Here is a 70189-nt window from a genome sequence, read left to right on the forward strand (position 1 = left end):
GAAATGGGATTTTCATTTCTGCATTTCTTTGATGAGAAATAGTCCCTAGGTTGTTTTGGAAAATGAATGCTGAAAGCTGGAAATCCTGATGGTAATTGGTGTTTTTTCATTTCCATATGTGCATTTTTCTTTGCAAACTATGTAGCATCGCACAGTAAATATATTTTATGTAATTTAAAAGTAAAATGCATTATGGAGCTTGCTGTTAGAGCTTGATGGTAACATCATATAAACAGAAGCATGAGGGAGTCTGAAAAGATCTTGGGCCAATTTCTGCTCTTGGCTAAAATCCTACAACCCCCTTGAAATCAGTGGCATTCTGGGCTTGCAAATACGAGCAGAACTTGGACTCTAATTCTACAGATCTCTGAATGTGGGCATTGCAGTGGAGAGCTGGCATTGCTGCTCCTGAAGGCCACTGCCAAATAACTGCTGGGCCAAATTTCCAGTAGGCTTGGGTAGCTGAAGCTCCAGCTCATCCTGTTAGGATAAGGCACAGAACAGAGGTCAAAGTGGCTGTGGATAAAATCAAATCAAATAAAATTTAAGACTCAGTTGTTCAAGAAAACCTTGTGCTTATTTCTTTTGGATTTTTATAGGCTGTCTCTCAGGAAGCAGGGGCTGATCCTGCTCTCATTAAAGCCTATGGTGAAAATCTTAGCAGTCTCAGGGGTCGCACACTGGGCACCAAACAACGAGATTAGAAGAACTGAAATGATGTTAGCTCTAAACACCATATCCAAAGCTCACTGAAGAGAAGAAGAAACTTCCCATTTACCAGCTCTGAAGATAAATCTATCTCAAAATGAATACATTACTGAGATTCCTCTAGCGATTTCTAAAGCTTTAGCAAAAGAAATAACAAGCTACTACGGCAGAAGCAAACATAAAAGGAACCAAAGGAAAAGGTCCTCTGTGTTAGCAGATGGATTAAATGGATTTGGGAGAAGGGAGTAAAAAACAGAAGAAACTTCTTTCAGTAAAATTGTGCCAATATTTTCTAAAGAGATATATGAATAGATGGTCCTTGAAACCATGAAAATAAGTTGTGCTGGGATATCAGGGTGATGGGGGCATTAATATGTGAAAGCAGATCTAAGTAATGCAGGTCAAGGAGAATAAACACTGTGCCAGTTGGGATGTTATAAATGAGGAAGTAATGTTCACTGATTTTTCCATTTTGCCGTACATCATCAAACTGCTGGCATAGCTGGGAAACCTTTCACCTCTCTCCTGGGTGTTTCAGCTTGTACTGGGATCCCCTATTTAATTGCTTGTAGCTTCTTTTGGGTGTCTTTATCAAAGCAAAATCATGCCTGGTAGAATAAAGTTGTTCCATGAAGATGAACATCCCACTGAAGTTCCATGGACTTCAGGCAATCCTGTGTCCTGCTGAACATTTGTGCACTCTTAAAAATCAAAACTATTCTGATCAACTTAAGGTGGACCAATAGCTTTTAATTCCTTCTCTGCAGTGCTCTCCAGAAAACAGGCTTCTGTTTTCAGCTACTGGCTCAGGATCACTCTTGACTCTTCAGCTGATTTCTGACCCTTTCTCAGAGCCAAGGATGCCCTTCCATGTGGTTAACACCTTAGTTCATTTCTCTGGTTATACACTTCCCTCTTTGTCCTTATCCTACTTGGATTCAGCCAGGTTTTTTAATCTATCAGTCCTGAGATCCATAAATCAGAAAATCAAACACTGTTTCTTCAATATTATGCCTTCCATTCACAGTGGAACAACATGTACATTAAATTTTTAACTGCATCCTTTATTCTACCCAAGGAATAAGCCTGGCCATCTGCTTTATGATTTTTCTTCCTCAGAGACAGTTTGACTACTGGGGGTTTTTTTGTGCAAATGGCATAAAACTTTGTTTTCCCTATTTCCCAGTTGTTTGCCTCTTCTTAGCTGTAGCAGCTTCTGACTGTACCAAACACACTGATTCTGAATGCTCCAAGAAACCCACTTACTCCAGCATTACTGTAACTGAGTTTTCTCATTTTGGCACATCAAAAAAATGACAAGCTTCGTACACAACTTCAGCAAGATCACATCTGAACATTCTGCTGCCCCCCCCCATGACATCTGATACCATAACATTTGTTCCACCATGTGTTGCTGGTCAATAACTCCTGGCAGGAGGTGACCGTCTTGTTCACTGTTCACAATTCCTTTTTTATTCCCACTGCTGCACTGCCAGCTGTTGTGCTGGTCACTCACAACTGCAGAAGAATCAGTTGGCCTTTTCCTAAACACTGTGAATGTTCCACCCCAGTATTCTGCATTTATATTTCTAATGATGAGATGGCACTTGACACAAAGAAAGCAGTCTGAGAGCAAACAAAGGGAATTTAGGGTTTTAAAAAAATCATATTAAAAAAAAGATGATCATGGAGAGGCTTTGAGGAATATGATCATCACTCCCCACAGCTCCTTATGATTACTGCCAAGACCATGAAAGCGCTCCAAATAATGTTGTGGGGAATGCTGTGATACCCACATGCAATGCAGGTCATCTTCTGTTCATGCAACCTGGCATTTGGAAAACCTATTGCATCAGCTAAGACAGCCAAGAGTGAATAATCTCTACTGAAATAGCTGTAAAGCTATGTTAGCACTTCCATGCTGGTTGCACCAGCATTTTCTGGTGTTGATCAAAGATATTCAAAATAAAATAAAAAACATTAGATGCTTTTTCCCATTAAGTGCTTTTGCCAGCTTTATGGATCTACCTACTCAGCTCACAACACGGGTGATAGTGAACTCCTAGGGAGGTCTCTGCTTGGACTTATCTTTGCTGAAACCTTTATGTATCCTCTTGACATGGTCAGGAGTTCCTCTGCTCAAAAAAAGACTCAAAATTTTAAAATCTGTTCACAGTTCCCCTAGGAAATCGATGATCCTGATGGGTACCTTCCAACTCAGTATATTCTGTGGTTCTGTGAAATGGAAACATGTTCTACCCATCCTCAGGTTCTTTGGCTTCACAACCGCTCACTTTTCTTTCTCCTCCAAAACTCCCTGCAAACGCCACTCACCTCCTGGCAGCTCCTCCAGCCTTGGCCTGCTCCCTCTGCTATCCACAGATAAAATTCCTCTTTTATTTGGCTTGTTTCATCTCCCTGGAATCCCATCCTCCCTTCCTATCTGCTTTGAGCCGCCAAGTCACTCATCATCCTTAAATCTCACCTTTAAACCTTCCTGCGTGATGTGGACTAGAGGCACCTGTGACAGGGACACTTTATAATATATATATGTATATATATATATATACACATATATAATTAAGAGAGAGTGGCTGTGAGGTGGAAATAGTCTGTATGAAAACAAGGTGTGGTGGATTGTCCCAGAGCCTCATGAGAAAAGAAAACAGAGACAAGCCTGTGACAGTGTAGGTGGCAAGGGACTCCACAGCTGCCTTCCTACAGGGCACATGAGGCGAGGGGGCTGCGGGTGAGAACCTGACCCCACCGAGCGCCCTGACCGCGCTCTGGCAGGAAACCTTTCCCCTCGCGGATCCGAAGGGCAGAGGGAGCGGCCGCAGGCGCACACACACAGGGGTTTATTTACAGAGAAATGAATTTATTTGCGGCGGGAGGAGGGCGGATGACGCCGTGCCGAGCTCGGCACCGCTGCCCGCTCGCCCTCCCGCCGCCGCGTTCGCCTCAGGTCACTCCTGAGGGCGGGGGGAGGGGGGGCGGGGGACGGGCCGCTGTCCCTTTAAACACCATCCCGTGGTTGACGTCGCCGCCGTCGCCTTGCCATAATTACTGTCGGGGCCGAGGCGCCGCCCCCTTTCTCCCCGCGGCCTCCCTTGCCGGGCTCGGCCAATCAGCGCCCGCCCGCGTCACTCCGAGGGCAACGAAACACGGAGAAAGGGGAAAAAAAAGTTTGGTGCGGAGCGAGCGGGGCCGGGCGGGCGCGGCGGGCCCGGCCAAGGTGAGCGAGCGCGGCGGGGCCGGGCCGGGCCGGGCAGCGGCGGTAGCTGCGGCCCCACACCGCGGCGGGGCAAGGTGTGTGGGGGGGCTGCGGCCGCCCGCCGCCCCCGGGGAGCGGCAGAGGGGCTGCGGGGAGAGTCGTGTCCCCCACCCCGGGCACCTCCGACCCCCGACCCGGCGGGCGCGGGGCTTGCGAGGCGGCGGCGGCGGCGAGCGCGGGGCTCTCTGCGGGTGTTTTTTTCTGCCTTTTTTGGTGGTTCCGTCGTCCCTCTCCCCACCCCCGGCGGGCGGCTGCGTGCGCAGGAGCCATCCCGGGGCAGAGGTGTTTGTACTCGTGTCCTTGGGTGGAAGGGAGAGGCAGAGCCGGCCCGTCGCCAGCGCTGCGCTGGCCAGGCCCTGCCCCGCACGGACCGCGGGGGTTTTGGGGGCCGTGGGGACCGGGCTGGACCCGGCGGCGGTGCCCTGTCAGACCCGGGGCTCCCCCCGCCTGGCCGGGCCTCGCTGCCCCTCGGGTGAGCCCAGAGCAGCGGTTCTGGCCGGTGTGGGGACAGGGGTACCGGGGATCCAAATTCAGCTGGGGTTGTGGCACCCCCCTGGTTAAGCCGGGGGTTAAAACTTAATACAGCCTGTGGTAGTTTTGAGTTTCGTGTGAGAAGTTGTTTTTGGTGTTGTGCTGGTGTTCACCAAGAACCCTGTGAAATTTAACCCACGCTTGACTCTAGGTAAAAAGCCTGGAGTGATATAGATAAGGGATGCAAAAATCCACTTGTGTTTCCACGGAATGTTAGGATTGGGGAATCTTAAGGGAAAAAAAAGGCAGCAGCCTTACTGTTAATAGCAACAACAGCTAAATACAGAAGCCTCCACCACGTGTGCTGATGTAATGTGGAGGCATTCAGCAAAACCATGGTAGTTGCTTCACCCCCTGCGTGGACTGACTTCAAGTGCACCGTTGTGTTCTGGAGTCCATTCCCCGAGTGTTTGTCCAGACTTGTCCTGTAATAGGTATCATTGCGTAAGAATTACGGGGAGCAAAGAGCGTGCCGAGTTTCTTTCACTCTTCTAAGGTTCTTTGCTTGCATCTTAACTGTGCCAAACTCTGTGTACGCTGGAGAGAGAAGGGCACAGCTCGGTAAGCTGCCCTGTGAGCTTCAGGGAAAAAAAAAATAAAGAAGAAATTATCCTCTTCCTCCTCCTACTTCCCAGCAAATGATTTTGTTTGTCTGATGTCATCTTAAATAATTTCTTGTCACAGAGTCCTTATCTGATCTGTGGATGACGGTAGCTCAACAATTGAGGAAGTAAAGTCCTTCCTTTGTCTCTTTCCTGTCTCTCCTCTAACTTTTATAGCTTTGCTCGATTTGTTTTTCTAGTGCTGAGGTACCTACACCTGTTGTTTATATTTATTATCACCTAATATAGAACAAGGGGGCTGGCTGTCTTCTGATCGGTTGTATATTTGTTCAGGCCAAAATAAGTATGTTTGGGGAGGATTTTTGTTTCTTATGATACTGCATAACAAAATGTATGTCATATCAGTGGCCTAATTTCTTGGGTTTACTACTCTGCAGTTAAAGAAGACATTCTTCAGTACTGGAGAAACTGTCTCCTGTATGTATTTCATAGAATACCTCTTAAAATATTTGTTTGCCATAAAAACCTGTGAATCATGTTAAATTTATTTTTAACTGTTATTATTTTACTTCTTGACTAATCTTGAATTTATGGTAAAAATGAACAACAGTGTGTGTGACATTGCATACTTTTAAGAGTGCGATCAAAGAATGTAAGTTTACATTTCAACTTCTTGTTGCTTCAGGGTCTCAGATGGCACAGTGAAAACCTTACACAAATAGCTTGAAAGAGATAGTGGCAAGTTATCAGAGGGAGAGTAGCATTAACACAAACTACTGAAAAGTTGCTATGGTTACAGATAAAGGTAATCCCTGTTTCTGTGAAAGTGTGTCGTTTTGTAACAGCTATATTAATCAGTCTGATTTCTGAGAGAATTGGAAGTATACAAACTTCTGGCTCTATTTTCTTGGCAGCTAATAGCTATGCAGCTTTTTCTATTTTTCTTTTTTTAGTACTGAATGGGCTATGACTTGCATTCAAGATACTTGATTTGAGCCACAAAGAGTATTACAGATTACATTTAAATGTACTTGGACCATGCTGAATTCAATGGAAACTGTAGTATGCTTATTTTTGCTCCACCCAAGAGGTACCTGATGTCAAGGAAATGTGTTTTTAAATGTCTAGATCCTTTTGCAAGGACTTTGAGTGAGGCAAGTGTTGTGGCCATCTATCACCAGAGGCCTTGGTGGTGCAGCTGCACAAGTTACAGTTCCATGTTCTGATTAAAAAGAACAAACAAAACCCAAAAAACTCCACCCAACCAACCAAATCACAGCCCCCCAAAAAACCTCAACAAACCCATGAACAAACCCCCTCAAACTAAACCAATGTGGCAACTGCTGAGAGATTGAGACCTGTTATGGATGTCCAGCTTTATAGTCCAGGGGGATACGAGCAGGACAAATGATTCTCTTAAGGGTTTATTCCCTACATAGGAGGAGGCGGTTGGGATTTAACATGAATGAGCAATAATTTCTCAGGTTAGCTAAGGTTTGGGTGGTTTGAGGCAGCTGCTAAAACTGCCAGGGGAATGTGTTTGTGTGCTGCTGTCCAGACAAGTCACCAGATCTCTCTGAAGACCTGGTATTTACCACGTGCGCCTCTTTGTTGTTTCCAGGTCGGAGTATTGCAGAGCAGTAGTACATCTTGGATTGAAAACAGCAAGAGGAATCTCAAAGTTCAAGATTATTGAAATCTCATCAGTCTGGTATGTTCTCTTTAAACTCCTGGAATAGCAAGTTGAATTCTTTGTGTGTGAGGGCCTCCTTAGTTACAGCTAAGGATAAGTTTCCTGGTAGGTTTCTAGGATCTTGGCTTTTCATCAGCAACTTAATTCTCGGGAAGTAATACACTACTAAGAACTATGACCTGTTTATTGCTGGGGTTGTGTAGAAGATTGTTTTTAGTACTGGTGATTGTAGCAGGACAATGAACCCCTGCTCCCAGAACCTTCAGTCAACATACACTCTGAACTTGTTTTCATCTTGCTTATCCAGTTTGGAAATTCCAGGTACTTATGCAGACTTTTAAAACTCAAGTCAGGTTGGAAAGGGGCTATTGCTAACAAACTCTGCAGAAGCTGTACACTAATGTATTGAAGAATGTGTAAGATATGAAAAGGAATGTTGGTTTCTTCACTCAGGGATTTTTTTTCCATTCTTTATGCAGACATTGCCCTTATGAAGTTAATGTTGTATGGGTTTGATAAAAAAATCAGCAATAATGTCTCAGAATAATTTCTCAAATGCTAATGTGCTTTTAAAATTGATGTATTTCCAAAAATACCCAGCAAGTTTGAGAACTATTGTTTATAAACAGGATTACAACATCTGAGAGTGTGAAAGGAATGAGAAGCTAAATACTACTTTCAAATCTGTCTCTAATAAGAAAAGCAAAGTCAGAACTATAATAATAAGAAATAAAAAGTTCAGCGCATTAGTGTTGACATAATTGACAACCAGAGGGTAAAGTCCTTTTCTCCAATGCCAGTTTGGTATGTGCACCCAGCAGATCAGTTTCTTTGCTACTTATTAACATGTACAGAACCAGAAGGTGTAATGTGTTCAAGACGGAAAAACAGGTGCAAAACACTGAAGAAAGCTCTTGTGGTTTATGCTGCTGTGTTGGGAACTGGACAGCGAGTAACCATCTCTCATCTAATCCCTGAACAGCTATCACATGTAGCTTTTGATCACTACTATTCTTGTCTCTGAACTGGTGACTTGAAGATGAAAGGCTCTGTTCTTGATCTTTTGAGCTGTCAAGTCCTCCAAACTTGCTGTCTTGTGTATGTGTGAGATTACGGAACAAATGGCCCTTTGGCTGTTCCATGATCACAATAGTCAAGTGAGAGTCAGGTGTTTTCTGTTACTGTCCTCAGTGTGAAGTTTGGGTAGCACCAAACTGTTTTTTTTTTTTTTTTTAACACTGCTGCCAAAGCTTCCCTGCTTAATGTTCTTGCAGCTGCAATCTGCTATTTTCAGGTTTTTTTCTGCATTGCCACAGATACTGTAAGAGTAGCAGAGGCTTAACTTAAGCCTGGACGTGAAAATGGTGCTTCTGCATTTTCTCCAGAAAGTATGTGTGTTTACAGGGAAAATAAGTGGGTTTTGTGCAGAAACTGACACTAAAAAATTAAGTTATTTTAATGTCTAGTTTCACTAGGTCTCCTTCAGCATGGGATAATAACTTGAATAGCAATTTTGTTATGCTCAGATTCCTAACATCTGGATACAGATTTCTAATCCAGTGATCTAGGGAACCTAGTTTGGATACCCCACTTAGCAGATGATGCCTGGATCTTCACTTTTAGGAGGATGGCAAACCTCCTTTGGGGCATTTGTGGTATTACTGACAATTGTGTTGTGTGGGTGGGTTTGTTTTGGTTTTGAATGAGATGAGGTAAGCAAATCTGGGTGGTCAGTGCTGGAGGGAGGAGAATGTGCTTTGCCATCCTCCTTGTGTTCTGGGTGAGCCATGCTCTTGCTTATCAGAGGCTGGCCAAGCTTCTGCCAGCCCAGAGACTCGGAGGCAGGTGGAAGGGGCTGATGAGTACCAGAGTTGGGCTGTGGGAGTCGGCCAGACTGTGTGACGGGGGGAGAGGTGGGGCAGAAATGTCTCCCTCCTAGTGATAAGAGCTCCGAGTTGCCTGTGTAACAGAAGCATGAGCTGAAGTGTGTGATGTTTTATGATAAAAATTACTTTTTGTTGCTGTTGCCAGGTGGTGAGACTGCTGTGATAGCATACATGTAGACCTGGAAACCTTTGGGGTAGTGTGTTTTGTTTTGTTTTTTTTTTTCCCTCCTTTTGAAAGTACCCAAACAACAACACTTACTTTAGGGTTCTTGGGTCTTCTAACCCTAGGCAGTTTGGTTGGTGCGATTCGTGACTTGTGCTGCTGTTTTTATGGGCCTAAAGTTAATGCGTTCTAAATTGAAGCTTTCCAAGATTGGTTACTGTGATACCTAAGGGACACTTTACTGGTCTGTTTTGTTTGTGTGAACTGTGTTCTTGGTTTTGATTGCTTAGATAAGAGTTGGTCAAAAAACTGTCATGTAAGTGTGACCTCAGAGTTATCCTCAGGGGACCTGAGATTAACCTCCAGCAGTGCTGGCTCTGGCAGGGCACTGAATTCAGATGCAAGGGTTAGGGTCTGGCCCTTTCAGCTTATATTTTAGGTACTGTGGGGGAAATTATGTGAATATTGTTAATTCTATGCTTGCTTCTTGCATAGCAACTTACAGCTGTACCAACTGCTGCTTTTCAGTCCTATTTGAATTTGTGGCATGGTAGGTTGCTCTAAAAGAGAAGGTAACACAAAATGTGCTATTTCACAGTTTTAGAGAATGAAATATCCTTCCTGAAGGTGTTTTTAATGCTCTTTTTGGTGTTTCACAGCTCAAGGGAGTACTTAGCTGTAAATATTTTTTTGTGTGGTATTTGCAGTAACGCAGAATGCTAAACTGCCTTGGACGTTTTAATCTGTATTAGGGAAGTTAAAACATCCCCATTTTGTGGTATTGGCAGTGGGTGAATTAAGGCAAAGCAGGCAGCTCCAGCACTGTGAGAAGAAAGGTGGCAAGAGCCAGAAACAAGGAGGAGTCTGCGCAGGATAAAAACAACCCGAATATGTTTATGCCGACAAGTGCTATATCTTCCTCTAGCTTAATATTTTTAGTTATTTTACAGTAAACACATGAAAATGTTTTATGCAAGGCAGCCTTGCTGCCCAGATAAGTCTTGTGTAACTATGATGATACTTTGTGGGTGCTGGAGGGAACACCGTGTTGTGGCTCTTCCTCGTGTTGCTTATTTGGAATGGGGCAAGGTTTGTCTCAAACCAGGTGTCAGATCTGCCCTTGTGAAATATTTATCAAGCCTTGTTTTGTGTTTACTCTTCTTTTCAGTGGATAGATGGGTAGGGAACCAGATCAGTATTTGCACTGAGGAAAAAGAAACACTTTTAATCTAAGGATTAAAAGGACAGGGTTTTGTCTAGTGCTGAGGGGAAGCTCTGCCGTGAGAAACGCTGTTGCCACAACGTGACCAGAATCTTGCAAATTTGTTCAGCCGAGTGAAGCCTGAATAAGCACAAAAAGTTTCTGGCAGGAGCCGTGGTACCTTGTGGGATGGAGACAGTCACTTCCTGCGGAGCTCCTGCTGACTCATGCTTTAAATGGGTGGAAGTCTTTGGAACCGGCCACCCGATGTATTTTTAGCCGGGGTTACTAATTTATATAGTGCGATCGGCCTCCCAGGGCAACTCCAGTCACCCTTAAAGCGCGGATGGGCTCCAAACCCACATCTAATTTTATCCCCCGAAATGGAGCAAGCGGCAGTTGTGTAATTGCCGCGGGAGAAGAGAAGGTGCTCTGCTGTCCCCCCACCTCGGTCCCCCTGGCCGGGGGGGCTGTGTGCCGGGAGGGGTGGGCGCCCCGCATGTCCCGGGGGGCCGTGCCGGGGGCCGTGGGCTGTCACGGCGGGAGCGGGACGCTGCCCCTTTAAGAGCGCGCGCCGGGGGTGCCCGAGCCCGCCCAGCCTAACCTGCTAGCGAGGAAAAGTTCTTTGCGTGACGGACGGGCCGTTCCACCAATCGGCGAGCGCGCTCCGACTGGCGGGGCGGGACCCCACCTGTCTCGGCCAATGGGAGCGCGGGGGCGGGGCCCCGGGGTAGGTTGCGCCGAAGTGCAGCTCCAAGTGAAGTTAATCTGGGGTGAAGCGAGCAGAGAATTGTGCAGATCTTGGTGGTAGGAATTTTGCGGTTCTAATCGCGTCGTGTGGCGTCGTTCCGCCCGCCGGGGCAGCGGAGTTCATGTGCGTGGGGCTTTCCCTTCGTCGTTTCGCTCGCTAATGATGGCAGGATATTAACATTTATGCAGGGAAGCAGAACAAAAGGGCTCTTTAGACAGGAAATAAGGTGCTGAGAGAGGCTCAAACTTGACCGAGTTTCTTTTGTCATCTGTCGGCTTGCACCGGGTGTTCTGGCGTGGAAGAATCGAGTGGTTCCACATTATCTTATGGAGAAATGTTAATTCTAAAATAGCGAGGATAATGCTGCTGTTTTGGAGTTACACAATGTTACAGGAAGAGAGCTCGATTTTAACTCTAACTTCCCTGATTCTGATGAGATTGGAGGTAACTAATTATGACAGCTGCTGTGGGATTATTCAGTGATAGCATTTGCTCCAAGTCGTTTGTCTTAAATTGTCCTTTGTTGTATCACTGAAGGCTGCTGTGCTGTTGTCTGTGTGTTTGTTCTTGATGAGATGAATGTCTCACAGGTCTTTAGCGTTTGGAACAAAGATATGTAAAAACTATGTAAAACATGGCAATTTTTCTCTTTTTTAATACATTTTATAGGGTGTCTGGGTCTGCCAGAGCTCTGATTACAAACACAGGCAGGAAAATTAAGTGTTACTGCTGTGTTAGAGCTACTACCCTTCCAGCCAAAAAAAAAAAAGAAAAAAGGGAAGGGGGACTGTATTTTTTTTTTCTTTTGAGAAAGGTCAGAATCTCTTTGAAAACCTGTATTGCCTAATGATAACAGGTGTTTTATTTGAGGGAAGATTATTTTCGGTTTGTGTACCAGGTTGATAATATATGGTATTTTTAGTGACACTTTGCACAGCCGAAAGGGCTTCAGGAACAGGAAAAGTATGATTTGCCACGGGTGGCATGGGATAGGGTGAGAGGGGGGAGAGCAGGAAGTGGCGAGGCAGGAAGCAAGGGGGGGTTCAGATGAAATAGAGACTTTCTTTTAATTAACCATCCTTTCTGTATCTTTGACAAGTATGTTAGATGAGGCCTTGTCCAAAACAAGGCTTTCAGATTGGGAAATGTATTTTCTTACTTCCCTAAATATTTCCTGATTTTTGTGAAATTACTTGTGTGTCAATATACAGCTGCTCCTGGGAATTGGAAAGAAATAACTCGTGTCTCTAATACTTGTTGAGTCTGAGGAGTTTGATAGGTTTTGCATGATTAGTCATGGTGATAGAGGAATGGATGTGAAAATTGAGCAACAGTCTTCCAAATGACCGTGGAAAGCAATTGCTTAGACCTCTATTGAATGTAAACAAGTGTTATTTTTAAAGGATACCTCATTCTTTCAGTTTTACATTGAGCCATTCTGTTTTTGCCCAAAATACTGGGTATGGATTACTTTTACATATGTCAGAGTCTTGACACACTGGCATCTTGCCGTGGTCCAGTGGCTTATAGGTCTGAATCACTAATTCACTCTTGTCATCTGTTTTTACCTGTTTATAACACTTTTAAATGTTCTATATTTAAACCCTGGAAATAGTATTTTAGAATGAGCAGTGACTATGTATGGTCTTTTAGCTCAGAGGTGGGACAGATCTCCTGTACCAGGGGAGATGTTTAAGACCAGAATACATAAGCAGTTAAATACCTGGATTTTTATTCATTTTTTAACTTGAATGTGATGCTAGGCCTAGACAAGGTGACTAGATCAGGTGTATGAGGTTAGGACAAGAAGAATAATAAACTTCACTCAAATTTCTGTAGACTTGTGATATGTGTATTGAAATTGCTGAAACAAAAGGAAGCCAACTAAAGTATTTGTGTGCTATTAAATATTACATTTAACCAAAAGCTGGTTTTGCTTAGAACAAGAAAAAGCTGCTTACATGAGGTAACTTGGTTCCTGTCGCTTGATCACTGAGCAACCATTCTTGGGTCCCCTCTGCCCCCCAACTTAGTAAAGTTGTATTATCTGGGACCAGTTTTCCTGATTTATTCAACACAGGAGTGAAATGTTCAACTCTCCAGCCACATGTATACAGTTCTAATGCAGGCTGTTTGTAGAAAGCAAATATGCCCTAAAGGATAAACACACCACTTAGCTGGCACAGCTGTACAACTTCTGTATTCAGGCTACAGCAAATGTTTCTTGCCTGCATTCAAAGCCGTTGCTGGCAGGACCTGTGTTGTCCCTGCACGGCGATTGGTTGTTCCAGCATTTCTTGTTCATAAAAACCTTCTCCTGCACATGCTCCATCTGCAGATCTTAAACACTGTGAATGTGTTGTGTGCTGTGGGATTTATGTGTCTGCTTCTTGTGCCAGGATGGAATATACATCTCTGATGGGAGAAAGAGGTTCTTAAAAGTGACTGTAGCTCTGTGTACAAAATGCAGGACTGAATTCTGTCTCCCCTGTTTATGAGGCAGAGGATGTCTGTGCCCTACAGGTCACTGTCTGCTGGTGGCACTGCCCAGTGTCATGAGTTGGTTGGCCCAGCATGAGCTGGGATGGTGACCACGCTTTCTGGGTCTGCCCAGTGCTGCTTTGAGCAGGATGCTCGTCTGCCATGCGCTGATCTCTGTAAAACATCCCTGAGCCTTAGGGAGGGCAGATGCCCACCCTGCAAACAGGGATGTGGGCTTTGGATCCCCCCCTGGGTGTTGGGTGCTCCCTGCCACTCTCCAGCAGAGTGGGTTCTGTAAGCACTGGAGGCAAAGCCTGGCTCAGATTGTTCTAAATTAGTGGCTCGAGCCAACCCAACTGGCTCTTTTCCCCTCCTCTTCCTCCCCCAGTTTCCCAAGTGGTTTAGTGATCATTTCTGCTAATTGCCCTGTGCCCAAGGCACAAGGGAGGGGGGAGAAGAATAATGACATCCCAGAGAGTGTCAGCATATCCAAAAAAGGGTCACCTGCCCATGGTTTTAGATGTGGAGTTTGGCCTCTGAGTAGTTTTCTTGCAGTTTCTAGGAAAGGGGTGAGATGAGGAGGTGTGATCAGCGCAGCAATGCTGTTGCAGGGCAGATTGGTGCTCCAGGACCAGCCCTCTCCCGCAGATACAAGGGCTCCTCAGGAGATAGTTGTCCCTCTGTGGTGTGCAGCTCACTCTGGGTGGGGCAGATCATCTGGCCAGTGATGTTTACACTGTAATAAGGTTTTGTGAAAATAAGCAGTTAATTAAACATGACCTACAAACGAATAAAAATAGCTTGGATCTGAATTCTTGCTTTAAAATCTATTTAACAGGGGCATGAAACATTTGGGATTTTTAAACCTGCTTGGGTTTTTTTTACCTTTAGAAATATCAGGAACATTAAGTCCTTCCCTGTTCTTGTTGGATCTCTGATGTGTCATAAGCTTCTCAGCCCTTAATTGAAGGGGTGGGGTGGTATATTTTTAACAGATCCCTCCTTCCAAGTGTGTTTATAGGGCTTTTGAGCTAAACAGAGATTAGCAAAAACAAAGCTTTGACAGTGCAAAAATTGTTTCTCCTCAATCAAGTTGTGGTTTTCTGCTCATTCTCCAGTTGTTGGCAAAAATCTGATGTTTTTTCATTTGAAAAGTAACTTTTTGGCTATTAAATTATGCATTAAGAGATAAACTGAGTTAAATCCTAACCTGATCCATCTTCTGCTCCATTTAGATCAACTTAAGACAGTCTTTTGAGTATTACTTAGACAAATGAACACCCTCGTTTGAGTATTTCCTAAAAATAGCTCCTTTTTAAGCAGCAGTTTGATTAAATGCACAGTTCTTCCTTTAACTTAATGCTTCAGCAATCTTGCAGAAGCTCAGGCTGTCTCCATGCTAAAGACCACCCCTGCTCAGCCGTTCTGCCCTGCCAGGATGCATTTGCATCACAGGACTAACCTTCAGGATATGGTATTTGTCAGACTGAAACATAATAGTCCTGTATCTGGAGAACTAAACTATAAACAGTGTGGCTGCCTTGGCAGGCCCCGGCAACCACCCCAACAGTTTAACTAGCCCAGGGTGTGAGACAACACTGTGCCCGGGTGTCCTGTGATTCACGATGCTAATGCACCTTTATCTATGGGAAGGATTAGGGAAACAAATATAAACTTAATAATCAAATTGGAGTGGGAGCTTAGTAGCGGTGTTTCTGAGCACAGAAGCGAGGCACTTTCAGTTCATTTAAACATTTTGCATTGGATGTGGGACTGAAGTTTTCACCATTAGCTTGAACAACACAGCAGCCTGGATGGTTTTCATGTGTGTGCCATGGAGTATAATTGGGCTGATGAAAGAAGAATATTGCATGGGGAAGGCAGGCATTTTCCACTTAAATTGTCTTAAATTGTGTTTGGGGCAAGAGACAAGAGGGAACCGCTGCTTCTGCAGGCAGAACTTTTAGAATTTTGTACCTAAATTGGACATATTAATGCATTTTTATACAGAAGGTTATATCTAATTTAGATTGTCAGAAGAAAAAATTTGAGTTGTTGATCATGCTGGTTTTGAGGATGGGTTGGCAGAGGATAAAAAAATAAAGGATAAAAATTGTTTCTCTACTACCCCACATATGAATTTAGCATGTTTTTCTAAAATCATATAGAATCAAGGCCTTCATACAATGCAATGTAGTCATGTACCAAAATGTTTTCTGTGCAACAGAATGACCTTGCATTGGTATCTGTGTCATTATCAAGGTAGGGGCATAAGAAGTGTTTGTAGATTGTTCTTTCTGCCCAGCTCCTTTAGAATTGGGTAAGACACTTAGGAGATAGCTTTTGTTGCTGATTCAGGAGACTTTCCTAAGTGATTTCACCAGAATTCTCATGTTGGGATTATCCTATCCAGACATCATGCTAGTATGACGTACTGTTGGGTATTTCTGTTAAGTCCTTGAATAAAGTGATTTTAAAGGTATTAACTAGAAGTAGTTGTAAAACAAATGTTGTCCAGGTGAAAAGTGGCAAGAAAAGTAATTTTTTAATGGTTTATGATAGCAAAAACATTTGAGTATTAGTTTGCAAAACAACCAAAACAAAACAAAAAAACCCCCCCACACAAAAAAAACCACCAAAAAACAAACAAACGAACAAACAACAACAACAACAACAAAAAAACAAAACAAAAAAACCCAAAACAAAAAAAAACTGTGGCAACATGGAAGGACTTACCTGGAATGCTCTTTAGGGAAGAGGCTTTAGAATTGCTCAATAGGATTGTTTTGAATATCAGCATATTTTCATGGGGTTTGTTTAAAGTATCCTGGGAGAGGAGGAAAGCAGCATTAGTAACAATAGGCCAAGGTAAGTGTATTATTAGTTACATAACAAACAAATTGTCAGCTGAGTGTGACAAACCATGCAGGGGCTGAGACTGGGAGTGCTGAGATCAAGGAGTGTTTGATTTGTTGTGGAGTGTCCTGGCAGCTGGGCATGAATTTTTTGCCTTCTTAGTAAGTCCAGTCAAACTTGGTGCTTTGATTGTGATTTAAAGCTCCTGTGCATAGCAGTGGAGTAATTGGCTTTAAATTTTTTTTCTTTTAATAAAACAACAAAAAAATCTTATTTCACACTCTAGTCACTTGGTTGATTGTGTTGCCTTCTTGCATTTGCTTTTCTCTTACTTGGTGTCTGTCAAACTTTTGGCTGTTGTCTGTGGTCTCTCTTTCTACAAGAATTAACTTGTTATTCTGCAAAGTCATAAAGTGGCTGTGACCCATGGTCTTAAGTTTATACCTCGTCATTCTGTATATAAATAAATCCCTGATTAGTTGCTACCTACTTATCCTTCTGTCTTCAACGTCAGATCCCCCATTGCACAATCGGAAATTGTCTGCTCTGAAGAACACCTGTGTCCTTGCTGCAGCTCTGGCACCTTGATTTCTCAAACTGGCAAGGCCTGAGATGAAGAATTTATTGAAACCTCTTTGAATGGCCTGAGAACTCTGTCTGGTGGACTTACACAGGGTGGCACATACAGTGTAGAATGTGCATTGCAGGGTTATGGGTTAAAATTAATGATATTTTTTTTTATTTTTTATGTAAGAGATACAAATATTCTTCAATGGTTGTGTGGGGATTTTTTGTCTTCGCAAAAGGGATGTGAGACAGAAGGGATTTCTGGGAGACGGTGTAGAGGCATTCGGCTTTTTTTTTTTTTTTCAATAGTGAGGACATGGTGCCTGTGAGTACATCTTCAGGCAGGCTAAAGAGCACTGTTCTTGCTGATGTCCCTCTTGTTTATGACCTTACACCATAATAAAAGGGAATATATTATGCTCTTTTTCCACTGTTTCCTGATAGAAGCCCTTTTGGCCAATGTTGGTGAATGGAAGGGAACAAGCACCCTGGTAGAAAGCCACAATTGCTGACAATTGAACTTCAATATCCTGTGAGCAGTTTTTTGTTCCCTGTTTATCCATTCTAAAGTGTGATATTGGCTTTAATATGTCATAATTGGAGATCTGCCTTGTATTTTTCTGTTTGTCTACTTTTCCTTTATATCATGAATTTTCCTTTCTCTAGAAAAGTGCTGTTACTTCATGTGTCAATCTCTTCTCTGGCAGAATACAATCACTATGGCAAGAGTATAAAAGGAGAAGTCAGATCTACTTCAAGGGTTATTGTTCAAAATGCTTCTAAAAATGTAAATTTCTGTTTATGTGGCTTGAGGAAAAAGGGGAAATCCCATGCCACTACTTAACAGCTTGGCCTTTTGGATACAAGTCCTCCCTTGAAGCCATTTATAGCTTTATTTTTCTGTGTAGAATTGTAGGGAAAAAAACTCTGTACAAAGGTAGCATCATAATAAATGGGGGGATTGGCATCCGGCCATGCTATTTTTAGGCAATTGTGCTCTTAACTTGCTGATCTCAGTGTTCTGGACAGTAAGTGGGGGAGACATTGTACTAGAAATGTGTGCTCACACAGCTGAATCTTGTCTGGAAACAGAATGAATAGCAGACTTCCAGGAGAGCAGTTTATGGAGCTGCAGCTGGAGTATTAGTAGGTAAAAAGGATGCCCTGGTGATTAAAGCACAATGTTTGCAACGCAGACTTTTACTCGAAAGCTGTCAGCTCTGGCTTTCTCCTCAGTTGAGGAACTGAAATATGTGCAGTCTGTTCTGTATGGATTTAGGGAAGAAGTGTAAAAAACTATTTTCTGTTCCATGGTGGCAGTGGGGGAAGAAATGCCAGTTGTCCTCAGTCAAGTTGCTTCCAATATTTAAGCGTTTCTCAAACAGCGTAATGACCTCCCCATCTAAGCAAGTGGTGTAGTTTTGGAAACCTTCAGAAAGGAACGTGTCTCACAGCAAATTTCTGATTGTTCCTTTGTCCCTTAGCCTACCCATTGTCTTGGGTTGCTAAAGCTGACACAAGGCAATTCTTACTAATTTTCACTCTGACCTTGTTTCACTCTTGGTGATGTGTTCATTTTTGCTTGGTTTAAGCTGTGAGTGAATCTTTGCCTGAGTTCAGTTCTGTTACTAGCATGGGAGGTTCACCTTTCTCCTGCAGTGCACGGGTTAGCTTTGACTCCTCTGGCAGAGAGCTGCACCATAAACCGCATACAAGAGCCAATCCAAGCTTTTGAGGAATGAAGTCTTCAAGGTAGATCAGTTCCTGTCCCAGCAGTTCTGTGGCAGAGCTGTCCAAAACTCCAAATTACCTGTATCATGAAACCATTGCATTGGTCGCATATAAATACATATTGAATGCATGTGTATGAGTCACACTTGGACGTTTACACATTCCCTTGTTTCAGGTAGCATAAAGTAGCAGTTGAGGGGAAACTAAGGAAAGATGCAAAACTTTGTAGTGTGACCAGTTGGTGTATTCATATATTTGGTGAAACTTGACAACACAGTAAAGTGTTGGATAAATACGAGTTGCCCAGCATGGTGCTGCTGATCACCTATATTTTCCTATGCTTTGTGCAGGGTGTTAAGTTTTCATCTGTAGACATCCAGTAATTTGTTTGGAATTGTGTAAGTTGGCTTCCCTGGTGATTGAAATAATAATTAAGGGATAAAAAAAACAACAACAAAACCCCCTAGAATAGCATTAAGGTTAAAAGAAAGTAGCATCCTTAAGTCCCTTGACTAAATTTAAGTGTGTTGCAGAAGATGAGGAATGCAGCTTTGCCACAGGGAATGTCATACTTACACCTCTTACACTGAAAACTTGTCCTTAAATACCCTCTTTGTTTGGTCAGGATTTAGCTTTAGGTTGAGCTCCCCATCAAACCACAGTAAGGGTATTGTATAATTCTGAACACCTAAATTAGACATAGTGCATAATTCTAAATAGAGCTGCACATCATACATGATAATCACAGTGTTCTTTGGAGTTAAGCTGAATTCAAGATGCCCTAAGCAGAAATGATGATGATGATTGTTTTATTTATTAACACACAGGAACCCTGATATTAGAGCAGGAGCTCCCTTAGCATTAAGCCCACGTAGAACTGTAGCATTATAAGCTAATTAAAATTCTACATACTGCTGTTTATAAAAACAAATTATAACATGTTTTATGCCTACTGTCAGTTCTCAGCAACAGGTGCTTTGTTAACAAGAAGCTGTCTATTTTGGGAACTCGTGTTAAAGCGGCTTTTATCTCTTCTGGGTTTGATATGCTTAAAATAAGTGAAACTCATGCTCTATTGAGAGAAGATTACTTATTCACTGAAGCTCAAAAGAAGCGATTACTGAATCTATATCTATTCTTTCAGTAATTATGAGGGTAATCTTGTAAGTGTTTGAATCTTCTTACAGATTATTCTTCATCAGCGTGTAAAGTAAAACCTGTTTTAGAATACAACATTAAAGATAGTTTATGGAGTTGCTTTCCTGCATCCATTAAACTTTGGCCTGTTATTTTAAAGAAATGTAGAGAATTCTAGAATCTCTCGGTTCTAATTTTATACAACCTCTGATTTCTGAAATGACCAGCCTCAAAATATGATGCTGAAGAAAGGAGAATGTAGCCCTGTCTGGTCTGTTTCAGAGTAACCTTTCTTATCTTTTATAGAGCATTTTAAAAGAAGGCATTTCTTTACTGACGGATTTCAAGTAAACCCTAAATTTTTAGGGCTGTGTAGAAATGCAAAGGGCAACTCAAGGATTCCTGCAGTACTTGAATGCCAAAATACAGGTATGAGATGGCACAAACTCCAGAGGAAACAAAAGGGCTCCTCGAGCAGTATCTGCAACTTGTGCAGCTCGACACCGGTTCAGCCACACAGGATGAAAACTGTGGCTTGTGTGAGCTGACTTAGCAGACTGCTGAGAAGCAATTACTGAGATGGTTTGATTTTTGTAATGGGTGTAACTCCTGAATTTTTATTTCTCTTGAGCAGAGACGCCAGAGCAAGCACTCCCTAAAAGTGTGCTCTTTTAATAGTGTCTGGGTATCCCATCACAAGTGTAACTTCGTGTAAGGTTTCTGTGGCAGTCTCATCTCAGACAGCCATTTTCCAAAAATGGGCCTGCTGAGCCTGTCTGCCTCTAGCCTTAAATTTTGTGCGATCTGGGCAGGCTAAACTTCAGTTCAACCTCATATTTTGGGAAAAAAACACTGTCCTCTGGGTTGTGTATGGACACACAGTGCTTTGAGTAGGACAGCATGACCAGTGGGGTGGCTGGCTGGTGTCCTCTGTGTTCCTCCGATACACTTCTTGGGCTTCTCTCACCACGACTCCCCAAAGATACCAGATTAAAACCAGCTTCCCAAAACACGAGACATGTTCTTGTCTTGTTGACTTTTTTTTGTCTGGAATTCTTCAGAAACTGTCTTTGCTTTGTACAGAACAGTTATATTTACTGTGTTGCTCTTAGTACTTTTAATGTTTAACTAGTTATCTTTATTGAAGGTCCCTGTCATGTCTCGCTGTAAAAAAGCGTGTCCAGCCCAAGGGTTATTTGCTGGTTTTTCTCTTGGACCTAAGAAGGGACTTTGTGGTGTGTGTGTTTTGTTTTGTTGTTTTCACTTGCATTCAGGTTGACCTCTCCAAAAAGGCAGCTTTGTCAGCTTAGATTTTCTGATAGTCATCACTGAAGAAACAGAAACTTAAAACATGTTGGTAGGTGATCTTTCTGAAAGCATCTCTGTGCTGGTCTGAACTGGAGTCTGCTGGATTAACTGGAGTTGCCCATAAATGTATTGTGCTGCTGGGGAATAAGAGCTAACTAAGAGGCTTTTAAGTTTTCCAAGTCAGAGGAAAAACTGATGTTTGTTTGAATCTCACAAAGTTGGGATACTGTCATATGCAAGGGCCTAATTCTCGTGGTGTTGCAGTGTTAGTCTTGAACAACAAAGTCCAAATACACATGCTTAAATGTACTAACAGTGATAATGCCTTCACTTGCACTTTGCTGCTTTAGACTCACTGAAAAACATCATAAATAAGAGTGTTTAAGGTTTTATACAGTGCTGCATTTAATCTTTTAGGTGCTGCAGCAGTTAGTCCATGCTTCAGCTTAAAGTAGTGGTCATTCCTGCAAAAAAGCTACCATCACACCAGTAGCTCTGTGTGGTAGCTTTCTGGGATTCCAACATGAAAATTCTCCTGTCTGTATTCTGCCTCTGAAACCCAGCATAAAAAAAAAAAAGTGATTCCTCCCGTGAGGTAGTAGAATGTACCTGTTACTTAGCTTGTTACAGTTTTTTTTGTTTTAGGAATAATCTTCAGTAGAGTAGTGCATTTCATGGAATTGCCCCTTTATTATGTGTGGTGATTATACTAGAAAGTTTGGAAACTTAAAATAAGTAACACTTGCTTATACTTCTGGTTTTTGTTTGTAGACTTCATGTGGTCACTGCAAGTAATTTGATGCCTTTGCATGAGGTGAATGAGTCTGAGGTACCCTCTTTTACAGCAGTTAATCTTTGGGTCTAGTAATCCTTACTTTGCAAAGGTTAAGCGTGGCTACAAGTAGTAATTACAGTTTCAAAGTAACATCTATTAATAGTGTATGCAGACAAGCATGGGAAGCTAAGTCCTTATTATCAGTGATCTCCTTGATACCAGTATAGAATCTGTGTGTCTTTGTTCTTGCTTAGTAAGAGTGAAGAGGTTGTAGTGAAACGTTCTCTTGTTCTTCGTGTAACCTTGAGTACAAGAGCAGACAGCTGTACGTAGCAATATACACACTTGAACACTGGAAGCTTTGTCTATACCAAATGTTCCTGCGTTGTATGATATTCCGGCTCAGATCAGTTATGAAAGTTGCTCATGTTCTTTCCCTTCCTAAGACCTGAACTCTCTCTTTTCTGTCCGTCTGCTGCTTCTGAGCTTGTACTTTCTCTCATGTGTGTGGCTCTTTTCCAGTAGTGTGATTCTTTCTCAGTCTTCCTGTCATTTTAAACCTGGGATACAGCTTTCTTAAGAGTCCAAAATTTACCTATATTTTAACTCATATACTGAAGGTTTTAAAGATGCTGACTGCTTGAAGTTTGAAGTGAAGAACAGACTTCTGTAACTTCTTCTTGTCTGTTTTTTTTTGAAGTTTCTGCTAGGAGTGTCTGATATATCAAAGTACTTGATTTTAAAATAAGTAGTCTATGCAGGAAACAAAAATAAAAAGCTGTTCAACAGGAACAGACAGGAACATAAGTAGATATTGAATGACTTGTCAAGTGAGTTGAGAGAACATCTTATGTAAGTCTTTGGTCACTAGTGTGAGTATTTTGTTTTTGATACTAAGTCATTATATAAATTCTACTTCAGTAGCTCTAATTGCAACTTAAGTCTAGTTAGGTGTGGGCAGGAAGAATACTAGAGACCTACTGAAATAAATGGAAAGCTTTAAAATGCATGGATTCTCTTGGTGCTAAGGAAGTGGGATCACTCCTGTGTTTTGAAAAATGCAGCAGCTGTTTGTTCTGCTGCTCCAGGAACAAAGAGGTCGCTGCCCTTACAGATCTGCTTGCATGGTTGGTCCTTAACCATATTCACTTTTTTTAACTCAAAGCATTCTGATGAAACTGGGTCAGAGTGTAATACATGTGTAGCTGTGCTGGCAAATGTGAACCAGCTGCAATGTTTTAGCCAGAGTGAGCTGTAGATGAAATGACATGTCTGACTGCAACCAGCAAGCTGGGCTGAGCTGTAATGACTGAGGCCCCTATTCAAATCTGCCAGTTCTTCTTGGCTCCATAGCAAGTTGCTGGGACATGGTAATGCCTTAAAGCAAGTACAAATGACTGCTCAGTGAATTTAAATTGGAGCCTTTTGGGAGACAGCAAGTAAGTAAAAAGAAAACAGAGTTGTTTTGTAACTTGCTATATTAAATTACGGGTCTAGTGCTTTATACCCTTAGTAGTGCCCTGCTTCCAACCAGACACCTGAAAACCAAATTCCATTGTGGAGCAGTATCCTCAATCACAGCCAGTGTTCTGGTAACTTCTGCAGCAAGATTCAGCAGAACTGTGCTCTTGGGCCTTTTTTTGCCATTTGTTTTGATAAGCCTGAAGAGGAATGCATTTTCTATTTATTGCTTTTTGTACCAGCATGCCTTTTCATATGATGGTACAGGTGGCATCGGATGTCTGTGCCAGTACATGCTCTAAAGTGAAGTGTCTGCACAACTTCATGTCTTGCTTTTATTTGTGCCTGGGATGAAACTTTATATGTTTAAACAGCACAAAATACCACTTCTGCAATTTCTTCCTTGCTTCATTAACTCGAAGAAAATGACCATTAGTACTGGTGCTGAACTGTTTCATTATAAAGGTGATTATGACAGAGGAGGGAAAATTTTAATCACTTGTTAAAAGTTGGATTCATTATTTGAGGTGAGTGTCAGGTAAAACTGTCAGCTTGTTGGTCTTTCACAGGGAAGAGTAGCTCACAACAAGTGCTGTGCTTGCTCTTTGAGAAGCAGTTTCAGAGCTGGCATTAGTGAGGTTCGGACTGTCTGGTGTGGTGCTGAGGCAGAAAGCTGTTTGGGTGGTCTCGTCAGCCTCAGCATTAGCATTTGGGAGGGATCCTTCCCATACCAGTCACGGATTTTAGGAGTGTTTGCAGAACACAGGACAGTACTTCAGCTGGGGTAGTGGATGTCAGGATCTCATTTTCTTGCCACAGGCTGAAGTATGAGGATAACTGGAATTTAAGAGACCTTTTTCTTTGGGGAAGAGAAGGCTGGCTTCTCTGTGGGATTTTTTTTCCTTGTTGAGAAGCGGGGAGAAGAGATTATTCCTAAACCTTGTGTGTTTAATCCTACTAAATGCTGCTCTCTCTGATCTTACTGATTAACATTTGAAGCTTATAAAGCTAGGGTATCAGTTATTTAAAACTAGTAGCATTATAAACATTTTATTAAAAGAAAGAGAAGAAAGAGGGGTGAGGGGGGAAGACCAGTGTTGCAGTGCCTGCTCTGCAGGAAAAGGATGTACACAAGTATTTTATTTGCTTTACAAAGTATTGGAAGAGGTAGCTCTTTCCTGAGAGAACTTAATGGCCATAAGACTTACCCTACTTGAGTGATTCAGCTCTATACACTTTATTATCAGAAATGCCCTTTATATGCTTTTGCTTGGTATGGAGAAGACTTTAGCAGCAGTGGTAAGGGGAAGGCCTTATGGATACATCAAGTTGTTTGTGTATGGCCAGAGTAACAGGAATGGGTAGACTTTAGGCACCAAATTTGTAGGAAAAGAAGGATATAACCTGCAGAGCTGTGTCCTGCCATGCTTACAGTGGCAATAAATATTTTTGAGAAGCAAATAGAGGTAATTTCATCTTAAATTTATTAGCTAATACAGAAAGAGGCAGTTTATTCCATAATCTTGAACAAAGTGGTTGTTCTGGAGTTGCACTGAGAGGAGTTGTTTGAGGCTCTTGCACTTCCCTCTAATATGCTTCCTTCTCATTAGTGCTTGTACAACTGGTTATACAACTATACTGCAAAGCAGGGAAATGTGCCTGAAATATTGTAAAGAGTTCTGTTGTTCTGGGTTTTTTTCTTTAAAATGAATCAATTCTACATCGAGAATAACATTCAGAATTCAAAGAATTGCCCTGTGCATGTTGTGCAAGCACAGCTCAGGGGGAACAGGCAGAGCCCAGAGCCATTTCCAGGAGCTTTACAAGTTCAGCATTTGTTTTGTGACACCGCAACCAAATAGGACACACACGTAGTCATGTTGATCCTAAGACCTTGCAGTCACTTCAGGTATGAAGTTGCTTCCAGTTTCATACTGAAGCCAAGCTGGGAGACCAGTTTTGAAATACAGAATAGGGTATGCACTTGCACTTGGGATTTATTTTACAGTGGGCTTGATGCTCAGCAAGAGCTGACTGCCCCTAAAGAGGGTCGTCCTATTTTTAGTCATGTCACTTCCTGTGCAGTGTATGTCAGTTCTCTGGAGCTGATCTTCTGTCAGATCAGCGAGCTCTCCAGTCCACCAGAATAAATAGTCCTGTTTTTTCCATCAGATGGCTGAACTGATCTGACTGGAGGCAGGGGCAGGGATGTGCAGCAGTGGGAGTGGGCTTGCCCCTTTCACTGCGCTCTTCCAGCAGTGACTGCCCACCATTACTGGCTTATGGGATGTTTGGGCTCAGCGGTACCGTGGATCTCCCTGCATGAGGAATTATGGACAATTTTGAGACAAAAATCTGAAGCTGAGCCAAAAAGTGGGGTGATTGGAGGTCCTTCCCTCCCCCAAAAACATCTGTTCAATGATGTCCATGTTTGCTGTCCATGTTTGCTGAGCTGGGGACAGAGTCCAGCTGCTCTGCCTGTGGCTGTTTGCCTCCTGCCCGGGCACTGGGGAGGAAAAGTCCCTGAGACTCAGTGCTGTGTCATCTTGGCCCTTGTCCTCCCGAGGGAGGGAGTGGATGTGCACGGGAGAGGTATGTCTGAGGTGCAGTGCCAGGAGCTGCCAGCACTTGGATCTCTCTTGTTCTGTTTTCTATGCCTGTTTTGGCTAGTAGTTCTCCTAATTCCTTAAGCCTCTCTGCTGCTGAAACAAGTGGCTCCACACGTGTCTGCAGCTAGACCCTCTCTCCTGCCCTAACAGCACGTGTGACAAACGAGCTGAGAAACCAGTCTGTGTTGAAAGTAATTGGCAGAAGATGGAGTGGTTGGCTTTAAGTTTGATCACTTCCTTGTTTCGTTTTGGTGCACCTCAGCACTGAAAGGGAGGGCACAGCATGGGGGAGAGGGAGTGAGAGCTTATTTTACTGGCTTGGCATTCTGTGGCTTTAGGGTTCAAATGGATGAGTTCAACCATCTCAGCAGCTTAGAGGCTGCTAAAACATGTGTTGTCTCCCCTGGTCACATGTCATCCCTCACATCAATTCCAGAGGTTTTCCTCTGTGTTGTACTTTCTACTTTTTGTGTTTTGGTGTGTGATCTGATTGAGCTCACTGAACTGTCAGAAAACTGTATGTGGTGATGGTGGCCCTTTTTTCCTGGTGGGTTTTTTGGTTTTTTTGTTGGTAGTTCATGGCACTGATTGGGTGGGTGAGGGTCCAGCTGAGCACTGGAGCTGGCGTGGGGGATTGGACACAATTGCCCCCTTCAAACACAACAAGCTGCTTTGTTGGTGCAATTTCTGTCTCATTTGACTTTGTAACATTGCATCAGTTTGATCCTATCTCTTCTTTTTATTTCTCAAATATTAGCAACCAATGAAGGACATTCTGCTTCCTGTGGCCCTTATTAAAACTCTTCAGAAGAATCTCTGGCACTTCCCCTCAGAGATTTAAGTGTTCTGGAGGCTCATGCCAGTGGCTTGTGCTTTGGCTGGTGACAGGACCCACTGGTTAATGAACTTGGGAACTGGCTTAGCTGGAACTCAGGCCAGCTTTTCTTGTTTTTCATCTGGGCATCTTTGTGCACCTTTCACAATTTGTTTATTGAATGGGAGCAGAATTATTTATCTTTTTACCTCCATCTTAGAGATTGTTATGCCGTGTTTGCAGTAGCACCTGGTCCCTTCAGCAGCATTGTGTTGGGGAATATTAGCAGTAGCTGGTGCTGTTATTGAATTCCTGTGTGCTGCTTGAAGCTAATATTGAACAGAAAGGCAATCATGGTGCATTTTGAAAGTTAGTATGGTAGGGTTCTTTAATATGCTGCTGCCTAAAATTAAAAGGATTAATACTTGTATTGTGACATTGAATCTCTATTAGCACTTGAAATTCTCAGTTGAAAGTGTTTTTAATTAGCCTTTCAATCTTAAACATTCTATGCCAAGAGTGACTTGCATAAGGTTTCATCTTTAAATTGTTTCTAGTTACCAAAGCACAGAAAACGCATCTTCATTTATGCTCCCCTGAAATGGCTTTGCTGAATGTTGGGCCCAGCATAAAAATTAAATTCCCACATGCACTACTTGCAGTTTCACTCTGAGGGACTGTCTGGAGAAAGGCAGGAATGAAAGTGCTCTTTCAGCTACAAGTACAGTACTTCAGCAAAATCAAATTTAGCTGTCCTGTGAGGTCAATGGGGGCTTTGTATGTCAAAAGCAAGCGCTTCTAAATTGGGGTGGGGGAGTGCAATCAGCAGCTGAAATAAGCTTAATTACAGGTTGAAGCTGAAGAAGGTACTATCAGATTTTTGTTGTCTTAGCCTGTGCATCTTCCTTACCATATATCTTGGACATCTCATCCTTAGAGTCACTTATTGCCATGAGCAGAAGACCTGATTTGTTTCTGTGTTACTGTTGGCTTTGCAACCCAGAGGTTTGCTCTTGGTATCAATTTCATATGTTTTGGAGAAATAAAAACAAAATGCAGTGGATGTGGGTGTGAGCATAGATGAGGAGATTTGTCTGGAAGCAAAATAATGGGAGAGTTGTTTGTATTTGAAGCCAAATACATCTTATGTAAAAGGAAATCTTTTTTACCCTGTTACTTCTTACTGTGGTTTAATCTAGTTTTATAATGTGGCAATTGGTGAAGTATTCGAGTATCTTGAAACCACTTCCCCTCTGTTTTGTTTTTCTTTTCTTTTGAAACGTGTACTGATGTTGCTTGAAAGTTTGATTGCATTTTTTTTTTTCAGTAATATTACTCATTTTTGGTTTGACTTAGGGTTAAAATCACCCATGCTTCAGCCTAATTTTTAAGCAGGAAATATAAAATGGCAAACTCAAGTTGATCTTGAATGAAATAATTAATGCCTTGATGTACACAGTTCCTTAATGAGAAGCTGTTTTTTCTTTCAAAACTGATTTAAAGGGCAATTGTATATTTATGGAGTGGGGCAAAACCCACAAAAATTATTTTAATCTCACCAAGTGACAGATGTCAAAACTGATTTACAGTTTAGATCACTTGATAATAATTAGGAGGCTCAGAATACTGATGAAAGTGGTCATTTGTTCTGGTTTTCTTGTAAATATCTGTAAACCTTCTTAATACAAGCCAGGTACAAAAGCATATAAATTATACAGTTGATAATTAATTCTGAGGATGTTAAATATCAAGGCAACTTTTATATCTCTGACACAAAATTGATAAATAGGTATGTGTACCTGGCCTCATACTTTTGACTGAAAGGGTGAGGGTTATTTTTTTTTGCATGTGAAAAATCATAACACGGGGTTTGTGGTATGAAGTCGCGTTGTCTTTCACTAATGACGCAGTGACTAAACAGTGACACGTGAATTCGTGTGACTGCTGGTAATTATAATTATTATGCAGTAAGTCAGGCTGTGTTAACCATGCTGGTCTCTCGTTTTACAGTTCTCATGCACAGTATCAGGCATTCAGGTTTCAAGGGGAGTTCAGCCTGAGCTGTCTCCCTCACCTGCCTGACAGAAGCAGTGATACTTCCAGTATTTGCTAAAGTGACTTTTCTTTGTGGGTGTTTATTGAACATAAATTGGTGGGGCTGGGAGGGTCTGAATGTGTGGGTCATGCAAAGCCCGCAGAAGGCTGTATTTGTGGTACTGGGCAGACTTTATAGACTGTTTTGGGAAAGGGCACCGAGTTACCCGCAAGGCATTTTTTCTGGATGATCTTTTTGCTGAGCTGTGGGAAACTTCAGATTTTCAAATGTCAGCTGTAAAAGAAAGGTTTTCTCAGGCCTCTAAATACTGGGTTGTATGTATCAATTTCAGGTTTATAGAAGAAGGGAAAATGGCTCAAGAAACGAACCGTAGCCAAGTGCCTATGCTTTGTTCCACTGGCTGCGGATTTTACGGGAATCCTCGCACAAATGGCATGTGTTCGGTGTGCTACAAAGAACATCTTCAAAGGCAGAACAGTAATGGTAGAATTAGCCCTCCTGGTAAGTAACACTGACATGCGTGTGCTTGAGCAGCTCAGACTGCCACGGTGGACAGCAGCTTCCTGGTCATGTCCAAATACTAAATGCTGGGAGCCTTAAAGATCCTTGAGGAAAGTGGTTTGCACGACATCATGGAATGAGCTTGGACGAAATGCTCATAATATGATTGTTCTGTGATTAATCTGCTCAGAAGTAGACTCCTAATATCTTTTGTACTCATTTGAGTGTTTCCAATTTGAAGATCTGAAAATGCAGAAAAAATACTCTACCAACATATTTTTCCTGAAATTACTGACAGTGGAGATAAGATTTACCTTGGGGTATGTTTGTGAAAAGCATTTGAAATACAGGTGTTTAATCTCTGCAGCCTCACGCTGAAGGATTAACCTGTAGACACTTGATAGTTTCTCCTTATCTTCAGATACTTTTTGTTCTTTTTGGCCCAGTGCCCTCTGTACTATCCTTTTCTTCAGTTTGACCTTTTAAACTGAAGAAAAAGCTTTCATTGAAATCTGGCGATGTAAGTTCTACAACTGCAAAATGGATCTGAATTTGGCATTGGGATGCTATGCTATCATTTCTCACAGATCCATCTTGGTTTTTCAAACAAACCCCAAGGTTCTCAAGTCAGAATACTGCAGTTTATGCTGAGAAAGCTGTTTGTAGATTCTTTAATTAGCAAAAAATAGTAACTATTTTAAATCTCCAGCTTCAGAATTCTCTGCAGTGTAAGTTCTGGGGGCCTGGGGCTGGAATGAGATCAAGATATGACCAAAAATAATTACTTTTCTGTAAAGTTACGTTTCATTATGATACAGGCAGCGATTCAATTACTTTCCTGATTGGTGTCATAGGGGTCAAAGAGTAATTGCAGTGTGTAACTTCTGTAATCCCAGGAAGTAGTGTAACACATTCTGCATTGGTGTGTGTCTTCCAGCAGCCTCTGTCAGTAGTATAACCGAGTCCTTACCGGTTCAGTGCACAGAAGGCAGCACCCAGGAAACTCAGTCCACTTTAGATTCTACATCGACTCCATCTATGCAGCCAAGGTAAGGTGTCTTTATGTAGAAATCTATATCAAGATGGTAAAATGAAATGTACTGATCCCGCATATTTAAATGCTGGGACCTGAATTAGAGGAAGGTGTAAGATTTTACTTCTGACTTTAAAGCATAGGATCTCAATCTCATGGTGAATACTAGCAGATCTCTCAGCTTCATCTTGCATTCAAATGGAAATTCGCCTTTAGAATTTAGCCTCAAGTAGGAGCATTGCCAGCTTCATGCTGTTCTAAGGAGGTTTGTCTGGCTACTCTTCTGATTCCACAACTTGCAGTTGTATGTTTACCAAAGGAGAGCTCTTTTCACCTTAGCAATTTGAGGGGTTTGTAAAACGGCAGAGAGCTGCTTACTAGAGCTCTCATAAATAAACGTGTGATAATGTGCTAACAGCCAGTTGTTTCGCAAAGATTGGAGAGTACTAGGACAAGGGAAGGATATCTGAACCTTGGTACAAGTTGTGCTACTGAACTGATCTCTGAATCTTGGTACATGTTGTGCTACTGAACTGATTTCTTATTAAACAAGTAATTTCCATCTGGATTATTGAAGGATACATAATGTCCTGTTACAAACTGCTCAGACTTACTAAGTGTTCTCCATTTGTAAAAGCTAAATATTTGTTTATATTTAGTGGCAGCATTTCAGTTCAGGATGACACAACCAACAGCAACTCAAGTGCTTTGGAAATTTTTTGAGTGAAAAGTGTTAGTGTGTTACACTATGGAAGCTAACTTGCAGAAATACTCATTCCAACTTTTTTTTAAAAAAAATCAGAATGTAGTAAAACAGGCCGAGGGTGATTTCATTAGTTATTGCTGGCTGATTCTGCTCAGACTGTGTTTTCTGCTCCTTAGCTTTTTATAGGACGTGTTATCTCGTGCTTGGATCCTGCATATGAACTGAGAGCTAGGTGCCATGCTTGAGGCTATATTTAGTCTTTCCATTCTGAGACTTCTAGTTGGGATAGAAAATATGTATCTTACCCTGAAACAACTCTTCTGGTGTGTGTAATAAAAAGAAAAATCATCCAGGTCAGTGCACAGATCTGAACCAATTATGGTGCCTTGGCTTTGTTCTCATACAACTTCTGTAGAATCATGAGAGAATAAAAGCACCTCATTGATCACTGGCTTGACTGCAGGAGAAATAAGTGTATGGTTGTTCTTGGAGTTGTACTTCAAAAGAGTCAGTGTCACTTATTTGGCTTTTTCTCCAAAATGAAAAGTAAGAATTCAACTTCAGTCTCTGGGAATACCTCAGACTTAAAATACTCTGAGGACACACACAGTAAATTGACAGTGCAATCAAAGCTGCAGCTGAAGACCTACGTGCAGTTCTTGGCAGTTAAAATTGCAAATCCAGTGCTCTGGTTGTGCCATGGACCTCTGCTAGAGGAGTGTCATGGTCTGCTGGCTCATGGGCTGCTGAATAATCTAATTTTTTTACTTCAAAGTGAATCTCTGAGTGCAAAGGAAGAAACAAATAATGCAAATGAGGTAGAGCTTCTTCTTGCTTGGGACTTCAGGTGTGCCTTGTCTCAGAGATCTCCTAGAGAGCTCCTATCTGTGAGTTTTCAGTCATGCTGTGATTTAGCGGTGTGGCTGACAGGGTGGGGAAGTTTGGCCACTGCTTTATACTGTGAAAATCTTAAGGGGTTCTTTGTGCAGCTGCTTTATTGCTGGAAACATAGACATGCTACAATTTTCTCATTCCTATCACTAGAACACCAAAAGTAGCTCCTCTACAATCATCTTGCTGACTTATGGTATAAAAATCCTTGCATATTGAATGTTGCATTGTTGCTTCTGTGTGAAAAGATGGTATGCCAAACTACCCAAAATATTTCCCTTTTTATAGTTGAATTGGTTTATTGATTTCAATATGAATGCAAAAAAATGTTTACTTATTTTGTCAGTTCAGGTTGTGGTGTTTTTAAATCATTACAGAAACAACTTCAGAGTGAGAAGTTCTGGCATGCTTTTTCATCAAGAGGTGCTCTAATGTATCCCTTTCAGGGAGAGAACGTGGAAATGCATCATAAAAATTGTAACTTTCTTCTTTTGCCCTCAGCCCTGTGTCAAGTCAGTCACTTTTAACAGAATCTGTAGCATCATCCCAACCGGATAGTACGGCCGTGGACAAAACAGTACCTGAGACAGAAGAGTTGCAAGGTTGGTGCCTAGTTTTCAGAGAGAGAACTTAGGAATAGTGTTTTTAAACTTTGACTGTTCTTAATATACTCCTGTTCAAGAGATGGCTGATTCTCAAACCCAAATATTCTGTGAAATCAGAAGGCAAAAGAAGGATAAACTTTCTTTTCTTAAAAGGCAAGTCAAGCTGAAAACTTTTATGTTTCACTGGTGATGTCAGTATCTGCCATAACAAGTGTGTTAATTGGTGTTGGAAAAGCACACTGTAAATCAACATTCTGTTCTGTGTTTATGCCACAGCTATTGCATGTAAGTAGAGTTTTGAGTATCTGTTACCTCTCAGAGGAACCATTTGCAGCAGATACCACAGAGGTTTAGGAGCATATTTGTGATAGAGGGTGTTATGACATGACCATTGCGAGAACAGTGTTAATGTCTTTTAGAAACAGGAAACACCTACAAAAGAACCTTTCACCTATGAACTGTAGTGGCATAGCATTTTGACCTACTGAAATTTGTTTTATCAAATATAAAATAACCAAACCTCTGACTATACTTGTTTGAAGGAAGATGGCTGAGTGGGTTGTTTTAACTATATTGCCCTAAAGTCCTTATTGCTGGTACAATGTAAAGGTTTTGTTTTCTTTTTTTACTTTCTATGTGCACGCTTTCAGAATTTAAGACTAAAAATTTTTAATAGTATTTCTTAGGAAATACAAAAATACCAAATAGTATACAAAATGTGCTCAGATTTGTAACCTGTAGACATTATAAAATGTATTTAAAGGTAAGTCAGTAAATATTCTGCCTTTACTTCTGTTGACACAGTTAAGGCTTTAGTGGATGAAGTTATGTTTCTGTCTAAACATAAGAGTTTGGGTTTTCAACAGATACGACTTGTAATTCCACTTAGTACTTTTAGTGTACCTCTGGTATCAAAGTTTTGCTCTCAGATTTCTAAACCTGACCTGTCCCTTTTTGTAGGGTGGAATGTGGAATGTGAGAGTCATGAGTCAGCTGCTGTGCTGAGTGAGGCCATGTCCTTGGTCACACAAACAGTGACTGTAAAACTTAGGAGAAAAGTTTTTAATGCTGATGCTATTTTTACAAATCTTTGAGATGTCAGTCTCAAGGCTCACTTCTTACCCATTTGGATAAGTTTGTGCTCCTTCTAATTCTCCACCTTTAAAGCTCATTCTCCTTAGCAGAAGGTAAGATAGGTTTCTCAACTTAAAGCTTTCAATTGGGAGTCGTATCTTCATTTTTTACAGTATGTATTTCAAGGATCAACCTATATCAGGTGTTTAGATTACTCAGCTGTGTCCTGTGTCCTTTCCTTTGTACCCTAGTTTCTAAACTAAGAATACCACTGCCATGTAGTTGCAGTTCTAAATTACTATCTCTATTTATAACTCACTGTGGCAGGGTCAACCTTATTTCCTTAAGAGTTTCTTTTGTGCTATCCTTTAACTGAAAATTATAGGAAATGTAGTGTTTCCAGTTTTAAGTATTTTGATTTGAAAATGTAAGTTAGGAAGGAAAGCAGCTTAGAATGGATGCTAAGAGGATTTCATTGAATTGCTATGACGGTTATGCATCCTAAAGTTTCTTTTATTTTCCCCACATTTGAAGTTCAGGCTGATGTCAAGAATGTAATACAAATGTGTGAATCAAAGTTCTTGATTTTTTTTTTTTGCCTGACTTTCTAGCATTAAAAAAAATTAAGTCACAACAATGTGGTAATTGGTCCCAGACTGAAGAGCATCTAATGCTACTTCTGTTGATTTAGGGGAGGAAAAGGAGAAATTTTGTCTGCTCTAATGACTTGTTCAGTATTTGTTCTGCTAAAATCTTGCCATGTGGGAATGTCTGTTTTGGGGCAAATTGTTCTATGCTACTTGTGCAAGTTCATGTATTGTATTTAGTTGAGTTCCCTGTAACTTGCCATTTAACAAAAATTACCAGGCTACAAGAGCATTGAAAGAAAGATTGGGTGAACAATTAAGCTTTCCTAGATTACTATTATTACTTTTCTGAAGCAGACAGATTAATGGGACTTGGGCTGTGTGCACACAGTCCTTGCTGTTTGCAGACAAGCTTAAACTATGAGGGCATAAAAATCTCTCAAAGAGCAGTTCATATCTGTTTTTTGGATTTATGCATTGCCAAAAAAAATTTTTTTTTAGAAGAGAAACTGTAGAATGTATTAATAAGTCTAGACTTTACAGTTAGTGTTTGTGTGCTGATGCTTGTAGGTATGCAACACTGCAGAAAGCCCAGATGCTCTTAGATGGTACTACTAGAATTTATTTTTTTTTTAGCTTTAATGTTCTTAAATACCATGAACGTACCATTAAAGATGACCTAAAATGAAACTCATTAAGTACAATCCAGCTTTTCTAGAAGCTGTCTTCTATTCTGAGCATCTCTCCAACTCATTTTAGATTGCCTCCTGAGCTGTTGTACCTTTTGCTTAACATTACAACCCTGTTAGGATTAGCCAGTCAGGATTCCTGATTTGTTAGCCAGAGGATTAACAGGGCTGCCTCCCAGCAAGCCTGCAAGCTGGTAAAGAGGCACTTCCCTTCCCTAGGATTAATGAGTTTTAAACCATCCAGGTTAGGATTCATGCTTTATATTTCAGGGAGGTTTTCAAAGGTAAATGGAACTTGCCATGGAAGGCAGGAGCATTCCAGCACATACTTCATGGAGCTCTTAAAGCTGAAGAACATAGGGCTAAAAGTATAAATTGAACTAACAGATGGGGTCTCAGCCTGTTTGGGGCTGAAAACTTGTGAAAGCCAAAACAGCCTCTCTGATTTTCAAACTCATTGTGAGTTGGAGAAGAGCAGGTATTATTAGCAATGCAAAATGCCATCACTCATGTAATGTGGTGTGGTTACTATTTTGAACAATCACAGTACAAACTAAGATTTGAATAACTGTCCTCATCTAGGTTTTAGTGAGGTAAATCAGTTTAATTCAGTCATTGGGACTAAGTTGAAAAAATTGATACTAAAACATGTAAGCTGCTGCAGCATTTTATGTAGAGGTAACCTGGACCAAAGGTGAATGCAGCTGAACTAAAGGCTTCCATTTCAGTGGACCTCATCAGAGCTGGTTCAGTAGACAGTACTGGAAAGGAATTGATGGATACTTGACATTGTTGTGATAGTACCAGGGAGGTAGAGTATCACTATGATATAAGTGTAGAAAATAGTGTAGGATATCCTGATATACTGGATGAATGCTCCAGGGAGAGAGGAAACATTCAACAGAAAGATTTAAAACTAAATTCTGTAGATGAGTGTGCTCTTATTTAATTTGCCTCTTCCTAACTTTGAAATAGTGTATTTCAGGCTGATTAGTTGAGTTTGGTGTTAAAGTGTTAGGAGGTAGTGATCATCTGCTTAGGATTAACTTCACATTTCACTCCTCTGGTGGAGTGGGGATTCTTCTTCCTAGGCCATCTAGTCAGGTGATCTTAAGAATTAAATGTAGCTTTTTATTCTCTTCCTGTGGGAATGAGGAACCTTTTTCGTTAAGAGGCTCTGCCTAGTTATGCAGGAGTGATAAATGTAAAACATCCAGAGAGAGAAGAGAACAGATGAGGTGTCAGGAGTCTTGCTGCACACACAGAGAGCTGAGTTGTGCCTTCAGAGATTTTCAAGGGCTGGAGTGAACTCTGTCTTGAGGGTGCTGTTTTTATGGTCAGTCAGAACACTCTGAAGTTCAAGCAGGATTGGCACAAACAAAGCAGCAGGAAAAGCTTCTACCTTTAGGAGGAAATCCAGACTCAGCTTGTTTTGATCAGCTAAGAACATGTACTGTAAATCAGGGAACTTTTAGCAGCCAACCCAGCTTGTCAGCTCCAGAAAAATGAGTGTGTTCATGCCTTACTCCTTTTTGGTTTGGCAGCTTGTACTAGTGCTGCCAGTGCTTCTGTGCTTTGGCTAAAGGCAGAGCTGGGGCTGGGGGGAGGGAGGATTTTGGTTCAAGGAAAGCAGGCAGCAGCATCCTGGAATCCAGATGAAGTCCAGCAGCTGGGAGTGGCTGCAGCATGTTTCCTGCAAGCTCTAAGCTGCTGGGCAGTATTGCGTTTTACCTGCCTTTGTTCTGCTGTGGTCATCACAGCTGGCTTATAGACTGGGCACTGAACACTGGCACTTGGTCATCTAAGGGTGTCTGAGCAGTTGGGATATTCATGGTTTGTCATCAAGGATTTTGAGTCAAATCTCTGGCTTCTGTGCAAATTGAGACCTAAAATTTATGGTTACTACAGTAGATTCGAAGTGGGTGACTTGTGGCACAGTAGAAGAATCTTCCCACTCAGTTCTACACTGAGCAGCAGCTCTTAAATATTTTTAAACCTTTTTAATGTGAGAGCCATACGCACAAAAAAATGGAAGTATGTATGAGAGCCTTGTTATGCAGGGAAGAGTGCCAGTTTTCCCTAAATTTAGCAAATAGTTACAGAGGCTTTTAGTGAAACTTATATCGAGGTAACTGGATTTTGCTACAACAGGAAATGCAAGCTTGAGAATGTTAGCTGCTAGAGGCTAATTCATGGCATGAAGCTGCCTTACTGAATTAATAAACACTGCAATGTCTGTTTCATATAAAGCTGCAAAAGTTCATTTGAGTAAGTCTTGCCCCTTCTGGTACTTATCTCTCCTATTTAAGTCCTTGCTGCTTTTGATTCTTATCTTGAAAACCTTTGGATATTATCTGTCCACTAAGAAATGTGCCCTTTAACAGCCATTTAAAGCCATTGAAGCTTTTTTGCCAACTCTGAATTGTTAGAAATTTCAGGACAAGAAAAGCTCTGCTTGTAACATACATGGTGATTTAAAAGGATTTAATAAACCATGTATAATAGTATCTTTGCTAGATTAACTTTGTGGAATATACTGTCCCCTCAGGCAAAGTCTTTGCTGGTGATCAGGTATCTTGCTACCCATTGATGTTGCTTAGTACAGACTATAATGTTTTGATACATAGAAAAAATTAGAAGTGCCCTTTCCTTTAAAAAATCATCAGAATAGCAGCACAGGAAAAACCCCACTGGAATTGTCATGCAGAAGAGCTGTTGACTGGCGTAGAACTAGCACAGAACTGCATCTGACAGTCTCTGCTGAACAAAAGTCCAGCCTGCACAGAGATGCCTGCAGCTTCTTCCCTGACAAATGTCTGAGCTTGCTGGTGTATTCCCTTCCTCACAGCACTGGTTCTAGCTCTGCTTCCATTGACATTTCTCTCAGCTGGAGCTTACTTTTGCTCTTTGCTGCAAATACTCCTAACTCCTGTGTGCCTTACTCACTGGAGACTTGTCCTGCTGTGGTCTGCCAATGTCTCTTAGGCAGAGGTTGGCTCGTAGCCCTTCTTGAAATGAAGTTGGGGGTTTTGGTTTCTATTTCTGTTTTGTAATGTAAGGAATGTGCAAATACTTGAGGAAAACCAGCCAACTTCTATTTTTACCTGGTCAGGCAAATACTACCATTACTTGTTTGTATTCTCCCGTACAACCTATAACCTGTTTCTTTTAGATGAGAGAGAGAACATTAAAGTAGGTTGAAAGTGGCATTAGCAAAAGCATCTTTAAAATTAGGTTTTTACCTGCTTCCTTCTGTGTTTCAGGACAGTGTAGCTCCTCCCTGTAAGTCTGTGTGTCTGGAGCTGGTGTTTCTCACCCCAGGTAGTGACTAGCTCCTGTGCAGGCTTTTTCCAGGTGTGCAAGAGCAGCAGCATCACAGTGGTAGAGATTGTTCTGAAACACTGCCCTCTGTGTCGTCTCAGTGTTGCAGCCTTCAGCAAAAACAGTGTTGATTCAGGATTTGAAAGAGGGTGTTTGGCTCAACCGACCCTGTTACATACAGTGCTTCTTACAAGCAGATTTTGGGAACTGGGCTGGTAAGCTGTGGGGAGACACTGGGGTGTTGGATTTCTTCCCATATCTGACAACACTGAATCTTCCTCTTAAACCTAATGTTTAACTACTCTGGGTTTTTTATGGTATTGTTGTATTGTGAACGTTATGTGAGCATTTAGTGAATCCTCCCTTCAAATTATATTGACAGTGTAGAAAGAGGGAGTTCCAGTCACTGCTGAGACACCATTACACTTCAGGCATGGAGGCTGCAGAAAAATGGCTAATTGTACATCAGGCACTTTAAATTATTGTAGGACTTAGAGGAGGGGAGAGACAGACTTTTTTTCCACTATTCTCATTAATTTTTTTAATGTCAGCTTCAGTGTCAGAGAATGCAGAGCCTACACCTGAAGAACAAGACAAGTCGCTTGACAAACCAAAACAGAAAAAGAATCGTTGTTTCATGTGCAGGAAGAAGGTTGGACTTACTGGTAAGAAATAACTGATTTCAGTTTTCTGAGATTGATTTAGGCTTTGGACCTTTGAAATATTCTCTTAAAGGGAAGATGTTGATTTGAAATAACACTTAGTCAAAGATGCTTTCTCCTGACTTTTGCTAGACTAGTTATTCATATATTATTTTGTTTTTCAGCCTCCTGTCTTTAAGTCATGATTCCAAATACTTCCCTTAGGAGCTCTGCTTAGCTGAGGAATTGGACGATAGTTTGCTGCCCTTCACTAACCAGCTTTGCAGTGGTCAAGTGAAAGGGCCTGAGAACTTGAGTTCTGCAGGGTGAAGGTTCATAAACAAAGAAAAACAGCAGGAGGTGTCTAGGAGTATGTTCTGTGCTAGTGTATCGTGTGATAGGAAGGAATGTTCAAATCAAAATTCCTGTAATCACTTAAAAGTGTATTGTTTGTGATTCTTATGCTTTCTGCAGCAGAGGCTCTTTGGCTGATTGACACTGGTGACTGAGATTTATTGCTAGTGAGTGAATACATTCAGGATTTAAAACAAACCAGTGTAATTAAGAATGTTGAAATGTCTAAGCTGCTTTTCTGTCCACAGGGTTTGAATGTCGGTGTGGGAACGTTTACTGTGGAATGCACCGTTACTCAGATGTACACAGTTGCTCTTACAATTACAAAGCTGATGCTGCTGAGAAGATCAGAAAAGAGAATCCTGTAGTTGTTGGGGAAAAGATCCAGAAGATCTGAACTGCTGCTTCTGCTGGAATACAAAAATCCTCTGACCATCTGCAGATTAAATTGACTTGAGCTTTTTTCCTTAGTCATCAGGAACGTAGAGCAGTGTATCTTGCCTAGACCTTTTAATCATGCATGTCATCAGATGAATAGATTTTTTTGTTTTCGTTTTTTTTTGTTTGTTTTGAAAATGACTCTGAACATTATTTTCATTGCAGTTTTCTGTGGCTGAAGACTTAAGTAAACTTTACAAGTATTATCCTTTAAGATCATTTTAATTTTAGTTGAGTGCAGAGGGCTTTTATAACAAACGTGGAGAAAATATTGGAGGGCTGTGCTTTTCCAGGATAAAACATGCATGCGTTAACTTTGCAGTTTATTTTCTTGTTGTATATAGCTTTTCTCTGCAGCACAATTTCCTTTTTTTTTTTTTTTTGATAATGCCTTGTATGGCACAACTAGTTATCAGTAACTGAATGTATTTTAATCATTATGGCTGCTTCTGGTTTTTTTTCCCATTAACGAGAGGTTATACATGTTCGCATATTAGCTTGTTTGCACCCTCTACCTATTTATGTATGAATCATTTGTAATGAGAGTGTGTGCTGAGATTGTGTGGGGGATTTTTTTGTTGTTTTGTTTTGTTTTTTTTTTTTTTTAATTGGGGTTTGTTTTGTGTGTGTGTGGGGGGAAGGCTGTATGCACTTCATTGACTGCAGTTTTCATTGGGATTTCATCCATCAGTTTGTCTGTACACAAATATGAAGAATGATCTGAAGTACCTGTGCTGTATTTATGTTTATCCACGTCTTAACTTTGATTAAATAAAATTTAAAAAAATCTGAGCCCCCGTGGCTGTCACTGGCATAATTAACTTGGATTTCTCTTGCTTTATTTTAATGGGGACCTTCCACAGGTGATTTCTTTACTTATGGTGTATTTATTCACAGCAGTCATGTGTATCCCAGTGCCAGCTAACTTTTTGGGTTGTTTGTGGGTTTTTTTTGTTTGTTGGTTGGTTTGAGTTGGGTTGGGGTTTTTTAACCCTTTCACTTGTAATTATCAGACACCACAGTTTCCAGAAGCTTTTTCCCTTGTGTGTTGATTCTGCCCAGGGAGTGCTTCCTGTGCAGTGTGTAACTCGTGTGCAGGAGTTTGGGTCATTTGTGACAATGAACTTGAGCTGGGGCAGACCCACAGGTAAAACTGATGTGATCAGTCGAGGTGTGGAGCAGTCAAGGTGTGGAGGTGTGTGGTTCTGGTTCTAGGAAATGGAGCTGTGGGGTTTGGGATCCACTGTCTGCCAGACAACACTGCAGGAGGAATTATTCTTTTATTGCCTTGTGAAGGTGCTCAGTAAGTGTCTTTCTTCAGGTGTCATGAGATTAAAGTCTGTGCCTCAAACCTTGAACCCCCCATATCGTCTCCATAACTTAGAGGTGGTTTCTGTAGTGCCATGGAAACTTCAGCCAGTGCTGCTTATCACCAAACCTAACACCACACTAAAGTAGCACCAACTCCCCTCCAGATGGTACTGATCTGCAGTTGAAATTTCACTGTGTGACTTGCTGTTGCTTCGAAGCATTTGTGAAATAAATGTAATTGCATGGCTTTATTTAAAACATTAAATTTTTCATCAAAGCTGGCTCCATCCTTTAAAATTCAGAATGCTTTCTGAATGCTATGACTGGCAATTAGTAGATAAAGCACTACATTTGGGATATAAACTGTGCAGCAGAAGGAGCTTTCTATGGTAGCTGTAGAAAGTAATCTGCAAGACCCAATAATAAATGAAGTAGCTTGTGCTTGCAAAAATATTCTAACCATAATCTATGAGCACATGGGTTTTATAAAGGAAGGAATAAATAACTCTGACTGGCAAGTTTCAGTAATGGCCTGTCTTATCAGGGGTCAGAGATCCTGTGTTTCCTCACAACACTTCCTCTTACACAGCACAGACCCAGGAAGAGCAGCAGCGTCACCTTTGGTGGGTGTTCATTTGCTTTCCTCTTTGCTGCTACTTCCCTATTCTCTAATCCACTTTGATTCCTCCCTGTTCCCTTTTTCTGGTCTCTCCCTTTTCCTGAGTGTGTCCTTTTCTCTTCCCCATACACCCTCCCCACCAGTTTGCCTTTGATGTGACTGATGCTTCTGGTCCACGCAGGGAGGAGGAGACACCACAGGTTTCACAATGAGGCGAAAACTAGTGATGTTTGTATTTTCTGGTGTCTGAGAGACTGAAAGAAGAAATGATACAAGAAAAGTGACTGCCTCTGGAATTCACGCACTACCACCACGTGTTAAAAATCAGCAGCTTCTGGCTCCTGATCACATTGTAAGTAATGCAGCTGTGACCACAAGATCCTTTCCTGGCGGTGCCCACAGTGAGGCGGGTCTGCATTGGACTGTTCTGCTTCCACACCTGTCCTTCTCCAAGCCATCCTACAGACCTTTGGCCTGACTCGTGCAGGTCTCTCAGAGTTCAGAATATGGAAAGAGTATATGTTCCTGAGGCATGAGCTTGCATTTAGACTGGAAATCCACCTTTCCCTGACACTTGAGAGTTGCGTGTCGTGTTTGTTTGCTTTGGCATTGGCTCTGCGTTATTCTGGTGGCTGATCTGCTTTTCGTTCTGCATTTTGTGTCATCAGCTCGAGGTTAGCAGGTTAACATTTTAATTAACACCAGTGCATTCACAGCACTACAAAATGCTTGAGTAAATCTGTCTTCTTGCTTTGGACAGGGTGTTTTGGAACACACTTTCAATGTGGTTTTGCTTCATTTTTGGAATAAACAGGTTCTATAACCCAAAAACCTCCAACGTTGCTATGAAACATTTTCACTGTGTTTAAAACAATTCCAACAGCCAGCGGAATTGAGTTGTAGCTGAGGTACAGGAATTTTACAGGAAATTCTCCACAAGTTTGTGCTGTGCATTTGTATTGCTTAAAGAAGAAGGCCTTTCAAACAGCATCTTGTGAGCTTGTGTCCCCTCTAGTTAGAATGGCTGTCCCAGATGGGCTGTCATGGATGCTGTTGTATCATCTTGCACAAATCTCTGGCTGTAAAACTTTATGCGTTTCCTCTGATGTCTCTGCTGAAAAAAATTTAAAAAAAAAATGAGCAGGAAACCAGTTCTTTTGCTTGGCAGTCACAAATATCTAACTTTTTATTAGAAGTAGATGGTCTTTGCTATTCACTTCAAATTTCAAGTATATTCCCTCAGTGGTTTCTAGTTCTGAAAATGGGTGAATTTTCTCCTGCAGGTGGGAGAAAGTTGGGACTGGGAGCAGAAGGATTGGCCTCCCTGCTGTTTATGGTTGGGTGCACTTTTATCTCTGGTTTTAAACTGCTGGAACTATCTGGGGAAAGTGGAAGGACTCAGTGAGGAGCAGCATTGCAAAACTAAAAAACACACAAAGTGCAGTTTCAGGTGTGAATTGTGCAACTTCAAGGGCTGCTGAGCTCCTGGTGGGAGAACGGCTCAGTGTGGGCATAATCATTTCACCAGCACCCTGTCACCTAAGTGACCCCTCAGAAGGCAAACTGAGTGGATTTCCCTCTGGTTGGATCCTTCACCCACAGCACGGTACCTGTTACAGGAGGGCATCAATTTCAGGTGAAGGTTTATGGAATTCTAGAAACGTTTAGGTTGGAAAAGACCTCCGAAGTCATCCAGTCCAACCATAAACCCAGCACTGCCAAGTCCAGCCCTAAATGAAGTGCCTCATCAACACATCTTCTAAATGCCTGAAGGAAAGGTAACTGTGGGCAGGAAGACCCTTTTCCCCGGGGTCGCTGCCTTGCTGGGAGCAATCAACAGCTGCTGACTCAGGCAAAGCTCTGGCACTGATTAACCTGCCAGGGGACCAGGCAGAGGGGTGGGATGGCGACTGAGCGGCGATTGGTTTGTGTCTGAGGACAAAGGGTGGGATTTGATGCTTCTCTGCCCCGGGTTACAACACCTGGAGAGGTTCTTCCTCCTCGGAAGGCGTGTAGCACCCAGGAGGTGGGAGCTGCCATCTGTGAGCAGGGACTGCTCAGGGTTCAGCATGTCTTTCATCCAGGTAGACAAGGACTCGGATTTTCCTCTCCAAAATCTCCCCTATGGGGTTTTCTCCACCAAGGAGGAGGTGAGTAACAGCACACTTTGTCCTTGGGGTGTTGTAATTGTTCCAGGGCTATGAGAGAGCAGAATTTCCCAGCAACCTGGGACAAAGGAAAACTTCCCAGCCTGAGACACTCACACGGCCTTCCTGGCTTGACTGCAAAGCTATAGCTGCTGCACTGCCTGTTTCCTTATATGATTGTTTTGATGACAGCTTCTTTAAAACTGCACAAAAGAAATGAGAGGTGGTAATAGTGATGAGAAGTACTTTGGCTAATATGTACGGTAGTTTTTGTGTGTTTGACCATTTTTGTGAAATCATTAAATCTATGTTGATCCTCTCACTCCCTACATAGAGGCACAGCAGAGTTCGCATTCACTTTTTTTTTTTTTTTTAACTCAATCCCTCATCTTCTTTGTGACTGATTGTAGTCACAATGTCACCCTTAAGAAGCCACATTAAATAGTGCTCTTGATGAGTTTGGTTAGTAGTTGCCAAAGTGTTAAACCGGGGCACCACATGTATATTTTATCTGTTTTTGCAGCTGACCTATTGTGTTTTACTGGGCATGTTTATGCAATGCTGCATTAAACGTGTGCAAGTGTGTTACGTTTAAAGCTGTGCCCAAAGGCTACAGGTTTAGCCAGCTTCAGGTCTTGTGTTTTATGATCACATAAGAAAACATGGTTCACCTTTTTGCCAAAGAGGTAGCTCCCAGTTCCTCTTTTCATGAGTACTGAGCCCAAGCAGGCTGAACTTCACACCTCCAAGTGCCTGACGGGATGCAGCCCCAGAGATGAGTCCTCCTGGAGAGAAGAAAAACATGCCAAGAGTTGCATCTTGGAAGGAAAAAGGAGAGAATTTATTTATCATTGCTCATGGAAACTTCATGATTACCTCGTGGTTTCTGCTGTTTATCTGTGCAGGTCTGAAAAAAAAAATAGAATTTAAACCTGAAGATTGTGTTTTCTGATGTGGTATTTTCTAAAGATAAAACTCAGATGGTTCATTTAATCTCCTCCCAAATGTGTGTGCTGTTATCTAGCAAGTTTGGATTATTTTTTTGCCTTCTTCAATAACTACTTGAAGAAAACATCTTCACTCAAACCCTGTGACAAGACAGAAATGGACTTATGGAAATTGTTTAGGAAAATAATGTACTAAAAGTAGCCCAATTTTTTAATGATTTCAGGCTAAAACAATTGATGTCATCCCTGACTATCCCAGTTACAAATTAACCTGATGTGACCTTTAGGTTTTTTTTTTTTTCCCTGCAGGAATGTTTGCTGAATAAATACTTATTACCACACTTGGGATCCTGTTTATAAATTAAAGGTTAAAAAAAAACAAAAAACCAAAAAAACAAAAAACCAGGTTTAATAGCACGGGTGGTTATTTTGGTGAGCTTGTTTACAGACCGACTGTGACCAGTTTGTCTCTATTTGCCTATAGACACAAATAATTGAAATTTGTCTGCATTTTTTCGGCCCCACGCAGCTGCGGGGGGGCTGCCGTGGGTCGGTCCGTGCGGCTGCCCCGCCGTCACCGCCGGCTCCGCACGCACCGGGGGATGAACAGGGGCTTTGTCTCTCGGGCTGCATCTGCCCGGCCAGCGCAGCCACAAACCCACCGCTCCTCTCCGTTCCTGGAGAGAGGATCCCCGCCGGGCTTTTGCGTGCAAGCCGTGGGCTCCTCGCGTGGTGTGAGGATGGGCAGCCTCGTCCCGTGGGGTACAGAAATAACGTAGTGCCCTGGGAAGGAGCTGGGGTGCAGAATGCCCGCTCCTCTCTCCTGTTACAGGGTTGTAGGGATGGGATCCATCCTGCCCATGGTCTGTCTGTGCTCCAGTTTTTGGCTGCTTCACAGCATATTCCACGTGTACAGGCTTACTGTGCGATGCTTGTCATTAATGAGGGATGGGCAAGTGCTTCTGGGGGAAAGGGAGAGAAACCTCTGCTTGCTGTGCAGTCCTTTCCTTTCCCCAAAAGATGGGGCTGGGCTGTGTTCCACCTCTCAAGGTCTGCAGGAATTCTGCAACGATGCTCTGCCCACAGACATTTTTCAGCAGCCAGACTCACAGACTGGCTCTTAATGGCCTATTGCCGAGGTATCAGACCCTTATCCCACATGGATTAAACTCTCTGTTGTCACTGTTTTCCCTCTTTTTTTTGGAGGATTTTTGGGTACAAGCATAAACTCTTCTTCTCTTCCCCCGTCCTCGTGCTACTTTGCAGCCTCGGCACAGACTTGGGGTAGCGATTGGAGACCAGATTTTGGATCTCAGCGTCATTAAACATCTTTTCAATGGACCAGCTCTTGCCAAACATCAGCACGTCTTTGACCAGGTATTTATCAGTCTATTCTTCTAATTTCCACACACATTTTAGAAATATTCCACAAGGAATTTTAGCAGTGAGTGGTGAGATAAGGAACGTGTTGTCAGGCAGGTTCTGCTATAGGGAAAACCATCACAGGTGTGATAGAAAGGAGAGCTGGGGCACTGGGGGTCCAAAGGGCATTTTCAGTGAAAGTGTCATCAGCCTTTGGCGATGCAGGGGGCTGACACAAAGCCTGAATGTCATTTCAGTCCTGCTTGTGCCTTCAACACTTCACGGCAAGGAATTGGATGGGATATTAATGACAGGGAGGTTGTGCTAAAGGTAAAGGTAAATATAAACAACCTCTGGTTACACCTGGTTGAGATATCAAAGCCACCAAGGCCTGAACTGGTGTGTTAGGATGGGGTGATGCAAACATGCAGCAGGTCCTGCTGCAGAGGACTTGTGGTGGGTGGATGGGGGTGCAGGCAGCCATGAACAGGTGGGACAGGTGGTTTTAGACAGCCACCGCTGCATAACCCTGGCCACAGGCATCCAGCACTCGGATGGGAGTGCAGGACATCTCCATGCATGTGAAGGATGAACAGAACATGGTCTTTCCCCTGTCCCCCCACCTCTGTGTCCCTGCCAGCCCACCCTGAATGCCTTCATGGGGCTGGGCCGGCCAGCGTGGACGGAGGCGAGGGCTTTACTCCAAAGGCTGCTGTCGGCTGGAGAGCCCACCCTGAGGGACAACACGGAGCTGCGGAGAAGGTGAGGGAGCAGAGGGAGGCTGTGAGAACAGTGAGCTCTCAGCTGTGCCCTGTGTCACTGAGGTCACCCTCTGATCTGAGGCACCAAAATCAAAAGTCTGAATGTGGCCACCTGCCTCCTACGTGGGAATTAACTGGGGTTTGAGCACATTGAGTGCTTCCTTCTCTTAATTACATCAAGATTAATCTCTGATTAATCCTGTAAGTGCCTGCAGATCTGGGGTGTTACCCTCCACCTGGAAACACCAAACTCTGCCCTGGGGTGTGCCTGGACCTGCTGCCTCTCTGTGGAGGCTGAGTGGGGCTGCCCAGGCAGGTGTGGGGCGGGCTGGGCTGGTTCTCTGACCACAGTCCCTTCACCATGGCCTTCCATGGAGATGTGGCTGCAAGTCTCCACCTCTCCTACCTTCCCCAGCATCTACCTCCCTGCCTGTCACACCTTTGTCCTCACCAACACAGTTTGTCACAGTTTGTCCTCACCAACCACCTGACTTGGCTAAAACTGAACCTGTGGTCACGAATTGGCTTCAGATTTGGGTCAGTGCAGTGGTGTAGGGGCAGGAGGGGAGGACCATGCTCTGCTCCTTGCTGCGCTGATGGAAAACGTGTGTTCATTAACCCCACACCTTCTCGTGTGTCTGGAGTGATGCTTTAAATGCTGCAAGTGCCTTTCCTGACAGCCAGCAGGAGCTGCTCCTCCCTGGGGGATTTAGGCACACATGTACAGGAGCAGGGTTGAACCTCTGCTTGACACATGGACCTTCCCTAAGCAGTGCCAGATGTTCAAATTAGCCACCTCAGGAGCCACATCCCATGAAATCACCCTGTCCACGCAGCAAAGGCAGTGGTGAGCTGAGCATGGGCACAGGGTGTTTCTCTGCGCCCCTTGGAAACCCAGCTGGCCTCAGGCATGCCCCTCTTCCCACTCGCACCCTGGCAGATGCTGCTGTTGGCTGTAACCATCTCAAGTAACAGCAGCTTGTGCAGTCATCAGATTTTTCTGCAAGGTTTTTTTGCTGCAAGGCTTTGCAAACTAAATTAAGGAAGGAGCTGGGAGAGCAAGTTACATGCTTCTTACAGGCGAGAGTTGCAAGTTTTCTGAGGGCTGAAGGCATCATTTTTCATTTCAGGGCGTTTGTACCTCAAGCTTCTGCAACAATGCACCTGCCCGCCCACATCGGTGAGTTCCCTGCAGCCAAGGGCTCCTCCTCAGCACTACCCTTTGCTCCTGCCCAGAGAAGCTGCTTTATTTCCAGCCTGCTCAGATAGTCAGATCATAGCTGTGACAGGGAATGGGTTTTGCAGCAGCCAGAAGTAGATTATTGCACGTAATGAAAGGTAGGTGCTGTCTGTGGCACAAGAATAAAAGCCTGGGGAAGCTCAATAGCAGCCAGAAGATTCCTGGACGAAATTTCCACTAAATCAGGATTGTCTGGTGGTACATAACTCCTGTCATCAGATTGGCATTACCAAAGGCCTTTGTGACTACAGCCAGGCAAGAAACACTTGTTCAGTTTCCAACAATTTCCCCTTTTACCATCAAAAAATAATTCAGGCCTTGCAAAATTTTTCAAGGCATATACTCCAGCGTGGCATCATAAACAGGCATGAGTTTCTACTCCCAGATCATTACTGTGCATTCCAGATCTTACCACCCCTCCCATGAGGCCATGGAATGTTTTGGAATTGGTATATTCACATAGAGATATAAACATTTTCCTTTTTCTAACAGAAAATTGTATTTGGACCCAAACCAACTTGATCAAAGTCACTTGAGGGTGTAACCTGCATAGGAGCAAGGATGTGAACTTGCCCATTTCCCATCCAAACACTGTTCCCACTGGGCTTTTGGCTTCCATGGAGCACAGCCCCAGTTTGGGACAAAGCCTTTCCCAAAGGAACAGTGTGGAGTTCCCATAGGTGTGATACCTTCCTGAAAATAGCTTCAGGTTCAATATGTCTTGTCAAAAAAATTGCTGGCTGCTGTCTCTCATGGGTGCTGGGAGCAGAGCACTGCCCTGGCTGTGTGACGGGGCTCTATCATGGAGACACAAGGAATTAAGGATTCCACAACACTGACCTGAAGCTCTGTTCTGTGCATAGTTCTTGCTTGATGTGAGTGGCTGGATCCTTTGCTGGGACGCTGAAACTGCAGGGGATAAATTACTGCTGGATCCTCCTGGAGCTGCAGGATAACTTACTGAGCTCACAAAACAACATAATGAAAATGTGTCCTCCCAATTTGAGGTTTTTTCCCCCATTTCCTCCGTTTTCCCGTGGATCCGAAGGGTGGGAGCTGTTTGCAAGGACGGCAGCAGAGGGCAGCAGATGTCCTGAGTATCAGCCGAGTCCCTCCACGGGGTACCACCGGCAGGAGGAAAAGCACTGGGAATTGCCTTGTCTCTGGAAAGGGGGCTGTTGCTTTATGTCCTGTACTTTCCCCCCTCTTCTCTAATGGGGAAAAAAAAAAAAAAAAAAAAAAAAAAAGCGCCATTTTTATATGCATAATTTATAGGTGAACTGTTAATCACCCTTTCATGCTATTAATTACATCCCCATATCCAGCACTCTCATTCTCTCCTTTTCTGCTCTTTTCATTGCCAGCAGCTTATGATGTGCTTTAGCCCCCTCAGCAGATGAGGGACTTTCCTACCATTAATCCCTATTTTATGTTTTTCTTCTCATGCAGGAGATTACACTGACTTCTATTCTTCCCGCCAACATGCCACAAATGTTGGGATCATGTTCAGGGGGAAGGAGAACGCTCTGATGCCAAACTGGTGGGTGGTTTGGATTTTTTTCTAGTGCAGTATTTTTTGCAGGCTTATCTCCACATATATATGAATTTTTAAAGATCTGAATAGTTTTTCAGGAACATTCTGATTTCAGTTCATAGCAGATGAGAACAAAGTAGTCAAGAATTTGATACCAGAACTGAAACTCACATATCCCCAGCCTCACCTGAGGGCACTGCATTTTGTTGCAGCAGCCTCACCAGTTACCCTGCAGCCCCCTGGTTCAAAGACAGATATACCTAAGAAATTATTTTTTGCTGAGTGGCAAAAAAGCAGAGTTTAAGCTCTAGGGAATTAAATGGAGCAGTGGCACTTCACTACTACATGGCTTTGGATTATAGTTCTCTCATGTCTTTGTAGAAGGGTAAGAAAGGTGCCAATGATCTCCCATTTTGCAGAGCCCTCTCTTTGTACCTCACAACCCCATGGTGCTTCCACCCCAAAAAGCTGCTCTGGTACTCAGCTAACCCATGCTCTGTGATGCTCTTTCACAAGGCTGCACTTACCTGTTGGTTATCACGGCCGGGCATCGTCTGTTGTGGTGTCTGGGACGCCCATCCGGAGACCTGTGGGACAAATGAAACCTGACAATGGTGAGTCCATGGTAGGATTTTAATGTGGATTCTTACTTATTTCATTTTTTACTTTTTCTCCACATCGTAGAGCAGTGGAGAGGAAGGGTCTGGGAGGCCTTGTCTAAAGCCCAGCCTTGGGTCAGGTCAAGAGAAAACCCTGGGTTAAGTCCATCTTGTGCTTCCATGCCAGGCAGCACCAGCTGCTCTGTTTCTGCTCTCTATTACTTTTATTTCTCTACCTGCCTTCCTGATGTAAAATTCTCTTTCTCCTACCCACAGATAAACCTCCAGTGTTTGGTGCTTGTAAACGCCTGGATATCGAGTTAGAAATGGTGAGATGAGTTTGTTTGTTTTTTTCCTTACCACTTGAAAAACATTAAAATAGAAACAGGGAAGAAAGGGTGGGTTTAGCTTCTTCTAAACTGAGTGTCCTATAAGGTCCATTCCTGTGTTCCCCTCTGAGCAGGCAGTAAAGATTTCTGCAGAGAAAAACTTCCCTTCTGACGAGGATGAGGGTTTGCTCATACAGCTTTCAGGCTGGAAACAGCTTAACTGCACCAACCTGAGCACCAGTGCAGCAGTCTGGCAGAAGGCAGGCACAATTTCTTTTATCAGACACAAGAGCATGTTACCTGGTTAGCAGCTACCTCTGCACCACAGCAGGATCTTTCAGTGATGCTGTGAGTTTTGGAAGTTCAGGCTTGAGTCTAGAGCAGGGGAAGTGTGAGTACTTGGGAGTGTGACTCAAACTCCACATCCTCCTGACTGAAAAGAGGAAACCTGTGCTGTGGATGTTGCAGCAAAACATACTTGGAAGGCACAGTGTCTTGTGGCTTAGTGTGGTCCAGAAGGGAGACTTGCATAGGACTGTTCACTAAGATTTATGTCATTTCAATGATTTATATAATTTTTATATGATTCGTTCCCCATCTTTCCCGTTTAAAAAAAAAAAAAAAGTGGAGGAAGTGTGGTGTTGAGGCAAATTGTACCAAAAATGAAGTGAAAGCCTTTAATACTGTGTGCTTTCTAAATCAATGCTATAAAGGGGGAAGCAGTCCCATGAAGTGGGGTACCCCTGGTGCTGCTGTACCTCTGCTTTGCAGCCTGAGTTTTCCTGGTGGATACTGCAAGAGCAGAAGAAAAAACTTCCACGTTGTTGGCAGAAGGAGAGAACTGATTCCCCACAGAATCCTCTGCCATGTGCTCAGACTGTACATTTCCTAAGGGAGCAAGTGCGGGCACCCAGTTCATGACCTGTTTTATTTAGTGGGGCACATTTCTCCATCTGCTTCCTCTTCTCCACTGTCACAACAGGCTCCAGCCACGTTCAGCATCCCCTCAGATGACTTTGAACTCTTTCCTGTTCACTGTCTGCAGCAAACAGAGCCCTTTCAGTGGGCAAACCTGTTCTGCATCCGGATTATAATTAGGAGGGACCGTTTTTCACTCCTTCGTTTTGACAACATCATGCCCTTGTTTAATGCCTGTCTCTTAGCAACACAGTGTTCTTAAGTAAATCAAGCCTGCCAGCTTCATGGAGGGGAAGAAAGAGGGAGTAGTCCACGTTTTTTTTCTAAATGTGTATGGGAAATGCACAGCCCATCCCGTCCAGCCTCTGTTGCTGGTGCCTGTAATCCTCTGTGCAGTAAAGATTTTTAGCTTAAAAAAACTCAGTGTGTTGCTTTTCAATTTCAGGCATTTTTTGTAGGTCCTGGAAACAAGTATGGGGAGCCAATTCCTATCAGCAAAGCCCACGAGCACATCTTTGGGATGGTCCTTATGAACGACTGGAGCGGTAACCAGTGCTGCAGGAGTCTGCCTGGAGAGGGGGTTACAGTGTCATGAGAAGCCTTAGAGAGGGATAAATTACATATTTTAATAGTAGAGTAGCGATCATTGAAACCACTGGGTACAGCTGAAACGGATGAAAATGAAGTGCTGTCTGTATTTCGCAGTGTCTATATTAATCTGCCTTCAATCAATCAGTAGAACCAGAAATTGCTGCCTAATGAAGATTTATTTACTTATAAAAGAGCTAATATCAGTCTAGTTTCTTCTGGGCAGGGATAGAGCAGCCCTGAGGATGGTGATTCCAAGGATGGTGATTGATTTCAGTGTCAGGAGAAGGAAAAGGATTTGGCAATCTCAAATCCCTCAGTCTCTACAAAGATTTAACTAGTTGAAATTGGCCCTATGACTGGCAAAGACCATTAGCTGGGTGCAAAAGCATTAATTAAACCGGCGATAAAAATACTGGTTATATGGGGATAGCCTGACTTCTTTTACTTATTGCTGACTTTTTTTCTTCCTAATCTTGCTGGTCAAAGAAAACGGGGTTGAAAGTCCAAAAGGAATGGATTGAAATTAGGATGGCTAGAAAAGGATGGGGGTAACATCTCCAGTTCATGTTACTGTCTCACAGGTCTGATGGCTGTGCAACTCCTGGGATACATTTAACTGCTTTGCTTTGAATTTTCTCTTCCCAGCCCGTGACATCCAGAAATGGGAGTATGTTCCTCTGGGTCCCTTCCTGAGCAAGAGCCTTGGCACAACCATCTCTCCGTGGGTTGTTACCATGGAAGCTCTCATGCCATTTGTGTTGCCAAACCCTGTCCAGGTTAGCAGGAGAAAGGGTTGAAATAAAGGCAAAGCGGTGCTAGAAAAATATCAGCAGAGCTGGAAGGCAAATCCAGCAGGCAATGGAGAGAGGGTGGACTCAAGCCAAAACACTTTTTTCAAGCACTTCCAGTTGTCTGCATTATGTAAATGTTTAGTTAAAGTGGGAAAGGGTAACAGAGAGTCTTGCAGAGACCTCAAACCATCTTCTTTGTGCAGGTACAGAGCAAAGGTGTGTTTAGCACTCTGTTTTGGGTTAACACGCACACTGCAATGATGGAGGTGGCATTTGGAGCCCATGTGCAGAAAAAGGAATCAGATTATATGGATATCATATCTGTTCAGAAAGATCTTTAAAATTGTGTTCATGAGACCAATCAAAGAGATAACCTGAGCAGTAAGAACAGTGAAATGAATGGGGTGGGCAGCACGGGCTGGGTAAACAAAAAGTCACTCGGGTGGCTTGTGGAATTTTTCGTTTCTGTGTGTTTAGACTGTGATGCCTTTTATCTGCTTTTAGGATCCCAAGCCACTGCCCTACCTTCAGGATAAAGAACCCTACACTTTTGACATCAATCTCTTTGTTGCTATTAAAGGTATGGCAAAGCTGAGGGGGTTACAAAGCTGAAACTGCCCGTTAAGGACTGCAGAATCACCACATTTTTCAGTCACTTTGCTCTTGGCTCCACAGTCCTTCTTTTCCATCTTTACCCAGATTGCCTCTGTCAGAGAAAGAGGCAAAGCTCTTCTTGCCCCATACTGGCCATGCAGCAATGTGCCAAGGAGGGAATGCCCTCCCAGATGATTGGCTTTTGACGAGGAGGGTCCCTGTGGGGTCTCCTTGCATGGGCGGGGGTAAATGGGGCATGAAAAGTGCACATATATCTGGAATCCAGGTGTTAACCCAGCTCAGCCCCCAGCTCATGGCCCTGCTGACTGCTAGGTCCAGGTGCTGCTCCTGTGAGAGAGCATAGAAAATGGGCAGCATGATGCTACTCTGGTGCTATCCATCAGAAAAAAAAACCCACTTGTTTTCTATGAAATACTGGTCTCTGTAGCAATAGAAAATGTTATTACTGGTTTCTCTGTAGGGATTACAATGATTAAAGAAGTCTCCATTCATCTGTAAAATAAAAGACTCCAATATCATTCATCCAACACAAACAAATTGCTTCTCTCTTTCTTTTTTTTTTTTTTTCTGCAGGAGAAGGAATGAACACACCAACTACTATATGCAGATCCAATTTCAAGGTAAGACTCCAGCATGTTTTGTTCATTTGCAGTCTTGCTGATGCCATCAACTCCAGCCTGAGGCAGTTTTTAAACTCTGGTTTTTTTGCATTGGAACCATAGAATCACTAAGGTTGCAAAAGACTTCCAAGACCATTGAGCCCCCATGTTAACCCACCACTGCCAAGTCCACCACTGAACCATGTCCCTCACACCCACACGCCTTTTGAACACTTCCAGGGGTGGTAATGATTCCACCACTTCCCTGGGCAGCCTGTTCCAATGCAGCTGAAGATCCAGCCTGGTGTGTATCTCCACAGGAGACAGAGGAAAAAAGGTTGGAGGGTGGTGATAGTTCACCCCTGTGGGATGGAAACTCCTGAATGCTCAAGCACTGAAGAAGGGGGCAGCTCTTTCCACTGCTTGGTTTGGGGTGCTCAGAGCATTTTAAGTTATGTGTCCATTTGGCAGTGAGAGCAGAGGGCTCACAGGGAGAGGGAATTGCCTCTTGCCATGCCAAGGTGCAATACAGCTCTGCAGCCACAGCTCTAATTTAGATGCAGCTCACTGCTGCCAGCCTGGGTCTGCCCTGGCCCCTCTGTGGGCAGCGAGGAAGCTCTGCCTCTACCCACTGATTGAAGCCAGGAGATCTATGTGCCAGCTGCAGCGTTTCTCAAGCAATTTCATATTCATTTTTGGCTCTTTGCATAGTAATTACCTTAATCAGTAAATCAATAGTCAGCAAATCAGTAATAAGGAGATTTTTCTGTGAACCCATTAAAATGCTGGACTTACTCATGGAGCCTGGGTCAGTAGTGCTGACCTTAGAGAGGAAGAAGAAAAGGGAAAATCACATCCAGATGAAAAAAGGGAAATTTTAGGGGACTAAGTTGCATGTTAAAGTGTGTGTTTTATAAATGCCATCAGCCAGGCCACATAACTGCTCAGAATGCAGTTACTGAGTAACTGTGGATGTTGCTTTTAGGTTGTTGAAGGCTCCTGATTAAAGAGGGAAATTTTCCTTTGGGGACAGTCTTACCAGCATCATCCCAAGAATGCAATACATTCTGCATAGCTTAATGGCACACCAGAGAGGTTTGTCCCTCTTTGCTTTAGCTTCCTCTTCCTCCTTCCTCCAGCACATGTACTGGACCATGAAACAGCAGCTGGCTCATCATTCCATCAACGGCTGCAACCTCAGACCTGGAGATCTCCTGGCCTCTGGCACCATCAGTGGACCCGTAAGTGTCTAAATAATGACAGTCACTGGTTAATGATCCAGAACCAGCTGAGCAGGGCTTGGGTCAGAATCCTGGCTGATCTGAGCAGCCACAGAACTATCTGCAGTTCTTTCCCAGGCACTTTGGTCTGCTGCTGCTTTGGTAGACCCAAAATCACACTGTGAAGTGTTTTCGGTGTTGTTTTTCTTTTTTTTTTAATTGGTGTTTGGTTTTTGGTCTCTCCTTTATTCCTTTCCCTAAGAACTGTTTTACAATAGCTGCAAATTAATTTCTGTGTCCAAATATCCACACAGCCCATTTATCCTCTATAAAATGCAGCTTTGTTACTTCTGCTAAGAATGTAAAAGGTGCATGGGTATAACTTTTAGTTTCTCCAGTGAAGTTGGAGCCAACTTCCCAAGCTGTTATTCCCCTTGAACTGTCATATGGGCAGTTGTTTTAATTTACAGGTAACTCACTCTTTCTGAAACACCAAATACAAATCCTGTACATGCTGTCTCAAGGACAGCCTCAGGTAAGTTGTTTTCAAGTTGGAATGCCTGTACTTTCACTTTAAACACTTCTCATGTGCTTTTTGAATCTTCCAGCTATTGTACTGGCAGAATGACATCAAAGATTCACAAACATTCAGCCAGCTTTGCTCCTCTAAAGAACAAAATGTAATTAAAAATCTGAAACGTGACTACATAAAAGCAATGGCTTTGTAGAAGTCTCCTCCATTTGTTTCCATTCTTGCTGTGGCAGACCCAAACTGCTTTCACAGGGTTATGAGCACTATGTTAAATGCACCAGATAACAGATGTAAGCATCACTGCTGATAGCCAGCAAGCAATTAAAATGCAAAGGCGGGGAAAGAAGCCAATGTGTCAATGAATTAAATCAACAGCAAAACTCTGTTCCTTAGAGGTAACATACTTATGTGTCTGGTCCCAGCAGCAAGTAGCTGAACAGCAGGAGAGATACTAAAAAATTGTTTATTTGTTTACAAACTCTCGCTGCAGGAGCCGGAGAGCTTTGGCTCCATGCTGGAGCTGTCCTGGAACGGAACAAAAGAAATCCCTCTTGGCAGTGGACAGTCTCGTAAATTCCTTCAGGACGGAGATGAAATCATTCTGACAGGTAATGGTGGATATCTGCTCTCACGCTGCATCGAGGACACGGGTCCATAGATTGATCCCAGAAGGGCAAGCAGCTGGTGCAGAGATGGGCTGCTCTGTACGTACCTGCCGTGCAAGCACAGTTGTTTCCATCCTACCTGTCAGGAGCCAAAAGCAGGTGGATAGAAATTTCCCTGCCGTAAATGCTCTCCAGATTAGGTTGTTGGCTTTGCTAAGTACTTAATGCTCTTGCTGTGCTGGTGTGTGAGTGCTAAGGGGATGGTGGAGGTAGGTTTGCCTTTAAGGGTGAAAATGCCCCGGGACTAGAAGCAGTTGATGTGTTGTTGCCACCATAGTTCAAGTTTGCATGTAGAGCAGAGCTCAGCAAACGCTGAAAGAAGCTATTTTGCAAATAATATTTCATTTGTAGCCTAGGCATCTTCAGTGAAGTGTGTTGCAAATCAAATATGTGGGAAACAGCATGATGCCTGCTAGAACAGCTGACCAGCTCCCCTCTGAAAAGGGCTCTGCTTCAGAGCTCTTTCATGCTGGGACATGGTTTTAGCTTTCATCTCTGTAGATTCAGGATTTTGTGAATTAAAATCTTCCACGGTGTTTTGTGATCCAAATCCCCCTCCTACTTCTTTTTAACCCAAACCTAGTGCAGAATAAATATATTTTTAACTTTCATCTTTTCAACCCCATTATGGCTTTGAGGTGGCAAATATTTGGCAAGAACAGTCATGAGAAACTTTTGGTTCTAGCCTGCATGTCTTTGCTATGCTGCTTACTGAATGTTTAGGGGATGTTTTGTGGGATGTTGTACGTCATCAGATGACATCCAGCCAGTGCCACACCTGGCTCTGAGCTGCTCCATCCTGCTGATGTGACCAGAGATAGTCTGCACAGGAACAAATGGCTCAAGCAATGGGAAAACCCTTACAGGTGTGACTGAAGGCAGATAAAATGTGAGTGACTAATGCTTGTGCAGCAACCTGAGGGTGTGATGTTACTCTGAGCCTACATACCTGCGCCCTCTTAATCCAACCAGGACTTTTAGAATTTTTGACAAAGTCTAAAATTGTAATTCTTTTCAGAAAGATTTTTAACAAACCCCCAAAACTTTTCTGTGACGAAAAAAATAAAGGAATGTATGTATTCCATTCTCCCAAGCGATGGCTCTATGAGTGGTGGTGGTGCTGCTGCAGCCAGAGCCCCAGTGTCTCTCACCTGGCAGCCTGTGCAGTAGCCTGGAGATTGAGAGGTACTGGATAAAGCCACAGATGATGAAAACAAGGAGTCCCCAATACCTCTTACATCCTTCAGCCTCCCAACAACCCCCCAACTACTCATGCTGTCACATGTAGGAGTCTGACATTGCCCTCTACAGGCTCCCTGCAAAGACACTCCTCCAGCAATTCCCAGTGCCACACTGCCCTCTGGAGTTGCCAATCTCCCTTCAGTAACTATGCCAGGAGCCCTAAATTAGGGTACAGGTGGGTATGATGAACATCCCTTCGGATGTTCATGCTGATATTGGTGAGAAGCACCTTGTGGTTTGGGAACTGCTGCCATGGGGAGCCACCTCAGGGACAAATGGGGCTGGTCCATGACCCACGTTGTTCTCCATGCCCAGAACAAGCTGTGTTACTTACATAAATACTTTGAATCCCGAATGTCTTTAACCATTAAAGATGGCACAGTGGCATTGGTGTTGACCTGGATGAAGGCACTGTGGCCCCGGTGGGACAGTCTCATGTTCATCGGTCTGCTGAGCTATTTTACACTGGCAGCAGTTTGTGGTTGTGGTGATCAGGCATTGCAAAGAGTCAGGTGCTGCTGGGGCTGTCTGCTGGGACAGTTTGGGATCTGCTCCTATTTGGTGATGTATGGCAGGTCCAGTGCCTTAAGGCACCCTTGAGGCAGGGCTACTGCTATTCCATCCCATCCCCAGGGCGCTTCCAAGTGCCCAACCCATCATTTTTAGTTTCCTGTTTCAACTTCATGTTCTTGTTCCCCATGTGGGAGCTATTTCAGAGACCTAACACATAAAATGAGAGAAATACATTTCTTTCTCCCAAGAAGTGTGTCTGAGGGAGGGAGCATTGCAGGGGAAGGGCTGTGGCAGGGGAATGGTGTGTGGCAGCCAGCTGCAAAAACCCCTCAGTAGCTCCTTGGCACACACACAGCTCAGGCCAGGGCTGCTGGCAGCACAGAGCTTGCTTTATTTAATGTGCTTCTCCTTGGTGCTGCTCTAAATCGTGGCTGACAGCGGGGGATAACTAAACTGGACTGAAATAATAAGCTGGCACTCGAAGGAAAGCTGGCAATGAAGCCTAATGAGACAAATGGAAGTGGAGCTGAGCCTTACAGCACCTTACTCCAGTATTGTTTATGGATGAGGATTACCTGGCAGACACTGGGATGGTGTCTGTGGCTTTACACAAGCACTTACAGACACTGCTGTACTTGGGAAAACTTCATTTCAGCCTGGCTGTGAGGACTGCACCATGGTTTAGAGCTGGCAGGGTCTGTCCTCGTGCTGTGACAACTTTGGCTACCCTGCAGCCTGAGCCCACCCATCCTCTTCCTCAGAGGAGGTTTCCACTGACCTGTGCTAAGGATGGGAATTGGAGCTAAGCTCTGTTCTGTTTAGCTCCTTCTTGGCTTCTTGAAAGCAGCTGGTTTTTATCACATGCAGGGAAGGTTGATGTATTCCATCAGGGAAATCCATCTCTAACTATGAAATCAGTCCTTAAAACCCAGCATATGCCACTTCTGTCCTTCCTTTGATCAGCTGTTGTAGCAGAAAGCTGCAGTAGGTCTCTTCAGCTGTTTCTGCCCAGATGGGCCAGAGGGCCCTGGCTGTGTCTCCTTCCCTGCCTTACCTGCAGCTTTGCTGGTGGATGCTGTTTCTGGAGCAGCTTGGCTGGCCTGTGGCAGCAAGAGGTGCTGCGGCATCTCCATCCTGGTGTCATCTCCTCCATCACACAGGTGCAGAGAGAAATTCTGCCACAGCCCCACGAGTTCAGCAGCAGCCAGCAGACCTTCCACTCCTGTAACACAGGATAAATGAGTACTTTGACTCAGATGCCGAGTTTTTCCTGGAACGAAACCACTTGATTTTAGCAAGCAAAACAACTTCTGCAAGGGTAGATCGTGCTGTTTGACAAGGTTTAATGACCATCTTTCTGGCTGTAAGCATCCTGATGTCCCAAGAGCAGTCCTAATGCTCCAGAAAGAGAATCCAGATTTACTTGATTAATTGCAGGGCTGGGAGAGGCAGCAAATGGCTTTGCCAGTTAGATTGATGGTGCTCCAGGTTAGGTTTGAAAACAGAAATGTTGCATATCTTGTTTGCTCTTTGATCAATTCACTGAGCTTGCATATTGCTGTGTTTAACATTTTGTGCTTCTTTTTTTCTTGTGTTCCTGAGCTACTTGAACTCTTCCAGGTGTTCTTTTTTTCTTCTTCTTATTATTATTATTTTTATTTTTTTACCCCTTATTGCATTTCTGATATGTTTTCACTTGATTTGGGTCTCTTTATGCCTTTATTCACTTTTATTCCTGGTAAAATCCTGCAATCCTTACAGCACAAGCTGTCTGTTGTTTTCTGTCCCTAGGTTACTGCCAGGGCAACGGCTTCCGCGTGGGATTTGGCCAATGCTCGGGAAAAATCCTTCCAGCTCTGTCAAACCCCTGATGACTGGAGTAAGGTGACGCCTGAGGATGAGGAACCCTCCCCCTGCCTTTACCAGTCACTCTGCTTTACTCAGATTTATTATTTTTATAAGAGTGATTGAAATCTTATTATTTTTAATTATCAATAAATATCTTAAAGATGAACGTGGCTCTCTGGTGTGATAAGAAAAATATTTCAGTGCTATCTTGCAAGTCTCAGAATAGGAATAAGATGATTGAAGTGGAAAGTGAGATTCTTAGCTTTTCTACTATATTAATGTGGTTTTTTTCCGTAATTATAAAAAGAGACTTTCAAGTAAACTTAAATATTCAGAGTACTAAGTTGATGATAACATCTGAGATTCCATGCTGACTTTCTCTTTCCATGGTGTTAATATACTGGAGGTAAAACCCTGAAGGTGAGTTGCATATGGATGTTAAAACTTGCAGACCATCCTGAGTAAGAGTTAGATGACTATGCCCTAAAATAATTTGCAACAAAGCAATTTGGAAATGTGATAATTGATACAACTGACAGCAACAGGTGGGGTGTCCTTTTTCTTCTGCCCTTACACAACCAGAGGCAACTTTCCTGCCCCAGAACAAAGATTGATCCCAGCTCACAGATGGGAGCCTGTGTTGGGGCACCCCTCAAAGGAGCGTGGAGATGCTTCGTGCATCCTGCCTGGGTTTACAGAAGGGAATTCCCTGTTTCTCTCACCCTTCACACCATCTTCCCTGGGGTCAGGGAGGGAAGGTGAACTTCATCCCTGTAGTGATCCCCAGACATTCACTGGTGGCAGTCACACCTTGTCACTTAACAGGAGCTGTGGTAGGAGGACACCAAGAAGGCCAACCCCCTTCCTCCACCCCTAAAAGGCATCTCTTGCCCTGGTATCCCCTTGCAGCAGCCTGTAAACAAAGCCATGTGCCACTTTTCTCAAGTGTAAAGGGCATCTGCTGTCTCCTGCTGGCCTACAAATCAATCTAACTCCATGGCCAAGTGCCAAATCACATCAATTAGAGGATATTACTGACTGAAGGAGCTCAGGAGACCAGATAATGAACTCTGGTACAGTGCAAGGGGAACTTGTTAAATATTTGCTTGGTCCTCCAAGTGAAGAACCTGACGAGGCCGCTGGCTTTGTGCAGTGCCAGCAGGATGAGCACAAGCTGTTGCTTTCCCAGGCTCTCCCATTGCTGCTCCCAAGGTCTGCCAGGTAGTTTTGTCGCTGTGGGACACGTAGGCATTTGATGTCATCCTGGGGAGCACCTGGTGCTGACCAGAAATGCAAACCTCATGGCCATACAGAAGAGGAAAAATGAATTTGAAATAAAAATTAATGAAAAAATGTGGCAGTGCAGATAAATCACTGCTAATGGGGCATGTGAACTGAACCACTCTTCCAGTGTGCAAAAATAATAGTCCCTTACAGAGTGTTACTTGGAGGATCACCCCCAAATCAAGGACAGCCTGGCCAGGAAAACAGTGGTTCACTGTTGTTTATCAAGGAAAAGCTATTTTCCCTTCAGGCTCTTGCAGAAACTCAGAGCTGAACTAATAGGCAGATATTTATTTAGTGTACTCTGACTTGGTCATCAATTTGTAGATGCTTTGTGCTGTCTTTTGACCTCAAAGGACAATTGTGAGTTGACACCTTCCCCCTTGGATTTAGAAATAACCCATGCTGTTCCTCTGAGCACAGCCTGGCTTTGCTCTTGGCAGCAGCAGGACACAGAAGGCATTTATCCAGGGGAGAAGTTTCTCCACTGAAGCAACAGCCAGGGTGCACCTTGCCACATTTGATGGGCTGGAAACGTGATGTCTGAGGAGAGGGGTGCACCTATACAGAGGGACAGGAGCTGATGCTGGGCCAATATGTCATTAGTCATCAGTTTTGACCTTGATGAAAGACATTTTGCATCCAAAAAGGACTGTGGTGTCAAGGCTTCCTGGTTGCAGGAATACTTAGGGAAACTGTAAATCCATAGTGCTCTTCCCGAGCTTTGGGCGAGGTAAAGGCAAGTCCTGTACATAAGCAATGAGTTCCTCTTTTCTTTCAAAGAGCCAACTGGATGCAGCAATTGCTGCCAGCAAATGGAAGCTGGGCTCGTTGCTTCATCAGGTCAGTGGTGCTGAGAGCCCACCTGCAATCCAAACTCTGGCAGGATGGAGGCACCCAGCCACAGATCCCCCCAAGCTTGCTCCCACCCCAGAGTCCCCAGAGCCAGGCTGCCACCCACAGCCCCAACCCTGAGGGAGGAAGGTGGCTTTGCATCTGCTCTGGCCACCCTGTACATCCTGGGGTCACCACCTGCAGTGTCTGGCCAAGCACTCCTGCTCCGTGCTGGGCGTGGGTGGGAGGTGGTAAGGTCCCTCTGTGGCCCCAAGGTGACTGATCTGAGCTTGTCTAGCCTGGGGACATCTGGAGAAGTTCCAGGTTCCCAGAAAGTGCAGAATATCTGGAAAGGAGCTCAGGCACAGCAGGCTTCAGAGGTGAGCTGGACAACATCCAAAACCTTGCTCAGGACAGAGCTCAGAGCCATCTGCTGCCTTCTGCATGGATGGGGGCCAAAATGCCAGGAGATGCTAAAAAAGAAGAGAAACTATTTTCTGTGCCCAAGGCCAGTCTCTGTTCACCCCCAGGAGAAGGTAGTGGGCTTTCTTTGGGTGGGCACTGAGGAGATGGGGGGACCATAGCCACGCTGCCCTCACCCAATGCAGCAAGCCCGGAGCCACAAGCACTGCTGATTCTCATCCCTGCTGGACTACCCTGTGTCAAGGGGTGAATGAAGGGTATATCTGTGCTGCAGTGGGCAGTACTGGCCTTAAAATAGCATTGCTTTGGCCTAGGACCAGCAGCACTACAGCCACAGCAGCTCTCACTGCCTGGGGTGGAAGTAAATGCTCACCCAAGTTTTGGGAAACACACAGGTGTTCTGGGCACCTCCACTTGCTTCACCTCCTCTGGGGCAGCTGGAACCACTTTGCACCCTTGTCCTTTAAAATGAGGGTCACTGAGCTGTCTTCTGGTTTGGAGGGAGGGTCTTTATAAGGTAGGGGTAAAAGGTGAGGCTCTTGGAGTGAGAGGGTGCTTTGCTCTGGGTGCTTAGAAAAGTTTAATTTTGAAGTGCCAGTTTCAGCTGGGTGGATCCTCTCTATAAAGAGCTTCACCTCTACTTCTAAAAGCTTCTGCTGCAGTTGGGTTTGAGCATGGCTCTTTGCTTCATTTGATTTAGATCTGTTTTTCTTAGTTTGCTTATAATTTGGCTTCCAGCAAAAAATGAAAGAGAAAAAATGAAAAGCAAACGCAGAGCTCTTTTTCCTCTGCCTTGCCTCCAGGTTTGTGGGTTTGTGACCTGGGCGTAGGAGAAGAAAATCCTCCTTGGATCTTCAGAAGCCTGGAGGAAAAATAAAACCTTTCAGCTGTGTCAGCCACCTGAGAAGCTTCATTCAGGGGCATGCAACTTTGTGTGGGAAGACAGACCCTGCATTCCTAACCAGAGGAAATGGAAATATGTGTCTAAATGGAAACTACAGCCCTTATGCTGGCCTGGAGCATCCTTCTTGCTGGCTGGTGTTTCACCCTCAACAGAGGTCAGCAGTTCTCATCAGCAACTTGTGCTGGAGTGCAGAGTCCTGGATGTGAGTAATGCTGGGATGCTGGATGAAGGGTCTTGGAGGGATGTGGGAGGTGCTTCTGGGTTGTACTGCCTCATCACAGGGTGGTTGTAGGGGCAATGAATCATGCTGCCTGACAATATTTCACTGGATTTTGTTATTTTGCTGGTAAGAAAACTAAGGGCAGGCACTATTTGATACTTTGAGATGCATTTTCTTACAGATCAAAGCCTCATCTGGTTGGTGCGTAATGGAAAAATGGGTGTAATTTGTAACAGTGCTGTTGGTATAATTAAGTGTCAGAAGAAAAGCATGGAATAAAACCCTTAAATGTATTTCAGAATTAAAGGGGGCCAATGGCTTTTGGGTGTGAAATGCAAGCATTCTTCACCTAAAGTAGTTTTCTGCAGAGTTTCTAATTGGAAATAGATGCAATATCGTGGGGAAAAAAATTAGTTTTGTTAGAAACGTTTGGGTCAGCAATATTCATAATTCTTTCATTAACCAGGCAATAATAACTCAGAGTAAAACAGCCTTTCAGTAGCTGTTCAGGGTCAAGGTGTAGTGGCTTTGTGAAGAGGAACAGAGGCAGTAGGTGATATTCACGTGGCTCTGGGCTTTGAGTGGTAAGGCAGGAGGCCATTTCTCAGGCTTGATTGCTGCTTCTGTTCAGAATGCCCACACTGTTGCTGCTTAGTGAGAAAGAAAGAGCTCATTTCTGAGATTTTAAAATTGATTGAAGGCTTTGGAGATACGTGAGGGACATGCTGAAGTACTGACACCATGCTGCTCCATACAAATCTTCTGTGAGCTGTTCCTTCTCATCTTCCCTCATTCCCAAGAACGTCTTCACCCCAGCTCATTCTCTCTTGCACATGTGTTTTGTTTTGCATGAACTTTTAGTTACAGACCCGCGCTTTCTATTTTTCACTCTGTTTGCTCTGTGTTATTTGCTCCATAGGCAGCTGAAACAGAGCTGGGTTAACACAGTTAATCAACATCCAAGGGAAATGCTGCAGGAGCAGAAGATCCTGGTGGCAGCTGAGCATCCATTGGCTCAGCCTGTAGGATTGATGCCTCTGGCAATGAATACTGGGAGACTGGTTGGGGGCTGCAAGGACAGGGAGGGTCTCTTGTCCCCCTCCTCACTGTGCACTCAATCCAGGGCAAATGTGCTTGAGGGCTCAGGACCTGCAGTCGGCACCTCCACTGCCCTAAGAGAGCACTGGAGCTGGGGAGTCCTGGGACCCCGTTCCAGGGGGACTCTGGGGACTGGCAGGGTGCCCAACTCTGCTGCCTGCTCACCCCTACCAGGCACTTCCTTTGATCTGCAGAGGCGAGACGGCCGCTGCTTGAGAAATCCAATTAATCTTAAATATAAAATAAGTTTTGAAAAACTTTGCTTTCCTTATGGTTTCAGAGAACTTTATGCAATTTTAATACATTTTTGATCGATTTCTGATTTTCCTCTGGGGGCTGCCTGGCCAAGTTCCAGTACAAAATATGGAGCTTTGTAACTAAGAAGTGTATCACTTAAAATTTCTTAACGATGTTGTGGATTGAATTGAACCCTGAGAATAAATAAGCAGGAATTTTAAACTGTATTGCTTTAAAAATGAGTGTGCGAGATGAGTTTCCCTCCTGGTTAGCAAGGAGGAGTAGAGGCCAAAGGGTATTGACCATTTTTAATGAAAACAGTTCTAAAAAAAATTAAAAATGCAAATGAAAAAATGTGGACTGTAATCAAGAATTCCCATTGCAGCATTAAAACATGGTTAAAATTGGGGATTTAATTTCTGCTATTTAAATCAAATCACCTGAGATGTATAACCATGAGACAGCTGAAAGAAGTAATTTGAAGCCTGGTGAATCTGGGTTCAGATTCAGACAAGGTCAGAGACAGGGGGAGGGACTAAGGAAGCAGAGAAGATGAATTTAAACTTTCCAGCCTGCTTTTAGCTGGATTTTGACACCATGGGCATCTCAATAAGGCCATTGCAATGGTGCTGCTGTGCTGATGGCTGTGCAGGTCAGCACAGTCCAGGGCTGAGCTGGGTGTGAACTGGGGAGCTGTGCGTGGATGTCACTCCATGTGTTGCCTTGTTGACCTCAGAGATGCAAAACCACAGGGCTGGCTGCTTCTTTGGGATGGCTCTGTACACCTGCAGTAATGCCCAGTCCACGTGATGTCACTGAGGTCTTTGGGTGGGGAATCTCAAGGCTTTGTGGGCTCAGTTATCAGTGGGCATTAGCAGGGGACTGCACGTGAGCTACAGGTAGCCCAGGGGACCAAAATCAGTCTTGAAAGCTCCATGAAAGTTTAATTTGGGGCTGTCTTGAAAAGTCCCTGCCTTCATTTCTCATGCATTTTCTATTTTCTGGATCAACACATTCTAAAGTGGACTAGTTAAACACCCGAGATCTGCTGTTCTTGCCACCCTCCCTGTGTGTGCCCTGGAGGTTGCTGGAATCTGAGCACACTTTTCCCCACCTGAGTCCTGCACTGACTTCTGAGCTGTAGCAATAAGGGTTGAAGCTGCCTGCTGAGACCTGTAATGGCCCAGGGAGCTGGGGACACCTTTGGACAGCACAGGCTGCAGCAGCAGCACTCATGTGGTTCCAGGGCTAACATCAGTCCCTGGTTATTTCAGAGAAAGATCTATGCTTGTAGTTCTCTAGAGTGTCTGCACAAATTCAACTGCTGCTGGTTTCAGTTCAGGTCTGTTCTTGTATTAGCCGTAGTAGCTCTGAAAACTGTGTAAAGACTCCAGCCCCTGCTTCTGACGAGGACATAGGTAAAGATTTATCGGTGGGGTTTAGTCTTTGTGGCAAACTGGGTTCCAGGCACAAAGATCCTTCTGCCACAGGACTCGCTTCAGGGACAAGCAGATCTATAAAGCACCCAGCTTTCAGGCAACAGAGTCTTTTTGGAAGATGAAAGCATTAGCAATTTGTCTCATCTTTTTCAAGAGGAGGAGTTCCCTGGGTGCTTTTTACCCTGCATATCCCACACTCTGCGGCTTCTTCAAAGAGACCCCACAAACGCTCCATGCTCTTAATTCTCAGTTGCTAGCAGGAGGGATTTGGGTCTCAGTGACCCTATTTCTTTTGGTATGCAATTTGTTACTGGTAATGAATTCCTGAAATACAGATGCTGCTGTCCCCCACTGAGCTGAAGCTCAGTTCAATGCTCTTCCTGACTGAGGGAGTAACCTGAAATAGCCACTTTGGAGGAGTTGACCTGCAGAGCCACAGGAACACCTGGAGATCCATCAGCTCTGTCCTGAGCTCCTGAGAATCTGCAGTGGCGTAGCTACACAGAGAACAGTTCTCCACCCTCACACAACAATGAGGGCTGTCAGGAGTGTATGTCCTTCTTGAAAATCATGTTGTGTTCGGGGTGTGTTTTAAGATGTCCTGGCAACTAGAAGAGAACCACAACAGAGACAGCAGGGAGGTTTTCCATGTTGAAGCTGTTTATTATGTTAGATAAATACATTAGCAACAAGTTTGAGTTATTTCCTCTGAGTGCAATTGCTGGTAGTATGGCACAATGATTGAAAAAAGAACTAAAACTAGCAGAGGCACTTGTTGCATGCAGCTGAAATTACTACCAAGCCCAGTGATGCAGCCCCTGGTAAAACAGACCTTCCACTGGCTGTGAGTGCAGATTTGCCGGTGGGGTTGGCACCGGCTGGAGCTGCAATGATGCACCTTGGGTGGGAGGGTCCTGACTCCCAGGGCAAGGAGGATATGTCTGCTTTAGGCATGATGTTTAATATTGCTTTTGGTTAAAGAGTAGTGAGGTTGTGTAACTGTAACCAGTGGGGAAAGGTAGAAGTTAGAATGCATTTATGTTATCTCTATAAAAACAATCATGTTGACTTTTACACAGTGATATATGCAGAGGTTGTTGAAGAACTTTTTTTGTGAACTGAAGGATGGACTTGACAGGCTATGCCAGGAAGACAAATGCATTTTTCTTACAAAACAGAGTTACCCAGAGGGGTCTTTCCACTAGAATTTTCAGGAAAATCCATGAAATGGTTTGTTCAGCTGAACAAAGAGAGAAAAAAGTGGCAAACGTTCTTGCCGAGCGAATATGTCGATTTGCTTCCCCAGCGTTTGTAACCCTTTGTTCTCACACAGGCTTTGCTCCTGCAAGGGCTGTGTGTTGCTGTCCCTGCCCTGCCAAGGACAGGCATGTGACTGACCCTGCTCTCTGTAGTTGGACAACCTGCTCGGAGGCTCAAACTTAAGCACCTGCGTAAGTCCTTAGCTGAACAGGAGCTTATCAGCGACACGTGACAGTGCCGAAGGGTTCTGCATGCAGATAAGCACTGAGAGGAGTATTGGCACTGGGAGGTGTGAGGACAAGCTTTGTCCTTGCTCTGCATCAGCTGTGTGTGCAGGCAGGTGACCTGCAAACTGAAAGTTTCATAGACTGAAAATTAAGTTGGTTTGGTTTTTTGTAAGTAGCCCCAGTAGTATCAAAGTGAGATACAAGACTTAATGACAAAAAAAAAATGGGTTCTAAACTTCTGGGAACAGAAGTGTTGCTCTTTGAGCTGGGGCATCCATTCCTATATGGTACACATGGACCTGCTCACGAATAGGAGAGAAGAGTGTGTTTGCTGCAAGTATGATGAACACTAACATTCACACTTGGAAAAGTCCTCTGTTACTGCTGATTAGCTGGCTAGCAGAAACTGAGGCTAAATAAGAGCTTGGTGAGCAGACTACAGTGGTTAATGGAAGCAGTGGAGGACTCTTGCTAGAGGACATCAGAATTAAAGCCAGTCTGCAAATCTCCTGCCTCCTGAACGGGATCTCCTACAACAGAGATCAGCAAAAACTGTGCAGTTCAAAAGATCCATGAGAAACTCTCCATGTGCCTTGTAGCCTGCTATTTTGGGATCTCTGTAATCACAGTGCTGAGCACCTTACATCCTCAGAAATCAGTGGGATATGTAACAAAGACAGGTGCCATTTGACATGGTTCAAAATCCTGCAATCAAAATGGGAGAGTAAGTGAGGGTCTGGATAAATCCTCTGCCTGGGTAGAACTTTCCATATACTACAATCCAGATCTTCCCTATTAGTTTCACCAGGAAGAATTGTAAATAAGAATCTTAATTCATGTGTCTCTATCTAAGGCTCTCCAAGTGCTTTCTGGTACTGAGATAGACAAAATGATGTGAGACAAGATAATATTGTGGACTGAGGCACGCAGAGTGACTTGTGTGATCATCAAATAAATCTGTCAGAGCTAGAACAGTAACCTACAAAGTCTTCGTCCCAATTCCTTGCCACAAGTCCTTCCTTCCTCTTATGGCAAGAACTAGAGGTCAGGTAGGATGGTAAGGAAGAGGAGAAATAGTGAAATGCCCTTCTTGCAGTTTTGTGCTTTCAAGTCTTGTCCGTTTGTGATGCTTGCTGTGGTTGCAGTGCCTGCCCTGTGTTGTTTCCTTTCAATCCCATGAGCTAAGTATGTAGTCACTAAAAAAAAGGCAGCTGTGAGGAAACCTTAGAATTTGAGGAACAGAGGACATGAGAATCTTGCAGTCCCCACTCCTCAAAGGTAAATTATAAATTTCCAGAGCTCATATGTTCACTTACAACTTCTTGCATAATGGCTGTCTTAGTGAAAGGAGAGAAGGAAATGTACCTTGGAAATCTGTGGGAAAAGTCTTCCATTGAAGGTGCTGAATCTCTCAGAGGTAGAATGCGTATTGTTGTGTGTTACTGCAAATGTAATGCTCAGGTGTGTGAATGACAAAGCCAGGAGCAATGTGTCTGCTTATTGTCCTTGTCATTCTAGTTCTGTCTCATCCCAGTGAAATACACCCGAAACAAAAGATGGATGAAGCTGTATGTGGAATCACTCTTTGAAAGTCACAGCAAGTTCTATGTGGTTGACACCAGCAGTGTCCAGGCTCTGCTCCATGGACTTCTTGTGGCTACCGAGCTCACAGTCAGTGGTCTGACTGATCCATGGACCCATGGCAGAGGATGTGCCTAGTTTTTGTATGAGTAGGATAGAGCAAGGAGGTGCTGCAGGGTCAGCATTAGTCCAGTACCCCCTTATTCCAAGTGCTTCTGCATCCTGATCACTGGAAATATGGCTGCAGTGGGGTAGGGAGTCTGTGCAGAACCAAGTGAGTCAAGAATAAACCTGCTCATATAATCCTTCTTAACCAGGGGTCCTTCGGCACTTCTACCTGGCACACAAAATAGTAAAATCTGGGCCTTTTCTGAAATGCAACTGTAGTGACTGAGGAAAATACTTGAGGCAATCTATTTCCAGGATGGACAGGATGTTCTTGTTGCTTGTTCATGGTGTTGATGGTTACCCTGGATTTGTGGGTGATACTGAGGGTGGGACAAACTGTGCTAGACCAAGAGTTATATTAGTAAAAGTCTGGAGAATCTTGTGCTAGTTGAGTTACAATGATAACCGTAAAATAAGGGTTGCTGCATAGTAGTAAACTGTGCTGCCAGAATGGCTTGCTGATATCTTGACCTGTTGAGCAAAAATCATTTGCACTGTGTGCTCTTAGAGATATTGCCGTTGTCCTGCATATCTGAAAAGGGCTGTTTGTGTGTTAGCCTTCCCAGTGGGAAAAGGCCTCCTGGACAACAGCATTTTATGGCTCTGTCTGGTGAAGTCCTCTCAGTCATCTAGATGCTGCTCCTCCCATGTGGACGTTGGGATGGCACTGTAAGGGTCCATGATGACTTTTGCACAGCGAATAATCATCACAATCAGGAAGAGGCA

General features: G+C 43.4%; 3 protein-coding genes across 9 annotated transcripts in view; 2 read left to right on the forward strand and 1 right to left on the reverse strand.

Annotated features, from left to right (window-relative positions):
* The first annotated feature begins 3848 nt into the window (after positions 1-3848).
* ZFAND6 (zinc finger AN1-type containing 6) lies at positions 3849-40221 on the forward strand. 3 transcript variants are annotated; one of them, XM_027887003.1, is made up of 7 exons: positions 3849-3943; positions 6698-6787; positions 28897-29066; positions 30004-30115; positions 32198-32298; positions 38524-38637; positions 39216-40221. In XM_027887003.1, exons 3-7 carry the CDS (start codon positions 28916-28918, stop codon positions 39362-39364), a joined length of 627 nt encoding a protein of 208 aa, XP_027742804.1. In that variant the 5' UTR covers positions 3849-3943; positions 6698-6787; positions 28897-28915; the 3' UTR covers positions 39365-40221. The 3 variants fall into 3 exon arrangements, with proteins under 3 accessions (XP_027742804.1, XP_027742803.1, XP_027742802.1); XM_027887002.1 differs by lacking the exons at positions 3849-3943; positions 6698-6787 and adding an exon at positions 10756-10826; XM_027887001.1 differs by lacking the exons at positions 3849-3943; positions 6698-6787 and having other exon boundaries at positions 30007-30115.
* Positions 40222-43283: 3062 nt separating this feature from the next.
* On the forward strand, positions 43284-59954 carry FAH (fumarylacetoacetate hydrolase). 2 transcript variants are annotated; one of them, XM_027887019.1, is made up of 14 exons: positions 43287-43485; positions 45696-45806; positions 46432-46553; positions 47683-47732; positions 49242-49332; positions 49843-49940; positions 50202-50254; positions 51618-51717; positions 52409-52539; positions 53059-53134; positions 53743-53789; positions 54908-55009; positions 56011-56128; positions 59732-59954. In XM_027887019.1, the coding sequence occupies exons 1-14, from the start codon at positions 43291-43293 to the stop codon at positions 59809-59811; spliced, it is 1374 nt and encodes a 457-aa protein (XP_027742820.1). In that variant the 5' UTR covers positions 43287-43290; the 3' UTR covers positions 59812-59954. The 2 variants fall into 2 exon arrangements, with proteins under 2 accessions (XP_027742821.1, XP_027742820.1); XM_027887020.1 differs by lacking the exons at positions 54908-55009; positions 56011-56128; positions 59732-59954 and adding an exon at positions 54796-54861 and having other exon boundaries at positions 43284-43485.
* Positions 59955-66881: 6927 nt separating this feature from the next.
* CTXND1 (cortexin domain containing 1) overlaps positions 66882-70189 on the reverse strand; it is a 36052-nt gene continuing 32744 nt past the window's right edge. For all 4 annotated transcript variants that reach the window (XM_027887022.1, XM_027887021.1, XM_027887024.1 and 1 more), the window contains one exon: positions 66882-70189. This exon is cut by the window's right edge and continues 129 nt beyond it. In XM_027887022.1, coding sequence (XP_027742823.1) covers positions 70085-70189 — 105 coding nt within the window. In that variant the 3' untranslated portion in view covers positions 66882-70084.

This window comes from Empidonax traillii, unplaced genomic scaffold, assembly GCF_003031625.1.
Source record: "Empidonax traillii isolate 1590-97213 ecotype Southwest subspecies unplaced genomic scaffold, ASM303162v1 scaffold201:size1909950, whole genome shotgun sequence".
Classification (NCBI taxonomy): Eukaryota; Metazoa; Chordata; class Aves; order Passeriformes; family Tyrannidae; genus Empidonax; species Empidonax traillii.

Bases quoted from the DNA above. Each gene is read 5' to 3' on its own strand.
- ZFAND6 (XM_027887003.1), top strand. From the start codon at position 28,916: ATGGCTCAAGAAACGAACCGTAGCCAAGTGCCTATGCTTTGTTCCACT. The intron at 29,067-30,003 runs GTAAGTAACACT...TGTGTCTTCCAG, and splicing joins TGGTAGAATTAGCCCTCCTG to CAGCCTCTGTCAGTAGTATA. The intron at 30,116-32,197 runs GTAAGGTGTCTT...TTTTGCCCTCAG, and splicing joins ACTCCATCTATGCAGCCAAG to CCCTGTGTCAAGTCAGTCAC.
- FAH (XM_027887019.1), top strand. From the start codon at position 43,291: ATGCTTCTCTGCCCCGGGTTACAACACCTGGAGAGGTTCTTCCTCCTC. The intron at 47,733-49,241 runs GTGAGTTCCCTG...CTTCTCATGCAG, and splicing joins GCACCTGCCCGCCCACATCG to GAGATTACACTGACTTCTAT. The intron at 55,010-56,010 runs GTAAGTGTCTAA...CTCTCGCTGCAG, and splicing joins CTGGCACCATCAGTGGACCC to GAGCCGGAGAGCTTTGGCTC.